The sequence below is a fragment of the Varroa destructor genome, unplaced genomic scaffold (assembly GCF_002443255.2).
Source record: "Varroa destructor unplaced genomic scaffold, Vdes_3.0 BEIS01000004.1, whole genome shotgun sequence".
NCBI classification, from domain to species: Eukaryota; Metazoa; Arthropoda; class Arachnida; order Mesostigmata; family Varroidae; genus Varroa; species Varroa destructor.
This window is the reverse complement of record NW_019211457.1, coordinates 8,269,519-8,341,607: the sequence shown is the minus strand read 5'-3', so window position 1 is coordinate 8,341,607 and position 72,089 is coordinate 8,269,519. Positions and strand designations below refer to the sequence as shown.

At 39.6% G+C, this 72,089-nt stretch overlaps 2 protein-coding genes across 18 annotated transcripts; both read left to right on the top strand.

The window, feature by feature from the left end:
* The first annotated feature begins 7,572 nt into the window (after positions 1-7,572).
* Positions 7,573-34,561, top strand: LOC111249776 (sodium-dependent proline transporter-like). Of its 14 annotated transcripts, none has more exons than XM_086988377.1 (14): positions 15,189-15,304; positions 17,078-17,137; positions 25,147-25,311; positions 25,996-26,127; positions 28,554-28,724; positions 30,090-30,246; positions 30,491-30,665; positions 31,011-31,067; positions 31,368-31,549; positions 32,305-32,416; positions 32,661-32,786; positions 33,221-33,449; positions 33,694-33,950; positions 34,250-34,561. In XM_086988377.1, exons 2-14 carry the CDS (start codon positions 17,101-17,103, stop codon positions 34,388-34,390), a joined length of 1,941 nt encoding a protein of 646 aa, XP_086844503.1. In that variant the 5' UTR covers positions 15,189-15,304; positions 17,078-17,100; the 3' UTR covers positions 34,391-34,561. The 14 variants fall into 14 exon arrangements, with proteins under 14 accessions (XP_086844505.1, XP_022659813.1, XP_086844508.1 ...); XM_086988373.1 differs by having other exon boundaries at positions 15,213-15,304; positions 17,078-18,158; XM_086988375.1 differs by having other exon boundaries at positions 15,282-15,300.
* A 6,296-nt stretch (positions 34,562-40,857) lies between these two features.
* Ndg (Nidogen) lies at positions 40,858-59,927 on the top strand. Of its 4 annotated transcripts, none has more exons than XM_022804055.2 (28): positions 40,858-40,994; positions 44,050-44,300; positions 45,395-45,478; positions 46,775-46,950; positions 47,095-47,254; positions 47,539-47,680; positions 47,847-47,901; positions 48,268-48,421; positions 49,064-49,226; positions 49,856-49,974; positions 50,406-50,460; positions 50,748-50,852; positions 51,256-51,338; positions 51,458-51,615; positions 51,908-51,955; positions 52,249-52,337; positions 52,958-53,083; positions 53,948-54,130; positions 54,914-55,045; positions 55,302-55,499; positions 55,705-55,790; positions 55,917-56,031; positions 56,307-56,481; positions 56,726-56,855; positions 57,234-57,384; positions 58,249-58,410; positions 58,574-58,674; positions 59,064-59,927. In XM_022804055.2, exons 2-28 carry the CDS (start codon positions 44,121-44,123, stop codon positions 59,148-59,150), a joined length of 3,417 nt encoding a protein of 1,138 aa, XP_022659790.1. In that variant the 5' UTR covers positions 40,858-40,994; positions 44,050-44,120; the 3' UTR covers positions 59,151-59,927. The 4 variants fall into 4 exon arrangements, with proteins under 4 accessions (XP_022659790.1, XP_086843135.1, XP_086843134.1 ...); XM_086987008.1 differs by lacking the exon at positions 40,858-40,994 and adding an exon at positions 42,610-43,727; XM_022804054.2 differs by lacking the exon at positions 40,858-40,994 and having other exon boundaries at positions 42,610-44,300.
* The last annotated feature ends 12,162 nt before the right edge of the window (positions 59,928-72,089 follow it).

The following is a 72,089-nucleotide window of genomic DNA, read 5'->3' as shown; positions in this document are numbered from 1 at the left end:
TTCTAACGCCTACATCCTCCGATTTTTGTGCCAGATAAGGCTGATCATATTCAACACTACCTGAATGCTTGTTAGGCTTTTCGAAAGTGAAACAATTATCTATTTTGCAACGTATCCCTCAGATATATCCAGCACTCACGTTCCCAAAACAAAACGAGACAACGAGGTGGTCTTCATTAGGTACGATATCCATTTATTCTTAAGATTTCCTATTGTTCTCTATGATACATTCGAAAAACAAACGGCATATCTGGTAAAACAGAACGTACGAGTTTTCTATTTCGCTCCTCTCTTCTATTTACGATTACTTGTGTCCTTTCTACACTCTTTTTTACACTTTTAACAAAAATGTATTTGTCTATGGGAGTTTGTACACGTGGCATGGCGTGGCAGTTTGCATTTGTTACTGTCGTGAACAAACTGGATGACCTAGAAGCGTGTTCCGAAAACATAAAATGAAACAAACGAATAAAGAAAAGGACAAAGTAATAAAGAGTAAAAAAATAAGCAGATGAATAAAAAATATAACCATTTTTTACCATCCGCCGCCCCCGCCTCCACCAGACCAACTTCCGCCGCCCCCGCCTCCACCAGACCAACTTCCGCCTCCACCGTGACCTCCGCCGCCGCTGATCTTCGTAACAATAAATTTTTTTGTTGTGCCGCCTCCACCACCTTTCCAACTACCACCGCCTGCAGGTTGCCATCCACCGCCTTTATGGCCTCCACCTCCTTTAAGTTTTTCTACGATCCAGACTTTTCCACCACCTCCGTGGCCTCCTCCTCCTCCGTCCTGCCATCCGCCTCCTCCTCCTCCGTCCTGCCATCCGCCTCCTCCGCCTCCACCCTGCCATCCGCCTCCTCCACCCTGCCATCCGCCTCCTCCACCTCCACCCTGCCATCCGCCTCCTCCACCTCCATGACCACCTCCACCAGCTTTTTGGACCTTCACAATAAACGTTTTGCTTGGGCCGCCTCCATGGCCTCCGCCCCCTCCACCGCCGGCCCAACCTCCTCCGCCGCCGCAAAGGGCCGTTCCGAGAAACGCGCTTACCAACAGCTACAGCAGACAACAACAGATTAACGTAAATGAAAGCAAAAAAGCTGGACATCGCAAATTAAGTGTGTTTAATAAACGAGAGTTATCGGCGGTCTTTTTAACGTATTAGAAAACTGCTCCTTTTTTTAAAATATTTTTCGTAATTCTGAAAAAGGGAGACGAGACAGCGACCTTTTTTACTTGTTTTCCTTTTTGTTTCGCTCGGTTTTTCTGTAATTTGGCTGCAATTTAAAACTGCTTTTGTCCTTTTTACAGATATCTCAGGTCTTCAAGAGAATCAAACTTGACAATGATCGATGCAACCTGTCCTCTAGAAGTACTTTTTTCCTAAACAAAAAAAAAGGCCTAAAAATTATTGTAACCATAAGGTCAATATTAGCATATATCATTAGCTAGGGTTAAAAACGGCTAAACTGGAGAGCGTTAAGGCGCAATGTCTCCATTCAGCTTCGGTTATCTTCATCATTAGTATCTGTTCAGTCGAGCACATATCGACTAAAAGCAATGAAAGAGCGCTAAAAAGAGGGTTAGAGGCTAGTTGAAACACTTACTAAAATCCTCATATTGATTGCTCTTCTCAGATCATTGGCAGAGACACAATGTGTGGTTAGGCAAATCTTTACGCTTATAAAGCCTCAGCACAGTCACGTACGAAAGATATCCACACGACGTTCTCCCACAGCGATATTGTAATATCGATTGTGAAAGGGCAATACATAGAAGTAAATCATGGATATTATAGGAAAGGTAGAACTGCTGCTGATAGCCTTTCTTTTTCTTTCCTTGGAAAATCTCCTCCTCTCCTATTTCTGTTTTCATTTTGTATTTTGGCAGAACGCAGCAAACGTCAAGCGCCGATGGCGTCAGAGCGTTTTCCTTCGTATAGTGGTAGCTGGCTGAAAAGAAACTCTTTAAGCTTTCTGTTAGGCCAGAAAATAAACATGAGGGCATATGAATTGATATTATCAGTTATATAACACGTTGCTTACCTACGGTCCTTACCTGCGTACCTGGCTATGGCAGCATAGATTTAGTCCCAGCGACTTTGTAGGTTTCCTTAAGTCCAAGTCGTATCATCGACAATCGATTATTTATGCTAATCTATAAGCAGATACAGGATACACGCCCATGGAAGACAACAAGCAAATGAGTCAGAAGCTGCAACTTGACCCACAGACATCGAACAACGGTAATGCCAACGATTTACGACTACCTCGGCCGTTGCAGATGTCAATTTAGCCCGCAGACTCCGCCGATACAAAGGCGTTAGTGGCCCGTAGCGCCAGCACTTTAAATCATTGTTCCTAATAACTGGCTAATAGTAATGATAATACTCTGAATAAAGGAACAAACTAAGGCGTTGAGGTAACTACAGTAATGTCAACCGTTGTTCGAACGTTGACAATAGCATCAAGAAGAAGTCGAAGCTAGATCCTTCTCACTTAAGTGGGTCCAACTTCTGTTTTGCCTTGGTCAGGAGTTATCGGGGTCAGCTGTTTCGTTAGTTCGAAATCACAAGATCGACAGTGGTCCAGAGGCAGATGCAGGGAGCATTGAATGAATCGTTATGGTGCCGCTCGTCACGAAAATCTATGTGCGTATACATTTGTAGCTGGTCAAACGGGCTGAATTGTTAAAAGGGCGCAATAAATAGTGTCAAACCTTCATAGATCCTTGGCGTGCGTAGCTATATATATGTGAGAACGAGTGATATTCTGTTGATAGAAGTATTTACTGCTGGCATAGAGCCAAGTTAGTAATTTTTTGGTCTTCTCTGCTGGCTATAACGGTTCCTTCGTCGGGGTCGTCCATTTGAGCTTTGTTAGAAATGCCACTTGCGACCAACAAGGCCAGTTTTGATCGTTGATCCAATGACGCAAATTTCCTTCTAGCACACGTATTTTACTAGAATATATTGAGTACAAATCTATGCTGTTTACATTGTTGAAGCAAAAGAGAAACCTTTAAAAAGCTTGTAGTGACTTCGATTGGCATTGATGGGGATAGCGTGAAAAGTCAAATAGGAAAGTTTGTCCGATCCATTACTTATTTCAAATTTAACATATTGAGTAATACATATACCTATCTAAGTAAATGTAAATAAGTGAAATCTACGCTTTCAGTTACCTATGTGTAGTTACCGTTATTCGAAATACGCCCTAAATTGTGTGCTTGTATTACTTTTTCTAAAACATTCCGCAAAGATAGATGAACGCTAGTACATCGATTAATAATAAACTGCGTTCAACATTCGTAGGGGTTGAAAAGCTATACTGTTGTAAAATGTTTTACTATAAACTATATAGATACAGAATACCGCTGTTCAGGCAGATATATACAGCAGTGTAAGGTTCCCCTAAGAAAATAAGTAACGTCGGTACTGCAACGGTTATATAACGAGATACAGCATCCGGCCGAATATATACTTACGCCCATCACATACGATCTTCGACAGCTGACGCTGCCCCCCTGGGGCAGTAATAATGATAGCTGACGAACGACGTCAGCTGCGGAGGATATCAGCCCAGGAAAGCGCGTGCCGTCAACGAGTACGGATTTTTCTACTATTCAATTTGTCATTAAACACGAATCTTGTTCCATTACTGCTTGGTGAAATTCGTTCGCTTGAAAAAAATTAGCGTCTCTTTCTGTAAGTATGGCAGCCGATTCCATTAGTCTGGAAGAGAATGGACATACGTCAGCTATTAAAACATGCTTAGCTAAACGAGTCGTCATGACTTTGATGTCCATAAAAGTCCCAACTCGATATTTTCTGTTGGTTTCATTAAGAAGTTTAACAGAAAAAACGTCCACCGTAAGTTTCTGCTGTTAATCCAAAGACCTAGGCCTCAATTAACTTGTATCGCTTTCATTGGTCACTTGCTCACTGAGCCGTACCGAAGAAGAACATAAACTACCGTACCGTCGAACACAGATAGGTCTGGGAAAATAGGGATCTGATAGGGTCTGGGAAACATTTCAAAACATGAAGTAATCTATATGATACACTAAGCTTGACGATCCTCCTGCACAATTATAGTATTACCGTTGAAACAAGTGATCTGATCCTAATAAACACTACATTATGTAAAAGCAGCTTATTTATGTCACGTTTTTTTTTTTGTATATAGTGTAACATCTCCTAAAATGCGTAGCAACCCGGGTAGGACGCTGTGACGACAATGCGACTACAGCACAGGTGACTGTAAAGAACAGTTTGACATTTTTTTTTAACACTACTGATCGTGATAATGCAGTGATAACGTGTCGGCTTACCAAATTTAGGGACACATGGTTATTTACGTTTAAAAGAGGGTACGAATACGCAATGTTTAGCGTTTCAAGTACCGAACGAAAAACTCGAAATATATATTTAGCTAATAATAGACATATTATTCTAGCTTTATATAACATGTAATTATATATAATATAAAGCTATAAACGAATACATAATTAATAAAAAGGACGTTTTAACAACGAATCATTGAATTGTTGTCAAAATAAATAAGCCCAGCGTGCTCATTATCTCCGACCCTATTTTACTACGAATTAAGTTATTAGCGATAATTTATGCGCTCGTACAAAATTCGTCCATATGTTATATATACTCAGTGAAGAAAATCAATTCAGATTCCACAAAGCAGTTTGTTTTAGGCAATCTCATCAATGGTGCCCTTCCTCCTGTAGACAGCACTCTAGCTTGCCAGTCGCTTTTAGTGCTGCATAAATAATTATCTATAGAGATAACATTGATAATAGAACAACAATGTAATTACCTTCCAATCAAATGAGTGTAAACTCGTTAGTAAAAATACTATGGTGTGGACATTTGGAGAGATGCGGTCTTAGACTGGCACACTACTTGTCTGCTAGGCCAGAAGTGCATGTCACGGTAGCGGTGCAGGCCTTTTGCGCTGGCAGGACCCTGCCGTCTGAGGCAATTTTGGCAGTACCAAGCAAATGTTTACATTGGTTAATAGAACAATATTATATCGTTGTTCTCTGTAAGAACATCCTAGTCACTTTCAGCAATAGCGACCATCCTCTGAGTATAGCAGACGCCACCAAAAGCCTCTACTTTTCGAAGTATTTCTTTTTGCAGGGATTATATAATAGATCCGGCAACCATGATTAGAATAATTAAGATGATCATAAGTGTTAGTATGTTGTTTCCATTTCAGCATTGTCATCACGTTTGCCATTACATATGTTGCCAGTTTAGTAAATCGTTTGTCTATGTAGATAAGGTCTTTGCTTGACAAACAGTACGATTCTAAGGAAAAGTGCGGAATATGAAATGTGTTGACTTGTCTAGATGAACTGAAATTGTGGCGAAACAGTATGAAGAGTAGTTACATCAAAATTAAATACTTAGAGAAAGAAAAGCAATTTAAATTTCCCGCCAATTTTACACATTACAGTTTGCATTAGCTTAGAAGGGACACAGTAGAACTTGCAGTAGTACCTTTTCTTTGTCATACCTAAATGTTTCGAGCCTCACGTCCGGGAGCGCCACTGGGCCGTCGTTGATCACATCTGCTATAGGTTAACAGACTTCTGCTGTTTTGCATACGCATCGTAATATATTAATAAAATTACAATACTCGAAAGCGTTTTTAGAGATCGATTTGTCAAAGACCATAGCTGTTCCGATCTGTGAGAGATGTCGAATCGAGGAATAGGCAGCTGAAAGCCGTGCTCAAAATGGAGAAGTTGCCACATAGTCTCTTGTGTAAATCTTCAATTACTTCAGTTGCTGCAAATATTACTAATAATAACTATAGCGGCTATATCAGACAAATCGAATGTGTAGTCTCTTAAGCAGGATTGCCTGAGATCCCGTCATGAGTGTTTCATCTAGACGCCTCCGCACAATTCGTCCCCGTCATGGGGACAAGGAAATAGAAAGGTCGATTAAAGGAACGCAAACCAATTTGGTCACAGCCGTACCTTGCCACGCTTCGTACACAATGAGACAATACATAAACTTTGCCGTTTCCCAGATGAAGGACCTTTTGTACCCAAATCAGCTCCACGATAGTTTGGCAGACAAATGCCGGACGAACAAGCCAGAACTCGCTGGTCACTTTGACCACTAAAATTAAAACAGATTTGACAAAGCGACTGGTGTCGTTAGGAACTCGCTACATCACCCTCTTCAGTGGGACATTTTGTAGAACCAACGTTCTCTACTGGGTAAACCTCGTGCTGTCAGTACCCTACAAGGCTCATAGCGATTAGCTGGATGGTGTTACCCGAGTACAGATGCACGCAATTTCGTCTTTTGACTGACATTAATTTATTGTCATCGGAAAATGCCCCGAACGAGCTTTATTATACACGCATTTTAGCTGTAGTCTTTGCCAGAAAGTGTAAAGTTTTCAAGTTGAACGTTTCAAGTTCTACGCGTTTCTCACAGAAACTTTTTACTGTAACTTCTGAATTAGTCATAGCATCTAAAATTCGACACTTTTTTAATTAATTAAATGCTTACTGATATTTATTGTGCGTTTGGATTACGAAACATCTACTGAGCGCTTATTCTGGAATGATTTTAAGAACAACCAAATTCTAAATAATTTGATTAATTCAATATAACGTAATATTTGTTATATATATAAGTTAATATCACTCAGTATGAGTGATAAACCTTACCATCTCAAATCTACTAGCACAATTTTTTCCAAAACTGTCCACTTATATAGAATTTGCCCGCAGTTATTCTTTCCACACATTATTGCCACCAGAATCCTTTTCTATACCTTTTTTTTTAATGTAAATATATTTATTTATTTATATATATAACGGCTTCTTTAATTTAGACAGTTTATTGAAATTAATATACGTTTCAATGTATATGCGATAATAAAAATAATTGAAAAGCATATTAATTTCAATAAACTATCTAAATTAAAGAAGCCATTTTTTTTGCAACATATATATATATATATACACTATCTCTTCTTGAGATAGCGTACTAGCCAATTTACACCAGATAGAGGGCGCCCGAACCGTTCTTGTCGTATGGTAAAAGCAAACTTTTGCAGACCACAATAAACATTATAACTGATTGAGCCACTTGCAAATACTATATCTAATAGAGGCGTCATTTGAAATGAGCACTACTCTACTTCGTGTGTGTTCTAAACAGGGAGAAGCTATATCCAGGACGGTAGCGACGGCGGTGTCTCCAGGGAGGGCAGATTAACGCATAAATAAACACTGATATACGGCGTGTCTCGCGGCGCATCTATGACTCGCTTGACCATGTCATGTGTTCTCGGACAACATTGCCTTAAGCGTCCATTAATTACGTGGGATACACCAACTAGTTGGCTCCATAGCATGGTATACTACCGCTCTAAAGTAATCCGTCATGCGATCTGGCCACCTTCCCCCTCGAAATGGACGCGGCTAGCGACAAAACGGGGCCAAGCAACGTATGCTTTAGCCCTAAACACACAACGTTCTTTTATAATGAAACCAGTTAGCTATTGTAGCTTACTGATCTGCTCCAACTACTCCAAAACCAGTACATTATGTCTTCGTAAATGTTCGTTTCTTACTGTCGGCTTATGGTACCAATAAGTTGCTAGCCTATCCTGCAATTCATTAGATATATGAATACAGAATATTCAAAGTGCCAGAAAAATTCGTTTGCCACTGTGCAAGAAGCGTGGTAATTCGGCAATAGGAAACAGTGCGGCCCTTGGAGGAAACGGCTTGATTCATTAGAAAAAAAATCCACTCATCGGCCCTGATACTGATGAAAGGGAAGGAGAGTCTAAACGAAATCGAGGCAGCACCCGAACCCGGTTAACCGCCTTCTGCTGCTTAGGCCATCTTAAAGCCAAATCGTTATTCAACCTCTGAAACGTAACTGGCCTAGTCGATGAAACGAACTCAACCCCAAACAGGATATACAGCCCAGTGGCTGATTGCACTACATCTGAGGGCTGACATCGTGTCATAATGCTACGACAACTGAGTAGTGAGAGCCAAGGTGCACTGAGCCAACGTAGTGCGCCCGTACAAAAATATGATTGACTTAAAAGGCTGACTTATTGATGATGACTTACAAGGCCTCCGATGCCACTGTTCGAAGGGGACGCTAATAAGCAGCGTCTGCGTTTTCGGGGAAACATTTCAGCGCGCGAACTTCATTCTATTCAACTATTAAACAGGAAGTGTCAAATGAAATGTTATGTCAGAGTTTTTAGAAATTGAACTCGAATTTCGGTTGTGAATGTCCTGCGGCGGGTTTTTTAAATATAGTGGAAACTGAATTTGTTCAAGGAGTGCAATTCGTTCGCAAGTAACAGGTACTAATCAGAGAACAACATTTCATCATATGGTTGATTTCTCACACAGATTATGGTAACCAACTATGGATATCAAGCAGGCGGTTGATGGATAGCTGGTTGATGACTGATCCTTGCCGTCAATACCCACGACTAGCAACGATTCATTTGGACGAAAGCTAAGCTGGCCAATGTAACAATGGCTACTGCTGGAGAAGGTAATTTGTCAGAAGGAGCCGGATTCGCGAACAATTTCGATAAATATGTCCCTGGAAGAAATCTTACAATGAGGCATAGGTAGGCCGACGACCTGATCTGAGCGTTCGCAAACAAACGAAATCCGAATACGCGTCACACAAGCTAAGCCAAAGGGCTAAAAATTATACAATGTGTTTGGTTTCGTAATTGCAATATAGGCGTGCGACGCATCAATGCTTGTAATAATAGTAACATTCGAGACAGATTTCGTGCTAACATGTACACGTGGGTTACTTAAATTGATACCTATGACCGGTTATTTGGGCGAGAGCTAATGAGCAGCGTTGAAGAAGCTGTACACATTAGTACGGTATTTCAATTATTAGAAAGTAGAAACTACTCTATACCAGTAGTTATCGGCTAAAGTTTATCTATCTTTCGCACATCACTAATATTGTAAAGTTAAATGTACAGTAACTTTAAATTATATCTCATATGGAAAAAGTTAAAGACCTTACAACAACAATATCTATATACTGTAACAATACAATTGTCCGTGTGCTCTACCGAGTCAATTTAACACAATATAATTAGAACGGGATACGATTAAGATATAATAGAATGTTAGACACTATAAGATTCCAACTACAATAAACGATATAAATTGCTCAGTATCGAGCAATGCAGTTGACCTTTAAATACTGCACCATGATACTTTTCATCGCTTCTAGAAATAATTATCTTCAGGACCGTAGTGGTCTGGCACCGGGCAGGATACGCAACAGAATCCGGGAAGCGCATATTGAGTGCGGTATGATGGTCCATGTGCGCTCTGTATTTTTTTCCACGGATGCCTCCGTTTGATAGAATGCTAATGTTCTTGTAGGACTGCTAGACTAACTAGGTATTTTTGAATGAGGCACGATACCGAAAAACTCATCTTAAATATGTAGGTTTTACGTGGTCAGAGTCTCGAAACTGCTTCAACCTTAAGCGCTTCAAGATTTTCGGTCACCTTTACGAATTTACTCTCTTAAATTACTTTATGAAATCATTGCGGATCTTTTTCTCGTCGCTCCCGCCATCGTGCTTTAGAGTTTCAAGCGATCGTGACCGATGAATAATAAGCACCCGCGGCTGCTAATCAGATAGCTTTGACAAGAAGTTTTTTTGTTTCAGCTTCGACTGCACAAACCGCTCTCACTATTATCATTCAATAGAAATGCATAAACGTCGTTGTCCAGTAAGTGACGCGCGCCGTTGACGCTATCGCCTCACTCGAGCATTGATACGCCCCATTTGCTATCTCTCACACAGTGTCGGCATCGCCGCTACCTCCGGTCGTCAGTTCCTCCACCCACATATATCGCATGATACTACAAGAAGATAGATTCGCAATAACGTGCGTCACCAGGAACGATTACATATATCGAAATCTCCTCGTTTCGTGTAATCAATTTGTTCTATAATGTTTTACACTCGACATTTTTTTGATATCTGACAACAAACGATGTGATTTCAGAGAGGTGTGTTTTTCCAGACTAGAGGCACTGATATACACGCAAGACTGACACTTCGGCTCACCAAGTGCCAATACACAAATATGCATATGAACCTTATGTGTATAAGCTTCACTTTAGACCAAACCCTTTTCTCTCATCACAGAATTGTATAGATCCGTGGGCTCTCATCGCCATCGAGACCGTCCCTCTGACGTCCTTTGGTCTCCGAGTTGAGAAGGGTGGTCGGCTAGAAACCAGTGTTCGGTTCAAGTCTTTCGTGATATTTTCGACAGTTGTCAGCAGCAATAGCAGCTGTCAACAGCCGCAAGAGCTCTAATCCACTTACTCCTGGCGGCAATACGGAACATTGGTACTCAGCCAGTTAAAAATGGGTTTTTACCCTTTTCTATGAAAAACTACGAGGGATATAAGAATATGCAAGCCATCGGTCATTAGCCCATCGTTAAATGAAGTCGTAATGGACATTGTCTGTTTATGGAAAGCCTGTAGCAAAATGTTTTAGTCGAAATAGTGTAGGGCAGAACAGGCTGGAAAGGACTTCCACGTCCATGTGTCAGAGGGTCCGTAACCCATTAAGCGAGAACGAGCACTCGAATCGTTGTTATTTGCAGTGTTTCATCCGACGCTGTAGCTGTCGTGGACGTTGTATGATAAATTTCAAAAGAAAGTACGGGCGTTATGGTGACTGCGTCGTGCAAGCGTTAAACAGACGGAGTTGCTCAGTCGTAGGAATAAAGCTGAAGAACAGAAAGAATAAGTAATAGGTTATTTTTTCAGTCAGGATAGAGCACAAATACTCGGTATGTTAACAGGTAGGTAAATTCAAATATGACTAAATATTTTATGTTAGTTTGTATTTTGTAAGATTACGCGAGCCTCTCAATAACAATTGTGTCGCGAAATGTGATAGTGATGTTAAAACTTTGCGTTGATGAATATAAATTTATTATCTCCTAATATGAGTGTTCTATCTTTCGTTTTTGCCCTAACAGTAAAAATGATTTAACTGACTCGGTTTTGACGTTTCTAGACGACGCCGTATTTCCATTTAGGGACCTCGTAGCAGTATCGCACACGCTGATCTATTATCAAATGTGTAAATGCATATTTCTATAAAAGTTGTGTTCCATAAATAAGTGTGGCCAACGTAAATTAAATCGTACTGCAAAGTAAGTTATTAGGTAATAACTTAAATATAATTAGTTCATTACCTCCACACAAGGTAGCAAAACAGGCTCGACACGAAACTCTCAGGTAGCGTCTGATTCACGTCCTATGTACTGATTATTGATCAATTCAGTAATCTTTTACACAAACACTTTCATTGAAATAAGTCATCTATCTGCCATTAAACGTTGCTGTCGGGAAAGCAGCACTCAATTTTAATTTATTGCTTAGGACACACAGCTGTCCCTGTCAGAATGGGCCTCTTCATCCGGACTGCATGTGCTGTAGGACACAATAAACATGTTAAGATCTTAAGTATCTCGTGTCCGCGATCTCTCCGATAGTCCCAAAACTGACCTGACCTGACCTGACACAAAAAAAAAGTAAAAAAACGAAAAATCTGTCCTACGGATAAGAGTAAATAAACACTTGATAGACTTCCTATAGACGCAACATATGTAGAAGTACTGCGCTACTCGCTGCGAAGGCTGTAGTATCCGGAGTTCGGCGTGTCTGATAGGTAGCCCTACAAGAAGCTAATTGAAAAAAAAAAACTTAATCAAGCTTTATTAAAAAGAAACCTTTTCTAAAAATGAATTTATATTGGTAATATCTTACCATGGCCATTAAATACGTCTGACGTGTTTTTCTGCCTTATGTCTTTAACACAGAATATTTAATTTCTAATTACAAATCAATATCTTACTATACAAACATAAAAAGGAAGTAAATGTTTTCTTTTTAATTAGAAAAGTTGTCTTTGAAACGTATAACATACTATTGCGAAAGTCCTAGCAAAAAAAACACTCATGTTTCGGGAAACTAACACTTCACAGAAAATAAAGAAAAGGCTTAACATCGTTTCAAATACTTTTTAGATTTTTTAACTTATTTGTTATTCTATCGCCTTCGATCTATGGGTTTGCCTACATACAAAATAGAAAAAAAAAAGGCTCACTTAACATATATGTGTATACATATACATGTATATTTTACGTGACTGGTGCTTTCAGCATTTACAGAAAATTTCAGCTATACCCGCGCGGTCGCTTTGATATCATTTCACGGCAGGCAAGAGCGAAACCTGGTTTAATGTATGAGATTATTTTTAGGTTGTTTTCGTCCGCAGGTCGCTGGACGCTTAGAACGACCTGATAATCTATAAAGCGAACTTCTGATTCAGGTAGCTTGCAGAAACTGATATGAGAAAACGTCTTTTGTTAACCGTAGTCAGGATCTTTGTGATTTGTCCATATGGTAACTTGTTCAAGTTAACAAAAATCCAAATAACAAAAATTACTGCAAGCGTTTATTGTGACCTTACCTTTTGGCTGGCCGCTGTAAAGCTTCATCGCGGTAAAATTAGCGTGGTGAAGGTCTGCTTTGGTGTTATTATTAATTTCTGATAAAATTGAAAAGCTATTAGGTTATTTCGGAAGTAATGATGGTATCTGTTATCGCGTCCTTTTCGACTCTTTTTTCGTCTAATAATAGCTAAGTATTACACACACTTGGAAAGCTTTTCGTTGCCTTAGAAGGGGCTTGTGGATGGAAAAATTTGTCCTTTGCTTAAAGCTCTCAAGATGGGTGTTTCGGATTGAGAGAGGCACTGTTTTTCATGCTTACTATTTATCTTTGACTAAGAACGAAAAAAAAGCTGACGCAGCAGGCTGGACTAAGTTTGCTATGTATGACCAAGGCCCTACAGACCCTGAACATGCCACTTAATAAAAGCGGCTCAACCATATTTAAAAATGATACCTTAGCTCTAAAGGATACACTGCATTGAAACTTTCAAATTTATCGAGAACCATGTTGAGCACCTTTTGGAAGTTGGTCATTTATAAATAAGCCCAAATCTCTTAGATATGAAGTTAGCTATACAGGGTCCGCTATATATAGAACAAATATCATGAGTTACGTCGTTAGTTTTTGAAGCTGGGGAGAATGTGAATAAGACCGGAGTCGGAAACGCTGTTTATGACTAGGCAACTTGAATAAGTTGCCTAGCAACTCTTCGGAGCAAAGACCAGGTTTTGTCATCTGGACAAAACGACGAGAGCAAAAATAGGCCTCTATAACAGTATTGCTACACTGGGAGATTAGCGAACAAAATACAAATGGGCCTGTAATAAACAAGGCCCGCCGATGCTTTTCAACCTATCTGAAACGCAATACTGCATTTGCGAACTATCGTAAAAAGAAGAAATGAGCTTTCCGTTCAAAAACAATCGCTTCGAAACCCACAAACGGGACAAATCTGTAATCTGAAGAAGAATGACCATGTCTAACGAGCAGTCCGAAAACAGGTTGAAGTCGCCAGATCTGGCATTGATTCAGTTAGAGAAACTTTAAGTTTCCTCTTACCCAAATCATTTTGAATAGCTATAATTAGCTCATAGTCGAGATATAAACATGGCTAATTAACCGAACAAATGTATTGAATGTTCTAGAAAAAGATATTTTTCTTATTTATCACTTCGCCCAAGTATACATTTCCCTATTCATAATCTACCGTTTATTAAAATGTAGAAATTAGGTACTTTTGTGTTTTTAAACAGCCGCACCTGGGTCTTTATTATATTCTGCTTAAAGAAAATTTATCCTATTATGTGGAAAGTACAAGTTCTGTATTTCACGCATCGATAATCTAACTCACAAGTAACTCCTTCTCCGATCGTTGCTGAACTACATTGATCTGATACCAGCTAACCTCAAAAAATCCCTTTGAGTACCTCTATAAGGAGCAACATAAGAGCGTAGTAAAGCCAGAAATATTACTTTATTTACATAATTTTGTGAATAGTTTTTCTAGTTGCATTTCTGTAGGTAACGAGTAATATATAGATATTCTACTAGAATTCATTATACTTCTCAAGCTGTTTTAGCTATTAGCCTGCCTTTTTTTCACAACCGCAATATTAACATTTACTTAATTCGTCTAATACTGGACGTCAGCCTTCTACCACTAAAAGCCCCCCTGTATCTGTAAAACGCCATATGCTAAGGACAAACAGTGGATGCTTCACTATTTACCTTCTATAACAAGTACAAAAAGAAGAAAAAAAAACTAATTTATTGAAGCTATAGAGTTTTGTCTCAGGCCAATTTTGCCGTTGTGTCCGCTATTATTGTTCCAGCTTTTCACTGTTGTTATTGCCCGCTTGGCATCGTTGCTCCGGCTGCCAGTTTCTGTGTTGCGTAAATACATGACACACGTTAATTTCTGCTAGCGAACCAGCAGCTTCCGATGTTCCCTCACAGCCGTCACCCCGAAGAGACTCATAGGGCGTGACCGTTACGTGTCGTTTCTACTCGAGATCTTCAGACCTGCATAGTCTTAGACCTGATACAATGCTCGGATCGTAGTAACTATCGGTGATCGTTGATTTATACCACTTTAGTTTCTCTACAGTTACACTGTGGATCCATGCATCGAACAAGCATAAACACGAAAGAAGAACGAACGACGAAAATAAGTTAAGGTTAGATATATTACATTACTGCTTTCGAGTTGACTGTGGCTTAAACCTGTGCTGTAGTGCTTCGTAGTACAGAAAGAAGAGTCGTAGAGCGTTGTGCGATATCGCCTGGGGTAGTCACTTTTTTTGCACCCGTTTGACGGTCGGTTTGCGTTGTTACTGCCCCCAATAACTGCTGTTGCATCCACGTTACTTGCTCGGCGCTTGATGGTGTTACCCGTCATCGTCGTGCACTGCCATTGGCTTGTACTATACTCGGGTATTCAGTCACCGGAGCGCTGACAACTGGTGTTCCTTCTGCCTATTGCTGCCCATTGCGTCATGACGCCTCACGTCGCCAGCAATGATGAACTGACTGAAGTGGAAAGACGATGAATGAAGTACAAGGTCGAGTCTATTACGGTGGGTACCGCCTGCTAGTCGAATCAGCTAGCAACAGAAGAATAAGTGAGACTTCTTTTTGTCTTGCATAAACTTATATAGAACAGACGTATTTAGCCAATAGAACATCATACGTGGCGCTGTTTATACAATCTAACGTGCTTCGTCGTTGGCGTGTGTGTATATGTGTAGGTGCGGGTTCGAATCTTTTCTGTGAAGTTGCCCTTTCCTTTCTTTTTACATAGTGAGAAGGACGTGATGGATGATGCGTAGTTTCATCAGAAACAGTATTTGTCTGGCGTTAGACTCCGAACGAAAAGCGGGTATCTATTTGCGTATCGCAATACTCGTGGATTGTGTTCGATATCGAAGAGACATTGAGGAAAATGCTTGCTGAAGCGGCGCGCCACAAATATAGAATGATGAATTATTACTTATCGCCGAGTTGCTTGCGTTCGGTAGGAACCTGTTTTTTGAGGTGCAACCCAAGGAAAAGGATGAGCTCATGCCAATACTCCATATCGACTACAAACGTTAAATGCCTCGGGTTTTACGTCCGATACTTAAGCCGTTAAACACTGCTTCGGACGTCTGGTCCTTCCAGTACAAAATGAAGTGTTTTTGCACACAGATTCGAAACTAGCCTACCACGTATACATAAATCTAGCAGGCAAATACGGCACTTAAACACAGAAAAACAAGACCACAAAAGTCAAGTTCTTAGCATTGCTTAGTGGCCAACAAGAATAGCTAGACCGATCTCTCTGTTTAAACAACGGATTTAACACACCATCTGCCATATCACATTGAGTGAATGAAATAGTCTGCTGCCATCATATCGTGCCATTTATATTAATCTAATTTAATTATAATAGATACAATCAATATATACTACATGCCCTATATTTAATCACTAATCTAGAAAATACAGTGATAGGAGAAAGAAACAGTTCATTTAGATTATACCGTGTCTATTATCTGTTGCGCACTAATTATAATAAAATTTTAACATCAATTGTTATAAGAATTTACACATAGTATATTATATTGCTCGCTTCGGATCAGCTAACTGTAACAGTTATCTGAAGTCATCTGATTATGCAACACTGTAATAGGCTTAGGAGGAGTAGTACGAGGTACGAAACATTAAATTCGGGTCCATGACATTACACGGTGGCATCGATAAACAGCAACAGTAGCAGCAACAACAGCCAAATCGATCTAGTCTGTTCATTGCTAGGGTGCTCTTTGATTAGACCCAATGTTTATGTCTGATCCGAGTGAGTTACTCTCTAATCAGTAGTAGCCCCTCCCTGAATCCTCAGACTCAATCATCGATCACGTGTCCATGTGTATCTAAACCTCGTGACGAGGTCGAAGACAGTCAACAAATCGCTCATGCCGATGCTGTCGACTGCGTTGCTACCTTTCCATTAGAAGCCAATAGTAACACAGCTCTGTGTGTATTCAGTAAACTAGACGCCCCTCCGCGGCGACTTCGAAGCTCGCAGTGGCAGCTGGAACAGAAGAAACAGCGACAGTCGCTCGGCGCTGGATAACAATTCACCTCGGGACACCGCCCATTTGAACTTGCCAGCGCTGTTGGCAATACAACCACGATAAAGCCTGGGCAGGCCAGTGTATCGCCGAAGGCGGCCGGCACTTTCTGACCAACAGAAATTCACAGATTTCTGTTTAGATGCTTTTCTGTTTCTATCATCTCCGGCGTGTGTAATTTACCATTGCAGAAGCTCTTTTGATCCGCTGCCCATTGACTCGGTCGCTGACTTAGTCACTCGCTAAACTGTGCCTATGGAACGATCACATGTTAGCTGCTCCTACCTAGATCCTGAATCAGCAAGGTAGATGGCCCCATATCTAACTTCCTAAGGGTGGGCACCACATCCTTTCATGGTACTCACTGAAGCTGATGTTGGTTTCGTTTGTTTTGATCATTTTCTGCAGGCAGAGGCGGCAGCCCGCGTTGCATGAGGAGGAACTTGGCGCGACTGTTTGTGAGTCGTTGTAAGTACTCGGATAATGACGATGTACTGATCCGTTGGATGATCATTGATTATACGCGTCAGTGCATGATCTTCAGTGGAGCGTTTGATTGATGGATACTGTGTTGTGGAGAGCTTACGTTTTTGTTACAACATACACCAATAATGAAACTAGTGCGCGCTCGACGCCATAAAACGGCTAGATAAGAAGTAAAATCTATTTTAGTACCACTTGCATTAGCTAGCATCGTTAAGTTGATACACTTGGGTGGTTAGGTGACGGTGGCGGCTTACGGCTCTCAACAGTCGGGTGACCTTTGCCTGATACCTGATTGACTCCTGTTGATGACGAACTCTCAAACGATCAACAGTGAAACTTCTGCCTAATTCAAATAGCACGAATACACAGGAAGTGTCGTGCATTTAAACAACGTCAACGACACTGACGGAAACGCAAATGCATATCGTATCTCATCATGTTGGCAGGCCACCTGCGATTGACACCTCTTCAATAGTACATGCAGCCAAATCGGTCATAGGGACAAACAGGGTTTGTAGCTAGTTGACGTCAGCGCCCGTTAATATCCCGAACGATTATAGTACTGACTGATTTGGAACAGCGTATGACAAACAAACAAACAACTAAATGGTACTACCTTTCAAGAGTAGACTGTCTGGGACGAATTAGTCTGAGCATCAACATCAAACGACTATCAAGGTGGAAAGTAGTAACAAAAGGAAAAGTACGGCAACGCGTTAAAAGTGCTTACAGTGGATAAGACAATTTGGGGTGTACAATCTGGTGTGCGGTCGTGTACGTGTGGATACAAGCTCCCGTTAGCTCCAGGATAACAGTGATTTCATCCACTATTAGTACTTGGGTAATTGCCAATAGCAACCCGGGAAGAATTGGCAGGAGAACACCACCGTTATAATGAATGGTAGTGATGTAATGGACTACGGTGAATTACCACAACTCGAGGTAGATGACAATGATGACGAGGAGTACGACTCGAACGCATGGGGTAGGATATACCTAAGGGGTGGGTGTCTTCAATAGAACGGAGAGCTGATATTTGCAAAATGAATTTTATATGATAGGTGCAGAGCAGTTGAGGTTCGAGAGAACTGAACCGCGACACCTGAACGTTATACCTATAAATGAATGATAGGCTTGTGTTATTGACGTGCTTGTTAGGTAGTAATGCTTCGGCAGGAACTAGGATTGCTATCTAATGATGCTGTAAGGGAATTTTTCTATATCCGACGCATTATTGAACGCTATATTCTACTATAAACTGTTGCTTGTGTAAGAATCGTTTAAGCTTATGTGGTTTTTAATAGGCATAATTCATCTCATATTTTTCTTATGTACTATATTGGTTAAAAAGTTTCCGGCGTCTTTTAGCTACTTGTAGTTTATTGCAATTTGCGAACAATAAACACATTTAGTCGAAGTAGTGTCTTACGGGTTCTGCCCGTCTTTCTAGCAGCTGATACATCCCACAAAGTAAAAAGGCTTCGTCCTTGAAAGCGATCCACTCATCGACCTGTTTGCCCTTCTGACTACGGTGCTTTCACCAAAACAAGTGATATTCACATGGAGCGATGTCGGAGCTGTACGCTAGGCGGGGCAGAGTTTTCCATCGAAGGTCCTTTAATTGTCATTGGGTCACCGCTATAGCGTCGTTATGCGGCAGTATAATTTTTTCGTTGCCCTTCGCCAGTTCAAGCCTTTTTTTCTGATAATTCCGTAACTCAAATATATAACTTGATTTGCGCAACGGTCTCCTGTAGTACGTTCCGGGAATCCGAGTAGCCTTTAGTATAACACCCTTTTCTCATCCCAGCATATACATAAGTGCAGCTATTAGCCATAAATGCTTCTTTGTGGCACCGAACTGAAGGAGTCTAAACGCCACGATTTGCCATTGGGGATGTCGCAAACGATAAATCTCTCATCGCCGATAACGATTTTGTACAAAAAAAAAAAAACCTTTTTCCTTTTTTCTGTCCTGCAAGCAACAAAAGGCGTATTGTAAACCACTTTGTTGAGTCTACGAGAATCCACTTTTCTTTCCTCGAAACATTCTCTGGGTGTGCAGAAGGCTCTCAGATGCTGCCTTTCACTCCTGTAGCCATCCAAAGTGTGATAGAAGTTAAAATTTTTGGTTCTCTCTAATAAAAATTACCGCACATTCGTAAGCAGTTTGCTCACTTTTCCCCAGCATGCGTCCAATGCGTCAGGTGTGCATGTTTTTAAGTTCTACGACTGAACCAAATAAGCGCTTCTAACATCTGCATAAAAACAGGCCACAGTCCGACAATGAGAACTTATTATCCTGGCATACGGTTAGGTGCTCCGATGCGAGCGCCATTTGCTAGCTCTTTTTACTTAAGAGGTACAGCATGATGAGGTCAAACTGACTACTTGAGAATAATTATAATTCTCTAGTAATGAACTCGATTCTCCCAAAAATTGATTTGCGCTACTTCGAGCATTGTTTGTACAGACCATTGTATATGTGAGGCATTACTATCACGAAAAGTTGGATTTAGTTTTTTTTTTTTGCTAAACGAGAAAAACAGGAATAGAGTGGGGTCAGCACAAAATAGCCAAATCTTCTTACACAGCTCCACTTTCATCGAACTTGATTTAGATAGGACCTATATGTTACATAATACCAAAGTCGACGTTATGTGGCGTGGAATAACGATTTTTCTAGCATCCTTTGCATTAGAACTCGATTTACTACTACCTTAACATCTAATCCACAATATGGAATATACAATGACAAAATACTGTTAAAACGTTAACGATTGATAGTAATACAGTGGTAAAAGAAAAATTAAAAACGTAGTAAAAAATTGTTAGTGCTGAATACTAGAGCTAGAAAAACTAACAGTATAGCTAAAGAATAAATAACCACTAGAGCAAGCTATTAGCTTTCATTGCCATATCATGTTATTTTTTGAAACAAGCTTGTTGGGTTCGTAGAGAAAGGGTTCCCATGTCCCTTTACTTCCTATAAACTATCAGCGTAGAGTGCAGATAGGTTAACGGTTGCTACCTTGTGAAGTGTAGCAGCTTCAACGTTTTCAAATGTTTTATTCTAGACTAAATAAGCAATATATCGATTCGCAATCGTCGAGAACGTTTACCAACTAACTTTTCAGAAAATTGATGTACGTATAATTGGAATTAAATCAGCCTGAATCAGCTGAAGGCTACCGTCTATATAGGTTAATGGAATTGAATTTGGATTGTTCAAGATTGCACCTTCGGTGATAACGCTAAGGCACCGTGAGGCTTTATGAGACGCAATAGGGATTTGAATTTAGCCAAAAACCTAGCCATTTCCGCCATGGTTTGCGTACTAAACTCAAGGAGATGGTCTGGATTCGAATTTCGGTGTGGACACATTTCGACTTGTACCTAGAGAAGCTAGCCGCTTGAAGCAGTACTTAGCAGCGGCAGTACTGAACGTTACACTAAAAACGTTAACTTATTAAGCTGAAAAAAAACTGTGGCCGCTCCACCAACGATTTGTAATATACAAAAAAATTGATTGGATAAAGAAACGCGGAGAGTAAAATTACAACTTGTCATAGCGCTAATATTTTTTATACCATTCTGCTACAATAAACCCAACGCCTGTTTACATCTGACTGCTAGAGATTGTCGCCATGATTCGAGTTTCGACGATATAAAGTCGGCAACCTGGTTATATGATAGAGATAGTGATTGGGCTTTGTGAGGAATCGACCTTAATACCTGAAAACATTTGGAAGGTAGCCTCAAAGCGAAACAACCTTGGAGAATCTTCCTTGCTGCTTGTGGGCAGAACCTAGCCGCTGTGGTAAAAATTAATAATTTATGATGTATTGAGCATATGGAATTGGAAAATCCATAATTTAAGTTACGATATACTGCTCGTACAAAATAACTTATTGAAGTTGGTTTACCACAAAACTACTGTTTTGTAAACTATACAACGTGAGTCACGTAGGATTAGGTAAACCTAGTTCCATTATTTGTGAGAATAATGTCAAAACGCGTGTGTTAGGCTAACAGCCTACTTTTGTAGTATCTTAAGAGGAAATGACTGTGCACTTTAGGATAAAGAATGACATTTATATTAATGTAAAATAAATTTCATAATCATTTTCACTGGGACGGTTAAACATAACTTTATTGAAAAAATTTTAGAAAAATTGTAAAAAAAAAGATGCTCTAAGCATAACAGCGTCAATATTTTGGACAGTTCGTATTGATAAGGGCTCGATGTTTAAGTAGTGTAATAAGGAAATTTATTTAAGATAAACCAGTCAGTTCACTTTATCGCTAATCATTATTCGTTTCCTTAGCTAACCTACACGAACGTCCAACCATACAGATAGCAGACGACATCTTTTTAGAAATATTACATTATACCGAGTCAGGTTTTCTTTCTCCAAGGGCTCTGGCATTGCGGCGCCCTAACTCGAAGTACTTATGGTGCAGTACAAATGCTATTATCTTAACATACGTTTGTGTTTTACATCCGAATCTGTGTTAGTAGTGCATTAGACATATTCGAAAAATTCGAAGTAATTCATTATATTTTTAAAGCTTCAAATTCACCCTATCCGATTTTAACGGTCACCAAATGGGATTCGATATTTCAACCTATACATATTAGAGTATTTAATGGCCGCGTGATTTTCCGCAGTAAGACAACTGTGGAATGCGACAAGCGATCAATGCAGAAATCGCGCCTAAATTGGAGAATCATCTCCTCTGATTTCTTTATAGTTTGGATCTAGCTTCCCTTTACGGCGAAGCAGATTTTGAGAGAACGAAACTGATTATGTTCTCGTATAGCATATGCTTCATTCTCTTCCCATTCGTCCAGTGAAAAGAATCGGGCAGCGAAAAATACCCAATAGAAATACTTATTAGTGCTGGTTTATGGCGACTGGTTAAGAGTCTTTCGCGCGAGATGCGTTTAGTGTCGATAACGGATAGCTATTGGACCTCGGCTGACCCGCGTCCTGGTATAGCTCAGACTGTCCGATTCTGAAGTCTTTTGGACGTTACTATGATAACCGTATGATGTGCGCGCTTGGCCTTATAGTCACACAAACCTCATTTCTTTACATGTGCGTTAAAATCACAATCCACAAAGTCATCGCTCGTTGAAGGATGTTGATTACTGCAGTCTTTGTCAACTTTTTGTGTGCATATGTGTAGGTAGATTTCACAGCCCGATTCGAGCTTCACAGCCCAAGCCGCAAGTGGAAATACAAACATGGAGGCCTATTTAGAAAAACTTGATCATGCGTATCAGGGAGCCGAGTTCTAGAAATTTTCAAACAGAAAATTTGCTACCTCTTCCTCGCGACAAAATCATTCAAGCAGCGCTGGACTGGTGTCACAACTACTACAAGCGTTTGAGGTTTTTCCCATAAAATTTGCCCAAAATTGTATAACGACAGTGTCGATGTCCAGTACGTATATCTATCTGAATCAGATATTGTAATAAGTAAAGAATAAGTTGTCTGATTAGGCACAGAAATATCGGCTAGTGAAATTGGGCGTAGGCGATAGCCAATCGCGACGCTCGAAAGGTTGATCGAAGGTAGCTGTTCAATGGAACGATATCTAGCACGACGACGCTTTCGTCTTATGCATACAGAGCACGCCGCCAGCGTAGGTCGTTTGTCTGCTATGCTTAGCTAAGCCAATGCCGAACATGCGACGCGGAACATTTTATATACAGGAATTTCTGTTTCTCTTGTGACATCAAATTCTTTTTTGAAAAATAACAAGAATTCTACGAGCAGTCGATTCTGAGACAGGTACGCTCGTTTAATTATTCATGGGTCAATATGAACCACGTGCCTCGTTATGCAATTAAGACCCGCCGTTGGGTTCGTTGAACCTTGTGAGAGAAAGGCCTAACGTCCGAGGTAATCAAGGACAGATCAGATCTCAAATAATGCAAACGCTTCTGAACACTTTCAACATTTTATTGATTATTAAAGAATATAAATAGCATGCTGTCTATAGAGCTCGATTACAACGTTGCTTTCCTAGTAAAACAACCTGGGCTTTCTAGCAGCTACTAGGTTTGTCTTGGCCCTAAACGTATGGCATTCTCGTCTGGTCAGCAGTTTAAGATTAGAGCTCGAACGGAAATTTCTGACGTTTGTCATAAATAAATACCCTAAATACTTGCATGCGCATCCAAGAGTGGACGTAACGTGGTTGAAAAGTGTTAGGGTGATTTCCTTCACGAAACTTCAGTAGAATGGTTGGCTTACGTGCCTTTAGACAAGCGTGTAAAATGCGCCCCTCATAATGAAGACCCAACGGATATCACCCTGATGTGAAGTACTGTCACTAACTAAGAATTACACACTCTACTTATATGTAATCCTCTGATCTGTTGTAACAGAATGACACAATTTAAATGACGGGTGCTTCCTATTAAAAAAACGATTACGTAGCATGCGGAGATCAGGTCGTTACATCGTAACTGCGGCTTTATGAGTTTTTTAGAGCATTAATTATACAATAGAATGATGAATAGGCTAGCCAGAGCTTAGTAAATGACGACGCTTAAAATACTTGATTTTATATTTCGCTTCAGTTAATTTACATTAATTCCCCTTAGAGCCTAAGTAGTAAAAAATGGCATTTGTTACATGTAGGATTAATTGCAGAATTGTCAATAGATTATTTTTTAACAAAGTATTGGAAGCACATAATTATGAAATTATTTCCTTTGTCGTGTGAAATCACGCCGGATTTCAATGATAATTATTGTCCTTTACAAGCAGAAGTTACACATTGATTTTGATTGCATGTTCTTGAGCACCGTAATATTTCCTTGAGTACCATTTCCATAAAAAATGAGTGAAATTTTCACGAAAAAGCATAGAATACAACATTTCAGATCCATGCCTCAGTTTATTCTTTAGTAATCTTTCGGCTAAGATCAAAACCTAGCATCTGTTAAAAATTGGTAAAAATAATCAATTATTATATTAGACCAGATTTAAAGGGTTACTTCTTTTCGAAGTACCGTTTCGAAGTAAACCATGAGTCAATGCCAGGTTACGACTCCGAATCACGAATTTAGTAGACAAACACAGGATCGCGTGGCAAGTGTGGGGAAACGCGTCCAGAAACGCGTCTAACCATTTCTTTATGAATCCAAACCCATACTTATATAATGGTCAGATTGTTTCCAAATGTATCTCAGGTGTATAACGTTACATTCACTTAGGAATATTTACTATTTAAATAGCTACTACAATCGCACCGTTTAGCTTCTTTTCGGGTTACCAAGTTAGCCAAGCAACTTTGCATAAACCTACCCAAAAAGGCCCCTATATAACATGATATTAACCAACTGCAGAATGAGAGAGTTTCATGAACGATTCTCTCTATGTTACTATGTTAGGGATGGACTTGTTTGTATTTGTTGCTAGACATCTACGTTACTAGCCTCGGCCAATGGCTATAAGTGAGAAAAAAATCAAGACCTATTTACAATATACACGCTCATGTAACGCTTCGCAATGGTAGTCGTTTATACGACTACCATTGCGAACGAAAATGTTTTAAAAAAATATATATAAAACATGTCAGCACTTGTCTTTGAAAGATGAATCGCTCGCAAAAAACGCTGCCCTCTATTTGCTTATAGTACTCAAACGTTGGCAGCTACGTAGTCTTCTCAGGTAAATACTACGTTTGATTTCTATCATGTAGAATTCCAAATATACAGGCTTTAGTGACCTCGTATTCAAAGAAAATTTACCAGATAATTAATTCCGAAACAGCATCTCCTACCAAAAATATGACCTATGTCATCAAGCTAGTAACGTAATACTATTTTTACTGTTCTAAACGACATGTATAAGACAAGCGAACTGCTCACGGCAATCAACAATCCAGCCTGTCCGCTTAAATGCTATGTGAGTTCACATTAATAGGAAGCACACTTTTCTTTTGTGATCCGTGTTCTTGCGGGTACGCAGGTGTTGACGACGGGGCGGACAGCGACCGACGCTCGAGCGCCGGTAACGAAAGAAAGCGTCAAAGATTTGGGAGCAAATTAGAAGGAATCTTATATTGCATCGGATCCGCAGTTGGACTTGGCGACGTCTGGAGATTTCCGTTTCTAGCCTATCAGAATGGAGGAGGTGAGTTAATAGTTCAGAAAAAGTGTTCGTGAGAAAGGTTTTGTTCCGCTAACGCGAACATGATCACCGTAATATATTCAAATTTGGCGCCAATTCGCCATCATACTAAAGTATGCCGTAGAACGATGCTGGATGTATTGGCTTTGAGCGGTTGCAACTCTTGAAGAATCATAAAAAATAAGTATTATAATGTGGCGAAATGAGTTAATTTCATGAAATACGAACTGCTTCGCAAGTTATCATAACACTTTGGCAAAAACATGCCGCAGGGAACAACAATTCTATGCCGAGCTCCCTGCAATCAACGACTTAACAAATCCTTATGAACTCTTGGCGAAAGAGAGCCTCTAGAAAGCATCTACAATTGCTGATGTAATCAAGGATGCGCATAAAGGTTTACGCGAATAATGGCTTGTATAGGGCTTGAGAGAAATATATTTCAATCTAGAAAAGATTTTCAGTATCATACGGAGAATGCTATCTACAGTCTAAAGCTTATCTAATCTTTGGTAGTTTTGGTAGATTTTGATCGCGTTGATTTCATTTGATCACTGTCGCTGGATTCATTCCTATTTACGCCCATATGGTCTTCAGTCGTCACAAGTCCCGTTAGCGAATTCTTTCATAAACAGACCCTATCGAAATAAGACGTTATTGTTAAGATCTGTATCTGTTGCCTTTCAGGAGCTTTTTTCTTCGCATACCTTGTGCTTATGTTTATCATTGCCATACCTCTGTACTCAATGGAGCTGGCCATCGGTCAGTTCTCAAGCCTCGGACCCATCGAAGTTTGGCGGTGTCTGCCGATAGCAAAAGGTTAGAAAATACGTTTAATTGTAGTCCTTCGCTAGTGTTGAATAATGACTCGTTTATGCACCCATGAATACTGAACAACTATACGATGACACATGTTCCCACCTGTTTGCTATTTATGACATATTTTAAGGAGATTTCCGTATAGGAATGGATTGGGAACTCAGATGCTTTTCGAGTTATTTTTTTTAGCTTAGAGATTTTTTCCTGTAAAATTAAGTTCAATAATAACTTTCGATGGAATTACTTATGTTTGACTTTGTCCTTCCATCCGTCTGCGACCTCATACATAAGTCATTGACGAACTTGAGCGACATTCGTTTCACAGCGTCAAAGCCCGGCCTTACGGAAAACGTCAGCCTTGATAGATTGTGGAAGATAAATAGTCTAGTTTTTATTGGAAATTTTTGAACTAAGGTCAATTTTACTTTCTCCCTTAGTGAGACCAGCTAGTTTTATGCACCCATCTCAGATGTAGAATATTCTCTACACCTAATTTATTTGCAAAGGTTAAAACCTTCTGGCATCGATTCTATCGCCAATGGCTTTTACCCATTGCATAGCTTTATCTCTGATGCCCCGACATCTTTCCAGTCGTCTTCTATTGCAGTTGGTATGTAATATATCCCGATGCAGACTGGTCATGAAAAGACGTACCGTAATCTTTGACTACACTTTAACAAGAGGAACGCGTAGTTGCGAAAACCATGTTAAAATAATGATAATACGACCGACTATCGCCTCCAATTTTATTAAGAGAGTAAACGATACTTCGTAGCATTCGGGTGTATCGGTACAATCGTGAAATGGCCAGTTCCATTGACAGAAAGAGCATATCATTCATTTAGGAATTGGAGTCGCTAAATACTGGGTAGGGCGCTTGGTAAAAAGTGCTGCTATTGTAGAATTTTTTTTATTAGGACAAAACAGATATCTTTGTGGATACGGCCAAGGAAGAAGATAAAGACCATGAATGTTGCCGTGTATCGCCTTCTAAGGTGTTTAATCCACCGCTTCTTGCATCTACGCTTATCTAATATATACATATATGCAGAAGGTAAATTGATATCAAATGGCTGCATAGTGTCTAGCCCACTTTGTCTGGGGAATTTCTCAGATAATCTAATTACACAAATATTCGTCATTATAAACTTTAGTTAGACATTTGCAGGATGTTGAGAAAGTGAGACAACATAATCAGTATATTTTCAAGTGGTAACGGGGCTCTGGGTTCAATTGCCAATCGTAACTGTACGATTGAATTTACCGTGTACGTACTTGAACCATATAAAATTTTAGAAAGAAAAAGGAACATTTATACTGTAATAAGAAAATGAATTTTGTTTTTTTTTTTCAATTTTAAGGAGCTCTTGCTTTGTCAAGGACCAGTCGGCACAGGATTGTGATGTCTATCCTGGTCCCTTATTCCTAGGATTTAACTCTGCGTCAGTAAAGGCGTGTATACTGACTAAGTTTTGCTATAATTATTCATATATCATTTAAGTAGCTCAAAAACTAATAGAAAAGTAGGCGCGAAGAGTACCTTTCAAGCATTGCTGGTCTTTTGTATGCTTCAAAAATAGAGATTCTCAGGTAAATGTATTGTGTATTGTAGTTTAATGTTGTAGATACATGGGCGTTAGTTAAATACAAAGAAAAACACTATCAAAAAGCTGATAGAAAGTGGGTGTGCATTGTGGTTAAACAGCAGACAATTATTTTGGGAACGTTTCAAACGGACTTTATCTAGGTCGTTGCTCAATCTGCGTTTAAGTGCAACTTATCTTCGATATTTTGCCGGAATCATCTTGCCAGCGTTAAAGTTATAGGCTCAGTTATCTATAAAAGGCCAAGATACGTTTTGGTAATCAGCTTTGAAAATGCGCTCTCTGAAAAAAGCTTCAGATGATACAGTAGAAAACCGTATTCTCACAGGTTTGTCTTTTAGTGAAGATTAGATTGAAACAACTGAAGGTTGATATGCTTAATTAACTGTCCTATTTGTAGAAGCTGACTGTCAGTGATCCATTTGATTCTCAAACAGAACGAACGTTTTGCACAGATCAGTCGATGTCGATAATGAAAAGATGTCAGCCCTAAAAACATAATTTAGGTCTCAAAGTCTGGCTTGTCATTCTTTAAACATGTTATATATATATATATATATATATTTACAAGCTGGGGACTATCGAGCTTTCGTAGAAGACGTCAGCTATATCTGCTAATAGCAGAAAGTAAAAACGACTGCTTAAAGAAATCCTGCTTTTCATAGATTCACTTAGGTAATTTCTCAACTGTTACACGATGCGCAGAAGAGCTGAAGTGGAACCGGTTTCGAATTTAATCAAGGTCTCTTAAATATTTCTAAGGAGCTCTCGAGCTCGTGCTGACTTATTCCCCTAGTTTTAAATCCTCTTTCTGCATTTCAGGCATCGGTTACGCCATGGTAACTATTTCCACTTTGGTGGCCATATATTATAACGTCATCTTGGCCTATACGCTGTACTACTTAGCACAGTCCTTCAGGTCAGTGCTACCGTGGGCCAATTGCGATGAGTGGTGGGGTGCTGATAAAGAAACGTGCTTCGTTCGTAAGAAAAGTAAGTTCATTGATAATACACTGCGCGTATGAGGAAGTTACACCTAACAGTTGAATGCGTTCACACAGCTATAGATGTCTTAAGCAAAGGGAACGACAGTTTATTTTCACACGATAGGTCTACGTACGGAAAATAATCTCCCGTCTACATATCCATGAAATTACTTTTATTTACAATATATTGCGTGGATTGCATTGCTTCCATAAGTGGGTTACTGCGCGGAGGAGTAGCTAAACAAATTATCACTTTTATTTCTTTTATATAGTTTTTTTTTATTATGGCTAAGTTAGAACATAACATTACTATATAAATAGTCGATGTTCAAACTCTGAAGATACAATTGAGATTGAAGATACCTTTGAGACTATATATACATATATAATTTTTTCCTCTTTGGAGTGGTGTGACATAGTTTATTTGTTTTTAAACGAAGTACTGTAACGGCGTAGGTATATAATTGGATATGTCATCAGCAAATAAGAAATGAACCGATACACGCCACTGATTATGCATTTAAATTGCTTATTTTGCCGATATGTGCCTTACTAGATAACGGTCAGTAGCACTTGAAATAGTGCAGCATGTTGGCTTTCCCATCGTAAGACATTATTTATAAATCTATAAATTAACAGGGTCGCACATGTAAAAATTGCTTTAGTTATATGACCTTCTTACGGGATTTATGGCTAGAATAATTATATTTTTTGTTGTAACGCATCATTTGCGTCTCATTCAAGATAGGTGCCCCAACCCTCAGGCTACATTGGAGCCAACTTTGAAGAAACCATGCAATAGAAGATATAAAAAACTGTTTACCTTATGAATAAAGGGAAATATCTGTATGATCTATATTACCAGTATGGAAACTTATTGCCCCCGTTTCGAGCATATCCTTCTTCGAATAAATGTTTTCTGGTTTTCATATAGTTTTCGACAAATATATGAATCTGAGACAATTAAGGGATTATTTGTTTGGCAACGGTACTGATATCTTCGGGAAGCAGATCCATTATATTCATCTATCATACACAGCTTAAATTTGATATTAATACAACTTGAACGAGTTCGCGCATAAGAACTTAGAAAATGAACTTCTTGAATTTAGTAACAATGACATCGTAGCATTGAAAATGCTACGATTCATAGAAGCCTGTCCATCCATCCGAGAAAACGATTAATGAAACGAGGCACTTTTTGGAGGTTTTTACCTATAACGGATAAACGTCATGAAAAGATATATATAGGTATATGTAGAGGTATAATGACTTTCATTTTTGACGGCAATTCTGTCCTTTCTCAAAAGTCGTTCTTACTTTAACAATATTTACCGATTGTTTCGTTCCCTTCAATTCTTCACGATTTCAGATATAACACTATGTCGCAGCGTCCCGTATATTCTACACCTAAAATATGGATCGACTTCACACTCGAACGACACTAGCGGCTGGACACTAATTACGTACCGAGGTGTTTCATTTCTCACGCCGCTGGCGGAATACATCCAACTCAACAACACCTGCAGGTACGAAAGAGCCCTAAAACAATTGCGGAAGGCGTTTAAGCGACAGATTCTCTTTCACAGTGTAGACCATATTTGTTGGCTAACTTTTTTCCATTTCAACTAAGTATACATATTTTCCTGTACAATAAGCAACATTATAAGAAATGGCGGTTCAATCCTAATTTACAAATGAAAAGGAAGGATCACGTTAGGACGATTACAGTGGGCGCTACTCTTTGTGTAAATTTTTTTCTTGACTCCACAGTGACGTGACCGGTACAACTTCGGCGGCCGAGCAATTTTGGGAACGGCATGTTTTAGATCTATCTCCAGGTATCGAACATGTCGGTGGACTTAAGTGGGACCTTGCTGTCTGCCTGTTTATTTCGTGGGCGATTGTGTTTTTCTGCCTCATGCAGGGAGTGACGTCTTCAGGAAAGGTAGATCACGATCGAACACTGGTAACTGCGGCTGTTGCTAACCGCAAGCCTAACAAGATCTAGATACAGATCTGGTTAAATGTTAAATATGTTTTTGTCTTCTACTTAAAGCTACAATATTCATCTTCTGTTTCTTGAAGTATATTTAAACACGACTAGTTGTTGTGTCTATCAGAAAATCATCAGATGTTAATCCACCTAGAATTAGATTTCGCTTAAACGACATAGACAATATAGTGGAACATTTTAAATGATACGCAACGATCACAACTGGCGTTGAATCGAAGAAAATGAATGCGTTCCCTAAAGATCCAATATATGTTTCTCCCGCACGATTGTATCTAGGTCATGTACTTCACCGCTACCTTCCCGTATGTTATGCTGACAGTTTTGCTAATCAAGGTAAGCACAATGAAGCCTTGCACGCTCCCTGACCCTTATGACGATTATACAAATAAAATGAAGGCACGAATTCGGTTTGGGTTTTGCCCCAATTTTGCCATGAGGTGATTAGGGTACTGTTGCGCCCTGATAGAGAAAAGCGATGAATTGATCTACGTTAGCATATCTTGCTGTATTCTGTGTACTACAGATAATAAAAGTGTTTTCATATATAGCCTGAATCAAGCTTCTAATATACATCTCATGCGTGTGGTATGATACAATGATGATGACGACGATGGGAATGATAACTTGGAATAGGGCGTCACTCTTGATGGTGCGATGCTGGGAATCAAGTATTTTCTCGTGCCCGACTTTTCCAAGTTGACGTCGTTAACGATTTGGCAGAGAGCGGCTGAACAGCTTTTCTATTCACTCGGCATTGGTTGGGGCGGACTTATCGTGAGCGGGAGCTACAATCATTTCCGTACAAGTATCGTCATGTAAGTTCCTCATAATATATTAACACAAGTAGCGCAATCGTTAATGACGCTAATGTGGCTGTACAGATCGCGGAAATATTCCCGTCCACAGATCAACAAAATGACTGTCTATGTAAGAGCTATATCGTGCAGAAAATGCACAAGCGAATATAAATCAACCACTAGACTTATTCTTACTCTAACTGGAGTAGATGCATCAGTATATGCATATATATAATCAGTAATCATATATTATACAATAGCTATCTTCAATGCTATCACCCAATACTAAAACGAAGCTATTTCGAACACGGCGAAGCAATGCTTCCGTTTCTTTATGAGTTCTCATGAGCAGACAACATTCTCTAGAGGTATCCCGTGCAGGGAATGGTGTAACAAGTATTACGCTTTTCGGTGTCTCTATGTGATCCTATTAGAAAACCGAGCATCGTAGCAGCTCCAAAGAGTAAATTTTATGCGCACCCTGTGAAGGTAACTCTTTTTTATTCTTTGAGACTCTTTTACAAGAATATATCTAGACAATATGTGGTTGTAATAGCTTTTGTGACCTACCTGAGAAAGTGAACAAATCTTACTGAGCTGAACTTCATCACGGTAGGTCTATATTTACCCAAATATACATTTACGATATTACTCGAACGCCTGAACGCAAGCCTAGAATGTTTTGTCAAAACTTTGTCTGACTAATCCGGTTAGAAGGGACGACTAACAAGTGCCGTTTGTCACTTCTGCCGCTGTGGCTATTTTCTTTGTAGCCAGTCGACAATTGTAAATGTTGCTGATCTACTGACCTCATTCCTTGGAGGTATCGCCATCTTTTCGGTTCTTGGCTATATGTCCGTTACGTATGGTGTTCCGGTTGAAGAGGTGCGTACTTTTTAATAACTCCGATCAAGCCAACTTAATTTAGTAGTCTAATTACAGTAGATGCGATCAATCTACGAGATAGAGCCTTGTCTCGAAAGATCCCCTGAGTTGAATTCTACTTTTTCTACGAAGTTCTATCTGATAAAACTTTATATATATATATATATAATTCGACTCCTACTTTGGAAGTAGTTATTACTCAATAGTTAAGTGGAGATTTATTTCTGGATATTTCCGGCCTCAGGTCGCTAAAGCCGGTCAAGGTTTAGTGTTCGTTGTCTTTCCGGAGGCGTTAACAACGTTTTGGTGCCCCCAACTATGGTCCGTTGTCTTCTTCGTAATGCTGTACCTGCTCGGCATCGATTCGGAGGTAAAATTCACTTGTATTACAAAAAAAACGATGCCTGCAATCTGTGCACAGTGCAATGGCTGTTAGAATTCAGAGGAATTGTGTAATTTTGTTTCCACTCCACAAAGGCCACTCGAATGATGGCGTGTCGGGGCCGTATTACATCTTGGAGGGCAGGGGCTAAAATGAATGCGTTGTTGTCATAAATAAGATTAGATTTTCATTTAGCACATTACTGAGACTCGACACTCTATAACTTAATAATAATGTGACCCGCTCTTACGACATCTCAATGAAAAAATTCATAGTTGTGGCAGATAATTGAATAACAAGATGTACAGAGAGGAAAAACAAATCTCTTGAATTTTATGTCCAGTGATGCCTTAGCTAAGCATTGCTGAATAAGAAAAACAATAACTGACGCCTGCTATGATAATTTAAAATGTCCTTTTCAGTTTCCATTGGTACAAACCGGTCTCACAGTGCTTTCGGATGCCTTTCCAGTCCTTCGAAAGTACAAAGGTATCACGGCATTTGTTGCGTGCACTTTGTACTTTCTTGTCGGGCTGACCTGCGTGACCCGCGGCGGCCAGTATGTTCTGAATCTATTGGACACGTACTGCGCCGGCGTATCGCTATTAATCGTGATTGCTACAGAAGTGATTTCTCTTATGTGGATATATGGTTAGTTTAGAGGTGCATTAATTTCTTGTTTTTCTTACTGTTTATTTTAATACATTAGGCAGTGACTTCCACATTTATCAATTTACAGTACACGATGCCTACCATAATTATTACTCTGCACAATTATATAATCCCCGCTAATAACAAGTATATAACATCTATACTGCAAAGTTTTTGGTCATAGTTTGGTCCGCTATATATATATATATATATATATATATATTGTCTATGCTGTAATTCACAGGCGTATCAAATCTTTCATTCGATGGTAGTTTTATGCTGGGTTCCCCACCAAATATTTTCTTCTGTTTGTCGTGGACGGTTATTTCCCCTATTCTTCTGCTGCTCATCATTACATTTTACTTCTATCAATGGACGCCAATAACCTACAACAACGTCGAACCCTATCCACACTGGGCTGATGCGGTCGGGATGGCATTTGCAGCGTTTTCGGTGCTTCAGATACCTGTTGTAGCGATATGTGTTCTTCTCCGCAAAAAGGTAAATGTCGCAAAACACAGGAAAAGAATAAAGTAACATTAAGCAGGTCTCTATCTCATCCTTTTGTTGACACAATCTTTCTTTTAAACCAACAGACGGACAAGCCATATAACGATTAGATACTTGAATTAGGTACAAACATCATGCATAGACATAGACTAATATCAATAATTTTTTTTGCAATTTTGCACGGTGCTGCCTATAAATCGGTATATGGAACGCCGATCAACTATGTTACTGCTAGCGATAGTGTTTACTGAAGTAACCCGCCTTAATCTTTCTCCCGAATCAATCTACAGAGTCTGCAAGCGGTCTTCCGTCCCGAATCAAACTGGGGCCCTGCAGACAAACATCTGTTTGAAGACTACCGAAAATTCAAGGCCCAAAAGAGGAGCCTTCCGCTGAATCATCGATCATCGATTATTAATGGACACACGTAAATACGTCTTGTGCGCCGTACTGTGTCAGCATTGGTTCTCCAGTGTGGTCAATTTGGACGTTTATGGGTTACGGCTTGAAGCACCAGCTCAGCTCTAGGTCTGAACGGTCATAAGGCGATGTTTTATTCTGTCCATCGTATACAAAATAAACCTAGCATAAAATTTACAAAACCTTTAGTAATCTTTTTATATCTAACCAGTGTTATGCATTATGTGAGTCTATGTGGACACAGTTACTAACCCCATTCTGAGTAGGAACCACGTTATGCAATCGAGGAATAACAACGTCCAATATAATTAGTCTTGTTAATCCATTGAGCTCTTGGTTCTTCTTGAACTTGAACTATATGTCCATCTAAATATTTAGTTTATAAGCTACAGCGTACAAGACATTTCATTTTATGACATTTGAATGTTACGCTCCTTTAAAATATTTGTCGTGCAATAAACGTGCCCAATGGTTTGACAAAAAGTTTTTTCTTCTTTTAAACCTAACTTTTAAAAACTTCCAATGCTTGTCCCCATAGAGTAAAACAATAATATAGAAATTTAAATATCAAAAAACATCTGACTCTTTATGCGCTATTCATTATACGTACGGTATTCCTGGTTTCTGTATAATTACTGTCATACGAAGGTGTTATATTGGCTGTTTTCTACGCACTGACAATGCTTCTGCCCGTTTCAAAGTCTACACAACATCCTATACTTATCGAGTCCGAAGGCATATTAAGGTGTAAAACCCGCACGTGATGTTTAATAGGAGAAAAATACAATGAAAATAAAGATTGAACGGTAATGATGTCGATGCTAGTGATGGGCAAAGCAACTTGGGGTCGTATACTTAGTATTAACATCTGCCAATCATTTGTACGTTTCGATATTCATAGTTCTTCTGATTTGCAAGTAAGACCGAGGAAAAATTAAGCTTAAGCTAAACTTAATATCTACTTCACAGCTTCGGTATATATATATATATATATATATAGCAGGTATGAATGGACAATAAGATTACCATAAGACAGTGATGCAAAGTAATTCAGTTCACTGAAATGTCATATGGAGTATACGGGAATTGCAAATAATTTTCCAAGTCACCTGAAAGCTGCCGGTCTTCAAATTTTAAACTTATGTTGTTAGGTTACTTCAGCTGGAGTAATGCTATCGGGACGACAGTACAGTTCATTATGAAGCGGTTTTTCTAAATGACCAAGCTTTTTAAGGATACTTTGACATATTCGGTTTTTCTAGAATACCGTTTGGAAACTAATTATTCCTGACAAATATAAAGCAGCGACGAGTTCTGTGAGTAAACGAGACAGTCCTGCGACAATCATTTTTCTTGAACTACCATGTAATGGAGAGATTTGGCACGAGGGAGAACAATCATCTTGAAGTCAAATTGTGGAAACCAGCCAAATGTTTCAGTGGCAAGCCAATAATTCCATAGGTTTATGTAGCCTTCGTAGACAACTGTATTTTTCCCAAGAGAAGTAACAGCCGCATTTATTGTTGGTGACCTTCTACTGCAGTAATCAGAAAGGAATAATCAGTGAGAAAGCAGAGGGACTCCATCTTGGGAATCTCTGCTTGACAAAAGTTACGCTTCTCGATAACGAAGTGCTAGATGAAAGTGATTATATACTCCGCGTGAGTCTTCGGAATGACGGTGTTGCGAGGGCCGTTCATAGGCCTGTATTTAGACTCGCTCCAAACTGTTCTAGTTAGTAAATGGACGAACGACGAAATTGAGTGAACATACCATTTCAGCCGATACGAAGAGACTTGCAACTATTTAGCGTAATAGAGGCAAATACTAACTGTATTTACAGAAAGGGACGTAAACCACGCCTAAACTGCTTTATTTACTAAACATTTAGTCTACATGTTAGTAAATACTAATAATGAGCTACAGTGGAATTTTTATTTTGTTTTAGTTTGTTGTGACCTATTCTGAATCACGCGCTTATGCGTGAATTTATCCTAACACAAACTTGAAAAAGTTTAGTACAAGCAGTTGACGGACTTACAAGAAAGACCAAATCAGCCAAAAGCAGTAACTGGAAGTAAGTAATTTCATCGAAATATCTTGATGATCTAACATTACAAAATGGCACGAAGAGGCATTTGTAGTATTCATAAAGATATGAAAGATAACAAAACAAAAAATGTATTTGTATGCGCAGACACTTTAATGCTGTATGGTGAAAATACACCGTCCGATCCTCTAAATAAGAACCTCCTCACAAATTTTGTTTAGTTGTATTATTCAATTATCAAACTACCTTCGGAACTTCGGGCGAACGCATTTTGTAGTAATCAACTTATATATATATATATATATGAGAGAAAAAAGAGGGATAATCTATTTTATAGTGATGTGTGAGCTACCTCCACGCGCTACATAGGTAGAGTCGTTGGACTGATCGAATTTGTAGTGGAATGGTCCTTTTTCTGTGTTATTTAAAAACTGCTAACCGGTTATTATACTACTTCGAATACACATTGAGTCATACAACAGGTTTTATTTATGATAACAATTTAGATTAATAATATGAAAAAGTACAGCCATCAGAAAAACCCTGTTCAGTAATTTCTCATTTGTACGGTTGGGGCAACTTTATTATCTTGAACGTCTTCCGTCGACGAGCTCTCTAACCGATTTTACTCTGTTCTAAGACAATACCATTATCGTTATTTAGAATACATAAAAGCCTAATTAGTTATAAGCCAAGTCTGCCGAAAAAAACTAATGTTTATTTAGGTGCTTAGAAATGACAAGATAAGCGAACGTACATCTACTTCGTGGTGATTAATTAACAGGCAAGCATGTCAAAATGCTATCGGTCCGCATTAATTAAAAGAACAACTTCTACATTTGTTAGCCTTTATGCGCTGTTCCACACTAATACTTACTATATATATATATATATATATACCTGACAGATTCTTAAAGAGAACTAAAACGTTGTTTTAACATTAGTTCCACGGAGAGCTTATACTGACTAGCCTAGAAAGGACCAGTTGTGCTGGTCCAGCACGTAATACTGCTCATGTAACACCAATCATCCAAGTAATTCCGGCTCTACCCATTGAAACCAAGTGGATAAATTAGTTCTTCGCTTATTCGAGCAGAATAACCGGACAGCTTCAGCCTATTTCCGAAAATGGGCAACGAAGTTGATTAAAATAACTCGACCAAGTGGAGCTTGCTGTGCTGGAATTTCTGAGCACTCAATTGTAAAAAATTCTCGTAAATACGTATTATATATTTATGTATGCGTAGAACGCAAGGTCGAGCGCAGACACTGGGTCTGTTTTTTCATTTGGGCATTGCACGTAGCGCCAAGTACGGCATAAACAGCGGTCTCGCAGGAGGAACCGAGAAGAAGCTGGCTAGAAATCGTATGAACTAACCTTTCTTTTGTGTGTAGTCTAGGGTCCGCCCGTATGCAGAAATGTCTTGGGAAACAGGGTGCCGGGTGTCCAAAGTATGCTGCATAACAAATGCTTCCATTCTCATGATGGTATTTCAAGTAGGATTCGTGAGCCAATGGCCGTGACAGAGTCTACAAATTATTACAATGAAATGTACCAAATCGTGGATATTGTTCCGCATATCGCATGAAATGGTTAGGGTAGCGCTACGGAAGACTTCATAGCGTTTAGAAGACAAAAGGCGACCAAGAAATTATTCATCGTTTGATGAAGGCGGTCACGTTAATAACAAGGTTGCCGTAGTTTATGTTAAACAAATGAAGGAAGTACAACATAACGCACAAAGAAATAGCTCTAGCTTAAAATCACTCTGCTAAAAGAGGGCGCCACGAATTGTGTGGGCCACTGGGCGCGAAAAATAGCCTCATTGAATTAAGAAACGAAAAATGCGAATTTCCTAAATCCAGTGTTTCATAAAATATTGCCTGACTCCATATTCATGGTAATATCATGTTTTGAAGTAATCATAAAGCATGTTAACGTGGAGTGAGCGTACTTTGCGCATATATATGCATCATATGAGCATAATTGATTCGGGAAGTCAGAAGTTAGAGAAGATCGTATTTCAGAAGTAAATAAATACACAAGCGACCGTATCCAAATATTATACTTGTAAAGCTTTTGAAAGTTACATATTTTATCTCTAAATACGTAAGTTTATGTTGTTTGATCAAGTCAAAAAGAAAACCTGAGAATGTTCAATGTAAAAATGGCCGCGCTGAGTCTATTGGGAAAGTCAAACTTATAACTTCGAGAAATTTCTGATTACTTAATTAATGCGCCACCTAGCGGAAATTAGCGGAAACCGATTAGTTCGTTGTTTGAAATACCTCAAAGCATTATTTCGTTACATGCGTAACGATAGACCTAGCTGTTATACTACCATAACTATAAAACGTTATAGTTATAATTGATAACTATAATTAAATAACTGAAAAAGGTGTATTGTCAATAAAAGTAAAAAGTAGATAAATGTTATTCCTGTGCAAATTTAAGAGTATTTGTCTATTAGTTTTTTCGTCTTAAAACTCCGGTAGTAGATACGTCAGGGAATGGCCCTATATCTTGTGTTTCAGCTTCCTGTTCTGCCCTTGATTGGAGTACTTCATGCGAAGACGTTGATTGTATGGGTGAAGAATTTAGACGCGGTTATACGATGGCAATACAATCGATAGCTATCGTGCATAGCTATACTAATTATAAGCAGTAAGATTTTCTACGACAACTAATCAAGATGGAATCGGAACATCATGCAGTTTTTGTGCTAATCTGTCCCAATCTAAGTAAAGTGCACGCTTGATTGGAATGTTTATTCCATGTATGTACATGCTGCATGACGCTTTCAGTTTATAGTGTTCAACTAGCCGACTCAGGAACAGTGTCTGGAAACTACTCTATCCTAGAGGAGGGACTTTCCTAAGCTTTGCATATACTAGTGAAGAATATAGCCGTAATAGCTGTAATAATCTTCACTACATTAGGTAGGCCGGTCTATTTTTGACGGAAAGAAAGCCTATTTCCCGCTGTAGCAGAACACTTAAAGCGGGAATAGATGCATTTCTCAGTTGTTCTCGGGTGTGTTATCTTCAAATCATTTATTAGCTATTTAAATTTAGTTATTATTTTAAGTCATTTATTATCCAAATAAATTCTCTACATCATTGATTAACAAAATAGTACCTCTGTCATTAAGCCGGTCCTTCCGTGATATTTAATTGGTTCATTCTCGTGTCTTTATTTCCATGAGTGCTATGTATACGATCAAACTGCCGCCGCAAAAACTTAGCCTTGTCCTAGGCCAATGGTCAAGTTTGCACTCGAGTTTAGCTTGTGTCTGAGTGATAACAAGTCAACAACCAGCTCCTGTATTTCAGTAGTCCGACAATTGCCAATATATCGTTTTCGAATGAGGCTAAGCATAGAGATATCATTGATTGCTTTAGATTGAACCGATTTATGCAAACGATGATTATTTCCAACCGGTGTGCTGCTATCGGGCATTGCATGACAAGAGTCTTCGTCTGTGGTGCGACTGGTACATCCCGATAGAAAACCTAGCATAGTGTACATCGCAAATTGGACATTGACCAGCCGACTATCGATTAGCTGCGCAATTCCTTTAGTTTCTAAGAGCGCTCTTCATTTTCTAATGATCTAATAGATGCCTATCGCTGTGCTGAACATGTCCCTTCGAGTGGGTGGCACTAGCTAAGGAAAAGCATTACTTTCCCAAAAAAATTACAATGGAGATTTTTGATGAGTTTTTTTCCTGCGATTCACTTCGCTCTCTGTGTTTTTTCTATAGTCATAGTGCTGCATAATCGGAGTCTAACGACAAAGAGCTGGTAAGTACTCCTTTAGAAGCTATGGCTTAATTTAGACAATGTATATACGAGACTACACTAACTGCAAGTCAGCAAAATAGTAAGAGAATTATTGTAAACTGCTGTGAGCCAGTACCGTTCCCAGGTCGGTATCTTCCCATAGGACTTATTTTTTTGGTACTTATTTATATAATAATATGTATTTGAAAAGAAAACATCTACAGTTACTATATTGTCGTCGTATACCGATGGTTTGCTAAATTCGAAAGCTGTCCTGATTCATTTTTTCATTTGTATATGTATATTTGATAGAAAAATCGGTACGTGATTTTAGAAAATCTCTATTTTGATCGATCACTTTGGATTGTAGTAGACTGAGTAATCGGAAATCGTCTCTGTGATATAGTGGAGTGGTGACGTGTTTGCCCATTGAACTTGGAGACAAATGAGGCAGTGTAGATACGCTATCGGACGTAAAGCTCGAAAAATGAATTAGGTATTCGAACCGAAATCACCAACCAATGAACAAGACTATGACAGTGTTCTATACTTTCAATAATATATCGTGGAAGCAGTGTGCCGTTCTTTAAACCAGGTTACAAGCTCAGCTTCGAATAAGTTATCTTTACGTCAATATTAATGTAGAAATTTGTTACAGCACTGGCCTACGGCTATCGTTGTACAACGTCGTATCATGTTTTCATGCTCCTGCAGTGTCCTGCTTCTTCTACGTCTCCTAATTTACTTGCAATACAACATGGTAGGCCGACAACTATTCAACTGTGAGTATGTGTGTGATTTTTTTTGCTATTTTTCCTTAATTTTATAGCGTTGCTTCGTGTTTACCTGCACTTATCGTTAAGCTTATATTTTCTAGCATCTATGCCTTTACATCTTTTGTGACTTCTATTTCATTGTACGAGTTTCTATTGCGCTACATATATACACGTTTGTATGCATTTATGCATATGTGTGTACATGTTCATTCGAGAGCAACAACTGCGCTTTTGCACAATTGTCGCTGACCCGTTACGCCGACCCACAATTCAGAAGCCATTTTTTTTAATCTAGTTCTAATACCATATGCTTCCCCTAATTGCCAGGCAATAAGGCGAAGCTCGCGTGTTCGATGGAACTGTTGTAACTGGGGCCAGATCATGTTCGGGCCGATTAAATTGAACCGGGACAATATAGCCATCTGAGTTTTACCCTAATAGCCGATATACCTATGCGGGCAAATGTTCATGAAGATGATACTGACCTACAACGCTCATCTAAGGATTGGAAAAAAGAGGTTATTAGTCATGCACCTCTTGTAGTCAATAGTTGCTGTTCCTATTGGGCATAGTTCGAGCAGTGACTCTTACGAATCGCTCTGTCTGCTTCTTTCTAGCTTTCAATAGCAACGCTGGTGAAACACTCCCAATGATTCCCTCACGCGAAGATCGGCAGGTCGATTTATAGGACAAACGATGATGAAATGTCGGACATGCTTAGGCGCAGCTGTGTGCGTTTATTCGAAACAGGCAACCTTTAACGAAGCGGTTTGGATCTAACAGGCATAAAAAAAAAAAACAGGCTCAAATAATCATTGTTCTTGCTATCATCGGAACAGCGTATGAATATGTATACACACGCGAACAGAGTATCGTGTTCACTACATGTGACGGTTCTAAGGCTCGTTGTTTGTAAGGTCGACGCCTATTTGAGATCGCCTTTTTCTACTATTCTTTTGAGGATCAATTGTAAATAACGCCGCATAAGACCCAGCTCACTCATGCGTCACGGAAAGAATCAGTCGCTTTTTCTGCAACATATTTTGGTCACGCTCTCGTGACAACTGCATTCGTCACTGTAATTTATGTGTAACCACTGATAATTAACTATATACGGATTCAACATTGGCAATGTTTCTACAGACGATGAATAGGGCCGTGGCGCACCAGCCTGGTCGTCATTAATCTTGCTATTATTTTTAGGGTCATTCGACTCAATTACGGTTCGGTCCTGCTACGTTTACCATGAATACGAGTAGCAATAGTTATTGCTAACATATTGATTAATATTATTATTATTATGACGGTGTCGATGTGGAGACAGGCGCTTCGTCATAGCTAGCTCTGTATCGTGTGTGTAATTTTCAGTACCTCTATTGAGAAAATAATCGAAAAGCCTATCAGGGAGACTCTCCGTGAGTGATTGTTTTTGTATAGTACTTCCAGTGCCACTTACTTTGTATGTGAGTTCATGAAACGTATAGCACATGCCGGCCGTTTCCTTCTCTCCGACCATGATCGGAGCGCCCTCTCTATTCGTAGCGGCAGTGGCTCGCGAACGGACGCCGCCGCATCAAAACTCACGAAATTCTTCTCCTGAGCTTTTGAGAAGTGGGCGAAGCAGCGTACGACCTCAGTGATAGTTCTCGAGAGAAAATGGAACGGTCAAGATCGAAAAAAATTGACCCGATTTGTGCTAGCTGATTGCCTGTGGGTCTTGCCTTAACATCCAAAAGCGCTGCGAGGACAGGACCCTTTGGCTGGTTGTCCCGATACAGTTGGAAAAAAGCTACTGCATATAAAGCAGGAAAACTAGACCTGACGGAAAATTCGAGGAGACAAAGTCGCTGACCATTAGTTAACAAAAATGAGTAGCTAGCTCATAGCAGTAGTGATCACAATGCTAAATTAGTTTTAGGAACTCGATGGCTGGCTCAAGTAGCCATTCAAGTTAAGATCGCGTTAGAACCAGGCGCCGCTCACGATCCACCCAGTGTTCTGGGTCACTCAATCTTGTCGCGCGCGAAGCTTCTAACGTATGTTAGTCACCTTGTTTCTCCAACTAGATTGTCCGACGACTACCGTATGTAAACGACTTGAAGCGTAGCATAGTTTTTGGTTCAAGATTGTCTCACCCATGAAAGGCGTCGACAGCGAGCTGTCCTGCAAGTAACTGTTGTGACTCTGCTATTTGCCATTGCCTCCCGACCAACTCCGCGTACCAATACTCGTGGTTGACCGGTAGATGGTAAAGGTGGTTGGCTGTGTAACGCTCAGGTACGCGCTGTTCCTACGAGACGATTCTGGCCTGCGCGCGGTCGATCGATCGATTGTAGCCGCGTATCTTGTGTCCTTCTTAACGAGCACACCTCGAAGAAAAGAAAAATTGGCAGCCAGCAGCTGAGAAGAAGGGCCAACATATCTCCCCCGCATCTTGGATAGTTTTGAGTGGCCGTTGCTCGTCCATACGTTGACACCGTCATTCCGCCACTGGTCTGTGCTATTGATCGAGCCAGCCTTTGAAAGTGGTACCTACGTATGGCGATTAGTTTCGTTACCATTCCGTACCACTGAGGGTAGTAATTTGTGCAGAAAGAGCGTTCAGTACGAAATCAAAGACGACCAATTAGTAGTCGAAGCATTTGTGTTTGTCGCCCATACCGAATAGCCGACTACAAGTTAACGGAAGGTATTCCAATCATACTCCGAATAGAAGCCGAACTGCTGAACAGCTAACTTGTAAGGCTCATAACATTAAAGCGTCTGTGGACGCGTTGTAGGAGATCTTTGCACACGTGGGAAACTGTTGTCAGCAAAAACAAGAAAAAAAACGGCCATTCGTTATAGAAACATGTGCCCCTATTTAGGACGCACATAAAATCGCTTTGATTTTATGCGATGGATACATCACCTCTTGGATAACTCCGTGTGATCCTGTGTTTTGAGTGTCTTAGTGCAAGGGCCAGAGGTCTTAGCAGACGCTAGCATCCTTAAGAGTTTTTGTAATGTTGAAGCTCACTAAACTGACGACGCTTTGTGCCTGTGTTCTGATGTGTTAAAGTTCAACTCTAAAGTGGAATTGCCCGAGGCGTAAGCTGTTGGCTTTCGGTTGAAAAGCGGATAGTGCGGGCGATGGGGTTCGAGTTGACAAGTTGCAGAAAACGGATTGGCTTTAGGCAATCTGATGGCCTCTGGCCTCCGACGATGCCGTCCTCGATAATTCTAGCTATTATTGGGTTAACTTCGTGCCTTACTGAAGTGCTCGGCTCCGATCAACCATTGCCACTTTTCCCATTCGGCCAGGATGACGAGGTATGACGACAACAGTAAAGTCTTACTAAGAATATAATGATACGTTTTTCAAAAGCGTGATTACCCTCTCATTTTTAACTATAATTAATAAATGGAAAATGAACTTGAAAAATAAGAAACAATTAAGCAAAAACATTAGATTTTAGAAAGCAGCAAAATTTCGGTTTCATTGTTTGAATGGCTGCTTGGTTAGCTCCCTAATAACTTTATATATCATTCAGCCTTTACTATAAAGTTTTCCTTAATTTAATTAAATCATTGCGTTTATTTCTCGATTTTATGTCGTCGGTCAAGGACGGGTACGTTCCAAATTGCCTATAAAACTTAATCCAAATGAGTTCGATTTAAGAGAAAATTACATGATGTTTCGACCCTTATTATAAAGTGTGAATATTGATTTAACCCTGAAAAATGACCGTTCGTTTAATGGTTTCACATGCAACATCTTATTGCTAGAAAATATAATACTCCACACTACATTCGTAGCCGAAATACTGTACTAAATTGATTATACGAACCGTTTACCACACGGCCATATTTAAAGTTACCGGAACGGACAGATGGTGGCAAAAAATAATTTCATATGTCAAATTTATACTAAAGATGACCTAAGAATATATGTCTATTTTGTTAAAATTTTAAGTAAAGTAGCCCGATTTTGAGTCTTGAGACCTGTAAAAGCTGGGTCAGTGAGTCAGTCGGTTCAAGTCGGGCCAGTTAGCTTAATTCATAATAAAATGTGCGTTATTCCCTGACCCGTAAATACAAGAATGGCTTTGGTTTACTTGTGTGTGTATATGTACCACGTTTTTTACTGGAGTCCACTTGAGACCAGTTTGAGCTTACCAGATGAATTCGCACATTATCAAAACGGGAAGTCTCATTGCTAACGGAACCTTTGCCGAATGTGGAAGGTTCATAGGCTGTATTAAACGTATCTCCTCCTGTGGCACACGCATACACACACACACACACACACACACATACTCACACACATACACACAGACACACCCCTAAGCCTAAGCAATCGATAGGCACCAGTTTGGGAATAACGTGTTTGTCGTACTGCAAATGTTCCTTTAAAAATCTCATAGGCGCTAGAGTCAGGTGTGGCCGGGCGAGAACTGCGTCTCGCCTTTCCAATTACGGTGGAATCTCGATTTTACAGCAACGTTCACGTGAGTATCATGCATAAACGTTTCGGAAACTTTCGTTTCATTGCAAATTGCATAATAGTGAACTATAGACTCACCGTACGCAGGTTTAGGTAGAAACCTAAGGCATCTGTGACAAATAGGCTAGACACATCTGTAACCGTTTCCAACTGCAAAAAAAGTAAGATTTTTCACACTTAACTCTACCTCAAGTACCTTATAGCAGAAGTTCGGTTCACCTACACACATAACAACCACCAGATTGAAAACTTTTACTGATAACCCAACCAGTAACTGCCAGAAAACGCAATTCCTCTGTCATCTGCGCAAATATACATCGCTTATTTCATTATATTATATTATACGATTTGCAATTTTACTCGAATTGTCGGCGAAAATGCGTCCCACGCTATATAAGACGAACAAACCTATGTACAGTCACACGCTCCTATCCAATATGCTCATTAGGTTATCAAATTAAGGGACCAATAAGGTGCGGTTTAGGCTCGAGCCCGGGTGTAGATACGTGGTTCGTTTCGTGCTGGAAGGAGCTGATTGAAGCAGTGTTTAGCTAAAGCAATAGTCTCTCACGTACAGTTGAAACACTTAGCTTATCAATGACGGTTCTTCAAAACTGTTTTTATCCATAGAATTAAGACTAACAAAATCTCAGAGGGATGTTGTTGTGCCAATAGACTTCGGTTATTAAACGTTTCTCGAATGTATTGACCCTTTACTTGAAGTCCCTTCCTCGACTTTGCTGACGCTCTAACTTGTGACATTTAGGGTTACATGAGATGAGAAAATAAATTTTATGGCAGTTGCACAAGTCCGCAATGTTGCGTAATAAAGTATATGATATAGATATGTATCTGTATATATATATGTATAGGTATATGATGTAGAAATTCATTCAGAAATAAAGTTATCTACAAGAAAAGCAAGTAACTTTCAACCAACTTCGCTAGGATGAATTCAGTGCTTTCTTAAAATATTATAAAAAATAATGGTAGAAAAATTATTTTTCTAATAATATGTTTATATGTGTGCGGGAACGTACAGATTGATACAAAATTGACTTGAAAATTAAATGACATTAAATAAAATTTTATTACTACTCATATAGCGACCTTCGATTCACTGAGATCGGCTTTTTTCCTGTCGTGGTAAAATGCGCATTTGACTTTGAAAATAAGAGTATCCGTATTTTGTCAAAGTAATAGCAAAAGAGATATCTGTTCTATTTAAAAAGATCAGACTGATATTAACGGGCACTAAGCTAATACAGACTCACTGATAACATCTTCATTTTCACTTTAGATAAGTGAAGATGGCGTGTTGAGTTTTGGCCATCCATACCCAAATTACATTGTGTCTCTTGACGCCGTTCACGTGCCATCGGTAGCTGCGTTCTTCAGTGACATAAACGCAACCTCGCTTGGCGGAGGGAAAGTGTTCTTTAGAGAAGAAACCCGAAATACAGATGAGCTTATCAGGTAAGTTAAATACGTACTTTTCTTTAGGGAAAAGCCGACACAAATAACATGCATTTACCTAAACAAATACTCACATGTGCACCAAATATATAAAAGCAGTATCAATTCAATACAATCGCTATATACACGCCCTCGATTAAACAGGTTTGATAATTTGATCGCGCAACACTTCGAGAGAGACTTCACAACAAAATCTCTGGTCGTCGTTACCTGGTTCAAGGTGGCACCGAGCTCTGGAGTCGATCGTGACCGTCTTCCATTAGGGCGTCAGCCAAGCCAACCGCAAAGAATCCGTACAGAGAAGGTAAATCAACAGTACGAGTTTTCTGGAAACAATACGAGTTTTGTTAAAAAAAAAAATAGGTTTCAAAGTCATATAGCCTAGATCTCAAAATGCTTGGCAGTTGCCTGCGTCGTTCTGGTGACGAAACCATACCACCAATGGTTGAAGTGTTGGGTCTTTGATCGATGATTACAAAACCCCGATATAAGGTTCATAAGTAAAACGAATACTCATTTTGGCGTGGAATGTGTTGTTTCCTTTAGTACTAACAGCGTCCGTTTCCCATTGTTTCGTTCCCTATGCAGAATACGTTTCAGATAACAATTGGAAGTAGTGAAGGTCGGAGTTACGTGGCACTTTCGTACCCGATAGGATCACTGGAATGGGGCCAGAGTGCATCGCCTTCTGGCGACATTTGGGCTCAAGCCGGCATCTATGATGGACAAGGTTTGTTAATTACAGATGAAATTCTATGATAGTCCAGTGTGTTAGAATTGTTATGGTTGGCAAACTCTTTCTTACAAATATTCCCGTGATCAGTTAAAAGTGTTTAAATAAATCGAACCAGTATTAGGTAGAAGCAAATTTTTACTTTTTTTTTTTTGGGTTACAGGAAAGCGGATCATTTTCAAGGAGTCCGGTGGTCCGCGAATGCTTACGTTGGATAGGTAATACCTACGAAATATTACAGTTCCTTATTTTTCTTTCGTACGATAAAACGTTACGAATATTTCTTACTGTTATTTCAGCAGCATGTACTTATTCCTAGGATAAACATTAAACTCAGGGATATTATATACAATTAACAATGAGTAATATTTTTTTACTTAATCCCATTTCTCGTGTATTTAGTAAATACATCCAACTGCAGGTGGCCTAGCGTCACCGGGGTAGCGAACGCAATGTATCAATCCAGGTGTATCTACCTTGGCTAATAGTTAAGTTTATTACACCTTACAGTGAGTAGATATAACCTGTGTTTGAGATTCACAGAATACGTCTCTTAATACACGCATTTTCATCTACGATTCTAGACGATCGAACATCGGCGAGAGTGGTACGTTCCTCTTCCAGTTGGGTCCGTCGCTCGAATCCCCTTCGTCACCGGCTGAATCTTTGTCTTCACTCGGGACACGGATCACCTGCGATACTAACGACGACCCCTGCCATCCCCAAGCAAAATGCACAGTAAGCCTTATACCTAAAACATATTTAGGGTTATTTAATTTATCTTTGCCTAGAAATAATTTTTTCTGATATCACACATGTAAAATCCCTTGTAATGCAGAGAATTAATGCTGAACAGAATGTTAATAAATGGAATCAAATGGTTTCGTAGGGCAATGAGCGAAACCGACTTTTTTCAAACATCACATAGAATCTGCAGTCGGGTAGTATAGAGATCCGCGGTTGAAAAAATGCCCCACAGGGCTGGAACACATAAGAACACATAGTAACTTATGTACAAGTTATCAGTTAAAATAAACGCTTCCTTTATTAAAAACCTAGTTTTTTGCCAACTGCCAACCAATTTTATTCTTAGGTATAAAACTGTATGTTATATTATAAAACTGTAAGCCCATTTTCTTTTTGCTCCAAAAACTCTGTAGTCTTCTTTAAGCCAGAATGCTTGCCAGCTTCGACAAAGTAAGCTGCAAGTCCGGTACTTGTTAGTGCCATTTGCAGTATTTCCTCAAATCTCATCGTTACATTCCATAGCGTACAATGGTGGTCGTACCCTAGAAAATGGCCTTAACTGGGAGTTGTAGGTGTTTTCATTTGCCAAGTAGAACCATTAACCAGTGAATCTATTTGGGCTTCGTGGTTTAGAACGTGGATGTTGCGGACACCCCGCTGGATCCTGAAGGGAGTTCTTCAAACGTGAAAACTCGCGCCTTTTGCTGCGAATGTGGAAGGGGCCAGGTTGGTGATGGCTACCTATGTCTAGACGAGGAAATACTTCCCGCTTATCGCATCGTGGGGCGCTTTGAAGGTTTGTCAAAGCATTCGTATGTTCATATAGTCTTAACGTCCGTTCGTGAATGCCACCTAAAGAGCACCAACGGCATACTTAAAACAAACGGATTCTACGTAGCGCACTTAATGATAATCTGCAGCATGTTTCTGTAGTACGCAGTTTTGGTAAGGAGCTTCTCAGTGTTTTAGGGGCTTTGAGGCTATCGAACGATTTTCATTAGAAAACTATGCCCCGATAATGGCTGAGACAACACTGAAATGGTACTAAAGGTCAATCGCTCGTGAACTGTTTGTTTGAACATAGACGTTAGCGCAAGATATTTTCACCGAAACATTTCTCATAAAAACAGCATTTTCACAGTAGGGAAAAAATGAGATAAAGCTTGGAGGGAGAGGAGACATGCATACAGAGGCGTATGCGTGCAGCTCATAGCTTTCGTAGGTAGTGTGCATAAAGATTTGAGAGCCCGAACTTGAAAACACTTTTCCGGAACGGAAAATTGAAATAATTAGGTTGCTATAGTATAAGTTGATAGCTTGCCTTACTGACATATATCACAATAAATATTGAGCAATACTACAACTTATACGTATGAAACTGGTATTTGACATCGAAATAAGTTAAATTCTACTCGATTTGAATAGGTGAACTCAACGGTCGCTATTTGGAGCAGTCCGATCTGTATGGGTTTGCTAATGCTTCATCGGGTATCGCCTATCTGTCTCTGTCTGCTCAGCAGCCGGAACTCATTTACGATCTTCAGGTATTAATAAAAATATTTGTACCGGCTTAGATATCTGTGAGTACTACTAACTCAGTTCTCGTTGCGTTAGTAAAATGTCAGCAATCATAATTTAAAATAATCTATTGACATAATAATTATCATAATTTGCTTTTTTTCAAATGTGCTGGTTAATTAAATATTGATCTAATGTTTGTTTCCGGCAAATATTTGGCCTGCGATTTCCTTCACATGAGAGGCCTTTTATTTAGTGCCTAATTCTAGTGGTTGTGCCCACTTTATGAATGAGTTTGTGGTGAACTCGTTGTCTTTTTCCACCATGATATAGGACTATTGTTATGCCTGCGAGTTTCAATCACTCTGAAGCAAGGTCGAACTTAGATAGTCTTATTGCCAAGTAGAAATCTCGTGTCTACTAGCATGTCTGTTTGTTTCTTTTTGTACCTTTGCAGTCGTTGTTTGCCGCCAGTGGTGGACTCCATTGGCTGTTCGGAAAGACCCCTAACGGTAAGGATATTGAAAAGATTATAACGGGGGCCTATGCAAGAGACACCTAAATTTTGCCCTAAAACAAATTTGTATATTCTTGTTTTCCGTACTAACAGACTGTATACAGAAATTATCCAGTTGAAAGATTTAAGCCTGCTCTATTTCTACGATACGACCGATGGGTTCGGAAGGACGGTAGATATTTGAATTACGCACCTTGACAAAAATACAACTTGATATCCTAACCCTATGAATATTCAGATGGAGCCGACAATAATAAAAGAGATCAATAATTGCTATTTTAGGCGGAAAGTCCGGTTTTCTTCTATCAGTTGGCCGACTCAACCGTTCAACGGAGGTGACCTTTGTCAAGGATGGTCACCGGGTAACCATTGAGGAAACCTTCCAAGGTTTGTAGCTTAGCCTTTTCCTTTTACAATTATATAGTCTATTAGTAACTACAATTGACGAACTCTACCGTTTACCGTTAGCTAAGGCTGCGTTGGTCAACTGCATCTAAAAAAAATAGGACGAAGCTAAACACCTGAGCACCAAAATGAAAATCTGTGATGCCCTGAATTCATTCTAGGTTTTATGCGTTATTTTGAATAGTTGCACTGATTCTGAATGCCAGTACGGAGTCTACGAAGAAATAATCTACAGGTCTACCAATACATATCAATCCACTAGTTCCCTGCCTACAAACACGTTTCTATCGTCGATTTTTTAACTAAATATTATAAACGAGCCGTTCTTACGCCTCTTTAGTGTAAACTATAGCGTCAATACTCCGTTTCTATTTATCACTTTCAGGTTTAAGCTTTGATAATATTGTTCGCATGCAGACCATTATAAGGGGTTCGCTACCAACGATTTCGCCTCACTTTAGGCTACAGGTACGCACTCACCGCATTTTAATTACCTAAATAAGGCTCTTGATAATAAACTAGAATATATGGCTATCTGTTAAATAACGTATCAATACAACTAAAAATCTGGTACGAATTATTTTTAGATACCAGAATACGTAAACGTATTTTACCAAATTCGTCCGGGTGAACTTCGATCGAACTCGAGTCAGCAGCTGCAATTTGTTTCTGAGAACGATTCACGCTATAGAAATACTGAATCGCCTTTGGAGCCTCTTACCTACAATGTTCTTCAGTACATCAGGTACAAAACAATACAACGCCATTACTTGTTTTGTTTGGTAGCCGAAATACCTTTGTGTAATATCGTAAATAAAAAAATTCTAAAATATCGGTCCTTAATTGGATTTTTCTTAATTAATATCACTGTACAAATAGAGCTAGAACTTTTCATCATGTATGCGTCGTACTAATTAATTACTCCCATAGTGAACTATCAAATAATATAGTCATATGTACTAAGTTACAAACTAACTTCGTTTCGTGAAGATAAGCCAATTGAAAGTAGATAACTAAACGTTCGAATATGATCGCAGGTTTGAATTAAACCCATGCGACGAAGACCTTCTGGACGATCCTTACAAGTGAGTGCGAACGGAATTAGTCAGAGACTCCTATTCCACGATACATTCGGATACAAAGCTATAGGCATGTGGCTCGGCAGATTCACGTATTACGTGTCCGTACAAAGCCATCGACCTGCGACAATTTACGAATAGAAGGGACGCGTTTCTCAGACATGCGCCATATTTATCTATTTTAGAAGACACGTGTTGGCTTGTCTTATTTTGTTTCCTATTTAGTCACGAGACTATGTAGTTAGAATCTAGAATCGCTGAGACATTAGAGCAAGACCGATTGTGATTCCCACAAACAGGGTTATCGTGAGTCGTGCGAGCGTTCGGGCCGACGAAAGAACTACCCCAGGGCGAGTGCATATGCACGCCGAAGTGGATATTCGAGTTGGTAAGTAAATTTTCGTATGGTACGTAAATTACCTAACCTCCGTCACTGCGTGCGGGACATTTAGTTAATTTCTTCCAGCAGAAGACGTCAGTAAGTAAAAAGACAGAAGCGATCGTATTCGCTACCGATGAATTGTCTGAAGACTAGACCTTTCGCCCAGCTAGCTAATTTATCAGGTGGTTTTCAGAATCTCCACTGTTACCGGTGCCTTTGTAGTAACTAGAAAAGCTCGTTTGAGGAAAGATAGACTCAAAATGTAATCTTGCTTTCGAAAGCTTTATGTTGATTTATTTAATAGTGTTTGTTTCTTCCCTTTGGCAGATTATGTGGCTAAATCTTTATTACATAGATGTTAAAAATGTAACTGCAGTGTTTAATGCAGCTATCCTAAAATAAATACAAATTACAAGTTTTACGTCCAGTGCTCAAGCCGCTATGTATTGCTCCGGACGGTTCTTGTCGAGGACAAAATTAGTTGTGACTCTGCCCGTCGTCGAAGTTGAACTACTTACTTGTTACAAAATTTATTAGTTAAGCACGTCACTTTTACACGATGGTGACGACGTCCTGCTATATCCAATAATACTAAACCAGTCGTTTCGGATCGTTTGTTATTGCAGGAAAACTTGCGGCCGATCCCTGCGACACGGCCGACTGTGGCGACGCCCTCTGCGTCCCAAATGGCGACGCCGATTATCGATGTCTTTGCGATCAAGGAGCCGAATTTCGCAGAGGAAGATGCGTCCGTTAGTAGCATATGGTTCATTATGAACTACGTGGCAAACGAAAGACAAAAAAGAAGTCAACTTTGGCCTTGGTCGAAGACACAATCCGTAGAAGAACATTTAGTAGAACATGAGTAGTATGGGGAACTATTCCGCCAAGTAATTTGAATGATTATTTATTAAATTTTAAGCTGTGTATAAAAAATCAACAGAAATTGCGGATCAAGTTCTCCAATGCGGGGAAATTGTCTTGAAAAAAAAAACGAGAAAAAGGCGTGAGAGTGGTTGAACTCGTTAGCCAAACGCAGCAGGTGGCTGAGAAGGAGAATCAAAGCCTTCATGTGCTGCTACGGCACCTGGGTCAGATTGCGTCAACTGTTTTAGAGAACTGTTAAGGCTTTCATAGAAGTCCTGTAAAGCCTATGCCTTTGTAATGTTAATGAATCTGTGTCGAGTCTATAGAATGAGTAGTGTGTCACTTTTTATCGGTACGTATCATTAGCGAGAAAAAAATGTTTTCTGTAGTTAGACACCTTTCCAAATATAATTACTGCTATATACAGTCGTCATTTTTTTGTTTATTTAACTTGTACAGTAAAAAGAAAACAAGGCTCTGTAAATAAATGAGTCTTAAAGCAGGTTTCAGACGTCTTAGAATGTACATTGTTGCTTTTGTGTCATTCCAACGGGTCTTATAAAACTAATCAAGCATTTTTGTCTTCAAACACACTTCCAAGGCAGTATAGACGTAATTTTTAGGAAATAACCTCTAATCTGTTTACACACATGTACATGTGTAAATTATTGCTAGATAAGTATCTCATTATGAACTATCCAAAGGCCATTGTTAGGTTAATCGTACCCTATGTCACAAAATCATTTCAGATGTTACCCCACGCGTTAGGACCTGCGCAGAAAATCCATCGATGTGTCCTGCAAACGCAATTTGCGTGGACTCGGTCCGAGGTCCCTTCTGCAGGTGCGAAGAGAGATTTCGCGATACCGGAAACCGAATGTGTGAATTAATCCGAATCAGCCCCCGATATGGCAATGGCTCCCATCCAAGTGGCAAGTAAATTTTTTCTGAAAAAACCGCTTACTAAATATGTGTTCGTTTAAGTGCGATGATTTACTTTAATGTGTATTTTGTATCAGCTACGCCTCGCGTACTTTTTCTCTTTTAGGAAACTTAAAATACGCAAGAGTTTATCTGTCTAGTTGTTCGCCTGACAGAAGAAATACAGATTTGTGCAAACGAAATTTGGTTACTTTTTGCTGATGAGCTAGTGGTATTTAGCGAAAGAGTCAACAAAATGTCTAAAACAGCTAACCTAAACTGCGGTATTACCTGTTTGTACCGGCTTGTTGACGTATTCTATATTTTAGTATTAACCTTGCTATTTCAAGAAGTCCAACTCTTGTTATTGGTTCTTCCGTTTCACATACAGACCAGCCACAGCTGACGAAATAGTCGAAAAAAATCCCTAGGAAATAAACCTAAACTAATAAAATATACATAGGGTAGCGCAGAAGTCTTGTGGTAGTTTGAGAGTCTTCGTTTGAGGTCTGTTTAAGCAGCAAGAGATGAAAGTGTATTAAAAGTGAGTGGAAAAAAAAAAGAGAACTGAGATAAACATCCTCAAAATGTAGAAGGACCATTTTTAATTGTTGCAAGGGGTTCGTTTTGCTCTCTGTTAGATAACCTTAGCATTGTCAAAATGAAAATGAATATGAAAATACGCTCTTTATCTTTCAAAACTTCATCGTATATTATTACTGTTTTTATGTCACCAAGGCTATACTTCTAACTCATAAACAAATTGACGTTTTACGCTATTATTTTGTGATAAGGTGATCCGCAAGATCGCGGTATCGCGCTGTCATCTGGGGGCGGTCTGTTACCCGCCCTGTGTTCACAACCCTGTCACCGAATGGCCTATTGCGTGAATCACGGCCAGACATCCATCTGCCGTTGTATGCAAGGTAAAACTTTAATACAATGTACTATTCTAAAGTTCGACTTTCAAAGCGCCTACCAGTAAGTGGTTTTTTTTTCAAATATCCACGTTGAGGTGATTCGTACTAACACGCTTGATGTTTTTTAACCAAAGATGACCTTGCTTGTGGGCAGTAATTCGCTTTAATTCCAACAACATTTAATTTGCAAATAATTTTTTTTTCCTATTCATTACCTAGCTCGTAACTAATTAAACCTATTAACTCTGCTTGACAATAATAGGAACGATCGGCGATGGTGTAAAAGACTGCCGGCCCGTTACATGTGACGACAACCCCAGGTTATGCCCAGTAGGGGCGCATTGTGTCGCGTCCCAATGCCGCTGTAAACCAGGATACGTTGGAGATGGTAGTCATTGCACTAAAGAGGATCGTCTTGACCGATCCCGGCATATGAATGACCGCCTAATATATTCTAGAGGTTGGTTACGAATTTGCTGACTCACTGTTTATTATATTTGGGCTTCCATCAAACAACACTTCAAAGGGTGGTGCCTGAATTGGACTGCCCTGCTTGTTCTTCTATGTTTCAGCATTTTACATTCGGTACCGCCTTATCCAAGCACAAGTCAAATGAGCATAATAACAACAAGCAATACTTTATCTCTTTTTGGGTATGACTTTAGGTATGACCATCCTCGAACTTCCGACCGTTCCGTCTGGGCAGCAGACACCAGCAAGACTTGTTACGCTAGGGGATGACACGTCTGAGGTAAGCAAGCGTGTCCCGCTAAACCCAAACAGGTAGTTTTACCAACGTCAATTCACATTAAATTTTACAATTGGCATTAATTAAATGAAGTAGCAACTTTGCGTATCGACACTTTGAAACTCGCAGATTGTAGGAATAGCAGTAGACTGCGATCACGAATTCATCTACTGGACAGACTCGATTAATGGGAAGATCTTCCGGTCCAGAACCGATGGAAAATATCGTGAAGAAGTCATAACTGGTAAGATTGACCAGCAACAGAAGTATTACTCAATAGTAGCCATTAATTACATGATATATCCGAAAAGTAATTATTCCTTGTCACGGTTCCAGTGTGGCTAACGATCGTTCTAAAAAAAAGCTAAGCAGCTACCCATAGCAAAATAATATGCTTATCTTTGGTTCATTACATATGGGATTCTTGGAAGAACACATTAAATAAGCTACGCTTTAATACGAGACTGCCTTGGCCTTAGAGATGTTTAATACATCTGTCTGTGATTCCTCTATGATTAGGTTTGAAACAGCCCGAAGGTATCGCTGTAGACCCATCGTCGCGGAACCTATTCTGGGTAGATTCTGAGCTGCGGAAAATTCAAGTAGCATCGATTGATAATTTCAGCCACACTTACACCTTGCTTGAAGTCGGGCTCGACAATCCGCGAGGGATAGCCATTCACCCTCAAAGGGGGTATGCTAGCTTTATTTTTATGCAGTAACTTAAATTTAAGAAAGCGAAATTCTCAAGATGCTTAACGATGAACAAATATGGCACATTTTTCTTCATTGCCATCCAACAGATGGTTTCCTTTAACGTAAGCCATTTGGCATCATTGGGAGACCGTTGCCTGTTTCCCTGTACCTTATTGTTTTTTCCTATATTCGAATAAATCGAACATTCGGGTGTATCTGAGTCCGAGTGAATCTTTTTTCAGCAAAGTGTACTTCACCGACCGCAGCTTGATCGCCCCATGTATCGGCTCAATCTCGATGGACGGTACGGAGCGTAGAAATCTTGTCTCCGAAAAACTCGAAGTACCAAACATGCTCGCCGTTGACGCAGAGGTGAGCAGAATAAACAGATATTCATTATCCGTATGTGTCTGTCCAAGTTCATATACCGAATTGTCACGACGATATAAATATACAGGAATAGCTGGTAAAACGTCTCAAATGATAGATCGCACACAGATATACACAGATATGGTAAAAAACACCAATAATTAAATTGCGAAAAAAAATGAGCCTTATAGTTATTCTTTTGTAGAGAGGCACCTACCGGGTACGCCGCAAGATGGACCAGATATCTATTCTATTCGAGCTCTATTTTGAATTTTATATTACGACAATGCGTTTAATGGCTTTGATGTTTGCATTTGAAAAAAAACGTCATTGTCTTTAATCTACTTTTTTCAATTCGACCCGGCAACGACTTTCAATCAGGCCGATGAGCTCTGCTGGACTGACGCTGGCAAAAAGACAATTGAATGCGTTTCACTGGATCCTTCGCTAGCGGGCACTGTCGGAGGGCATAGGAGGATTATCCATACAGGCCAAGCCTTACGTTCAAAAATGTTTGGAATTGCCATGTTCCGTAAGTACTGTAAGCTGTTACCTATTGCTTAGAAAATTGACGACCACAACTTATTGACACCCGTTTAATTAATGCAATCGGTCAGCAAAATGGTCAGCGAGAAAACAGCTTTGTATTAAAAAAAATCGTCGCGTACCTAACCTGCACGGGTCGTACAACCGCTAAAGACATCTATATATATATCCTTTTTTACCCGCTTCTGTGCAAATATTGGCACAGGTTTTAGTAATGTTTTGCAAGTGCCTAGAAGTCTTGGTGTGACCTTTGGGATAAAAATAGCTTTAAGCAACGTGCCATGGCCAAGTAAACAGATTCGAGTTCGAAAAAATAAATTTAGGAAACGGCCAGAGTAAAAAAATTAACGTTTTTTCTTAAAAAATTGCCATACTACACTTGAATGTTTAACACTTAGCCCCAAAGCAGTTCATAATAAAAGAAAGAAGTCATGGAAATAGGGTAACTACCTGTTCATATATGGTATTCCAGAATACAGTTTGAAAAGACTCTGCTCAATGCAGCCTAATATCTTCACCTCAAACGTGTATGATAACTCGAAAAAATTACACCTGTATAAAGCTCTAAAACTGGAATTCTTCTTGAGACTAGGCTGAAACATTACCACAGATTGATAAAGCATTAATACTACCCTATTTTTATATATATATATATCCTCCTATATTATGTATGTAAATCGGCGTTTATGATTGACTGTTAGCTAGAGGACTCGTGTTAGTTAAAGCCTGCATTTTACAATATCTGTTTAATAATCTTGATTACTATATTTTTCATCGAAAAAAAAAGACGTAATTTTGTAAAAGCTAATTTTTAAAAAATATGCCTGTCAATTTGTTTTCCCTATAACAGAGATGCGTATCTACTGGACGGACTGGGAGATTCCAGTGGTTTTTATGATTGATAGGGCGAACAGCACAGGCAATAGTATCCAAGTTACGCGTTTTCTTCCTGTGAGTGGGGGAAGTTCGCGCCTTTATTCCATAGCAATCGCACCTAAACACTGCCCCAAAAGTAAGTATTAGAGTTCCAGTGTTCTGGCTAGCTGTCGCTGTTTTTTGGTGCTGATATCCGACGCTTTCTTGTATTGGCTCCGTAGCTTTCGATATTGAAAAACTACGCTATTCTTTTGAACAATAACTTCAGCATACTAACTTGAGAAACTTTGATTGTATAGTTCGAACACCATGCGAGGTTCGTCGAGGTGGCTGCCCATTTATGTGCCTTCCGACCGACTCCTATGGGCGAAGCTGTGTCTGCCCCGATTCTATACAGAAGGTACCTCTTTAAATATCTCAGATATATATATGCCCACAAAATCTGTTGGAGCTAACCCAGTTCTTTGTTCTGACATGAAAGAAAATCTTCTACAACAAGCGAATACCTGGTTTAAGCTAATTTGAAGCGATCTTTGTTCGGATGCATGATATCAAGCACTTGAGAAAAATGATGTCATGATCGCCCATAGATTTCCAACGAGTTTTTGATTTTATAAATGATTTGACAGTTACGAAAACAAATTTTGACTTCGTACTCTACTTGAGAACTTAATGCTGTTATCAAACAAAATCGCATTATTTTTTTTTGTGGACCTACACTAGCAAGTTGCAATTTGTTGTATCTGCTATATACCTAATAGTGTGTTAATTCGTTGTGACCGTTTCTAGGCGGGGCATTGCCCGCCCCCTCAGCTTCGGGATGCCACCTCAATTCTTTATGACGCCGCTATATCATCAAATGGACCAAATACTTGATTAAGAGTTTCGCACAACTCGGTTAAAAAATCACGTATATTCCAGCTTCTAGTTTATGGCAAGTTATTATTTTGTAAAACATTTCAGTGTCATACTTCGTCATAAGCCTTAGCCACTTCATAATTAGCATTGTGGCTCGAAAACGTTTATCAATGAAATTATAGAAAGAGATCATCGGATGAAACGTGTCGGATCTTGCGGGTGAAGCGAGCAGAGTGTTGAATATTTGGCTCCCTTAAGCCGTATAGCAAGTACTACGCTCAAGCCATCTTATTACTATATAGCTCGTGAATTTCTCTAGAAGCCTGTGTGAAGAGTTTTAGATAAGAAGTCATACAGGAAGATATGCCTCATTATATAGGTCAGCATATTCGTGTATACGCTATTTGTGCTAGCATCCTTCTATCCATGTATACCTACTTAAACTATATGTTTATAGAAACACATGGCCTTAATTTGCATTATACTTGCTTTGTGTGTCGATGCTTCATCGTAGCAGGACTGTTAGGGTAAAATAGCTTGATTTCATTACATTTTACGTAGTAAGGAGCGAAAGACGAGCAGATAAGAACATCTTCTAATTTAGATACCACTTACACAATTTGATACACATACATATAAACATGCATATCAATATTTATCTAACAGACATCTATATGAAGGCAGTTAAACATCGAGTCTGTGACTTTTTCAGTTCACATCATCAGTATTATGATATCACTATTATTTTATAATATTATTGAGTGAATAAATTATACCAATTTTTTGTAAAGCTTAGTAAGTTCAAGTTACTTTTACACGAAGATAAATGCCAATTTAATGCACCAGCTACGTGATACACGAGAGTCGCGAAGGTGTTGCTAATTCATTTGTTCATGTTACACAGTACGTAGCTTGGGGGATATGGGGGATTGGTTAGATATGGGGGAGTAATAAAGTCATTGTTTGTTCTTCGGTTCGGCTCTGTGGCGGGTAGCAAAGGATGGGCTGCGCATAGTGCATGCAGTCGAGTTATTCAAATGCCAAAATAATCCCTTATGCAATCTGAGTAATAGTAGTAGGTGTTGTTAAAAAAGCGGCCATACATAGACTTCAACTGATCTTAATTTGACCTCAGTTCGCCCATCGATAATTCTGTGATTCGTTAACAAGGATGTCGTGGTCATTAGTTGAAGGCGAGTCACTGCCTCGTTTTACTCTGCAAAGCCATGATCTTTCTACCTTTACAACCAATTTCCTAATGACACGTTATGCGACAGCTGACGATCTATTAGATGTGACGAGCTTCTTAGGCTGGCAAAAGAGTATGAACACGAGAAATCAGTTTGGATTGTCCGGTTTGGCCGTTGGTCGTAAGGTCTGTGTGAGGCAAAAATAGGTCTCACCAAGCATATAAAAGGCAAGATTTAAACCACTGTCTGCCTGAAAGTCGTGAGAAAAGACTCTGACAAGCTGTTATTTTATCGAGGCGTATCGACCGGACGTCCTGTCGGCGAAACGGAGTTTGTAGTAGGTAAAAGTGAAAAGTTGTTGAAGAGACCTAATGGTTATCACGCACCCAGATTTTTCAGGTTTCCCTGAAACCACTCAGGTGGAAATATACATTGCTTCTCGTCCATGCACGGCATGCGATCTGTCATCGTGGAGGCAACCTACCGTATTAGACACAGTCGTTAGAAACAAAAAACACAGAATAGGAAGCAGAAAAGCAAACGAGGACGAGGTAGCTATAGGACACAGTACTGCCTGAGAGAAAAGCAGCCCGATAGATTCTTCTTTTTAACTGTCGACTTGGCTAAATTGACGTCGGCCAACCCAGGGCATGTTCATGTACAGTGAGCGCCCGGTGTCCGCACTCCTCGATGGGCTAACACAGTCATTTCTGTGACGCATTCCGACGACGTCATGAGCATCTTTTATTCAGTCTGAAAAAACGGTTGGCCCGAAGGTCAACAAGGTCTGGAGAAATTCCTGAGACAAGAACGTTGTACGGTACTGATGGGCCTGAAGGTTTCTCCTCCTTTCGAAAGACAGCTAACTGGAGTTCGAGGGGACGCCAGATAACCAGAGAGTACTTGCGTGTAGAATAAAGAAAGAAAGAAAAATAAAGGACAGATGGCTGTGCCTGAACAAAGAACGCTAATAGCTTTGCTTCTTGGGTAGTAAAAACTTTAAAGGACGCCAGGTTTTTTTCGTTAAAGCTTCTGGGCCTCCGCTTCGAAAAAATGGAAGGTCAGCTTTACATTTGTGCTCGTCGTTCCAAAAAAAAAAAAGGCAAATCAAGATGACCAGGCTAAATGGATCGAAAAATGGTTAGGAGGGCGATGGCTGAGTGAGAATAATAGTGTACAGCAGCACAGCTTGTCACGGTGTCAGCCACGGGAGCACAAATTTGGCGCAGTCAAACCTCGAAGGGAAAACCGCCTGAGTCGCATCTTAGATGAGCCGGAAACAAAAATCTGGTCTTAGCCTACTTAATCCCTGTTTATTGCTCTGTCCTGTTTTTAGTTTTGTTGAATAAAAATATCTTGTATATTGCGATATGCTCTCGCCACGAATGTCTAAATGCCAGCAATGGACTTCGGCGTGAGAGGGCCCAGAATACGTAGTACAAAACAGGAATGGGCAAGGAGCCTCCCTACTATATTACACCTGAAATAATAATATTATTAAAAATAATTATATTATTATTAAAAAAAATAATAAGCCCAGTTTCGTAACGTCTTTATTCGTCTTTGTTTCGTGATTCTTAAATGTATAAATAAATATCTGCTCAGAGCTGTAATTGGATGTGAACCGCTACGGTGCAGTCGCTTTACACCTATTGTTATGTCGGTATATATTCATGTGTGTAAAATAACTTATTTGAATTCTACTTCGTGTTATACATTCGATCAGGACCGTATGCCCCTAAGAAAGTTTTATTGCGACACTGAATGACCGGCGGCTTCAATTATGCCTTCTTTCTTGCATTTTAATAAACAGTATGATATAAAGAAAGAAGATATTATACACTTTAAAGGCGACTGCTTTTCAAATTTTCGAATGCTGCTTTGCTGATAGCGTATGGTTTTTAGATGAATGATATCGTATAGTGAAATTCTATGCAATTTATAATACGGTCAAAGTATCTGTGGGCCGTTTAGGTTCTCATAAGTAGATGCCTTTGTATATAGGTACGGCCTTAACTTTGTTGCATTAGCGGCATCTCTTAAGTATGAGGTGCTATAAAAATCATAGGTCTGCCGTGCGAGTTTATATGGCACCATGTGTGTTTTTCATCGACTTGGCTTAGGCAATATCGAACATGCATAGAAAGAAAAAGGGAATAAAAATTCAAGCCTCATTCACAAGACAACCGTTCAATAAAAGCTCAGCTATATTCTGTGCTTAGCTATATAGGGTCGCATTGATCGTTTCTATTCAGTTAATACTGTATGGCTGGCATCCGCAAATAGCTTTCCTAGATGTAGTGTTTCGTGTAATGTACAGATACAAAAAAGCAGGTTCTACTCGCTTGTGTCCTTACCCTATAAATGCGTTCCTTACGATCTGAAATCACGTTTTGAATCAGCTCAGATACAAAACTGATCCAATAAGAAGCATTCTAAAAGTCCACACTTTCCCGTACAACCTACCACAGCTATAACAGTATTTCAAAGATACAGCACAATGGTCCGCTTGTCGTCAAACATCTCGAAATGACAATATCAAGGGGCATTTAGGGCTCCGAATACAGGCTTGGGGCTCCACAAATCCTAAGAACAGCTTCTTTTTGTGTACATGCTCCCTAAACTTATGGTCGTCCCGTTTCAAACACTTATACTATTGGATATTAGGTATCTAGGGTAAAGTTACGTACCCACTACGCCAAACGTTGGTTAATAAGGAATATTTATAATTAAATTAAATCAGTAAAATAAAATCTTCGGTTCTGATGCGCAAAAAGCAAAGGACGCCAGAGGCTATAAACTAAAAATACTAAAATAGGCTTTATGTGCGATTGCTGAATAACTTTACTTCCACGGAAAAACTCTATTAAAAACGTACGATTTAATAAGACGGATGAACTACTAGCGAAATGTTGCAAACAGATAAAAACGATCGTTAATCCCTTCGGTCGCTGACCGATGAAACAAATATGCAATGATCCCGTTGTTGTTGGAATATAAATTAGGAGAATTAAGGATAGCTTAAGAGGATTAACGAAAGAACTTTGCGTTAATATAGTATTGGTGACTTCGGACAGTAATCTATCTCTCTATAAGATATACTTCATTTATCGCCTACAAATATACGACTGTCCACATTAAACCGTAGGTGATTTCATTGCTCATGCAGATGACTCACAATTCTTAGCATTTGTTCTTTAATTGCACGCACATGTGCTAAATTATTTGACTTAACAATATTTTCTAATTGCTAAACGATTTACTGGATAGGAGAAGTTCTTCAGTTATACAAAAGAGGCTATTGCTAATTATACGGTAGCGTTTTCTGTGCAAACCCATCCCTCTCAGTCAACTCTTAAAATTGGGATTTTTCTGAGTTTTTTTTTTTCTCAGAAAGATAGATTCGCGTAGATTTGGTAATCGCTTGCGTTTGGTCAAACATCAGGTTTTGTTGAGAAATTTTGTCCGACCCATTGAGCGGAACTTAGAGAAACACGTTTCAGAAACGCAGGACAGCAACCTGTAGTCCTTTATGGAATTAGGGCGGTCCTAAATCTCCTCGGTCCTGGAGTGGAAGAGCTGAAAAGCAACCTTCTTGTCTGCTAAGTGAATCTGGCAACGACGCGTTGCGGTGACGAAATTGCAGGCTAACGAACGAACGCTGGTTAGAATCGATAGGCCCTTTTCTTATGTCTTCATTGCTGTGGTGTTATAAGCTACAGAAAACGCAACGTTGGAAGAAAACTTGCTGTGATGGAGGTGCTAGAAGCCTTGTAGAGGCCGCAATTATGGGATTAGACTGACAATCATTTCTGTGTAGACCTGACCCTTTATAAAGTCTCCTGAAGGTTGGCTAAATCGTTTCGGAAGTTTGAAGGCAACCCGCACATAAGCTAAGCCTGTGTTGGATGTTGGACAGAAGATGCCGATTGTATCATAACCTCAAGTCGACGAAAAGATAAGGTTTGTTGGGAGTCAACACACAAACGCTAAAAGGCTCCTTCTTCGCTTGTTAAAAGCTTTGGCTTGATGACACAGGAGCGATCGACTGAAAAAGGAAGCGAACAATTTCAGCAGGAGTGACGCCGCACTGCAATGTCCGGTCCCTTGGCGACAGAAGACCACACGCAACCAGCGTTGAAGAGTAAGCTTGGCTATCTATCGAAGATTTAACTCTTTTCGTGGTCATGGTTATGTGTGTGTGTGTGTGTGTGTTTGAGTGACAAAAGCCATGTCCTATTGTCATACAGACTACCTTAGCAACGGCATCGCGTCAAGCCGTCCGTACCAACCGCGTTTACTAATGAACGTCGCACCGTAAAGTTGAAGTGCCGAAACCACAAAGAATTTGATTATGATGAATGATTATGTCTGGCGTCAACCTTTACATTTTCAGCACATGTGCATTTAAAACATTTCTAGCTTGGAACCGTTTTAAATGTTAATGTATATACTGTCGTAGCAATTTTCGTATTTCTATTTATTGCGCCCTTTCTAGCGTACAGAACCCATTGCTGGACGAGAGCTTCCGAATGAACAATTGGATTCAGTGTAACGTACCCTATACGCGCCGTGTAACCGTACAACCTCCTCTTCATTGTCTGTTTTATTGTGTATTTTATTGTTTTTTACGTCATAAATAAGCATATATTAGTACATCATAATTCAACGAGATGTCATGGTTAGATGCGTTACGCTATAGCTCACAAAAGGGGTGAAGTCTCGGAACGTAATGCATCTTTACAATAGCAACGAGCCCTATAGAGGAGCGTCAAATCAATTAAATTGATTTTTAGGTAGTCAACATCGTTCTCAGGAGGGAAGCTGATAACTTCAGCGTTATTCCGCTTCGCCGCTCATAGTATCACATCCAATGCATAATTTGACCTGGTAACTCGTTATTCTAAAAACGCAGATCTAAAATTAAACAAGCCATATGCTATCAAGTCTGAACGACAAATGAACACCTGGAGCCGGTGTCGTCTGAAACCGTGTTACTACCATCATGAGTTTATCAGATGTGTTATTAGAGCAGATATAGGTACAGGTTTAGAGAAACCTTCTATTACAGATATCTAGAATGAGCGCTGTAGTGTATATCAAGGGTAACTAGTATAACGGCAGCAACACAATTGACGTAATGGCCCATAGGTTGGCTAACATCGATCACTCGGTCAATCGTAGTTACCGGAAAATATGCTTCGTGACTCTTCCGAGCCTATTGTACATGGACTTAGAACTTAACGTGATAAACAAGAATGGGGCGCAAAAATGGGCATTCGTTATTTACAAGACGACAATTGCAGTTTGTGATTACCATGAATCAAGGCACCCTTCTTGAGAATGACAATGAACAAACAATTAATCAATAGAAGCGTATAACAGATAAGTCTTCGTGAAAGAACTCTATTGCGAAAGGAGATCGTACGATTAGGCCAATTAAATAAGCAGTCGTTTGTTTGGGGTTGATATCTCATTGAAATGAAAGATATACATTTATGTATCATGCCAACGATAACCCCAATAATCCTCTCATAATTATGTGTGGAACCATATCTTGTTGCATTATTTGGTTACAAATACATAATTTTCAGTCAACAAAGGATGAATGATCTTTTGCCAAAAAAAATGGCTTACGTTCAATCGTTATGACTGTGATGTTAGATTACCTGCCAATAGAGAGGTTCGTTGAATTATGTATTCCACCATAATGTCGCAGCTGATGACGCCGTGCTGTACTGTGTATGGAAACGGACTACTCTTGCGTACGGACTATTGCATAGAAGCGCATCTAAATTAAACGTTTTTCTTGTACCCTGTATTTCAGAGAGATACAGATATTTCACCGAAATTTTTTGCATATACTAAAAGTATCTTTTCTGATGATTATATTTATTCAATATAACCGCCGTCTACCGCGATTACAGTTCCAATACAGAATCTAAACCACTAACTAGTCATTTTAAAAATATTCCTTCTATAATTTGCTCCTCGGTATCTCATAGGGTAAAAACCTTTCGCTGGGACCATTGTATTGCTTCGAAACCTTGAGGAAGTTAGGTTAGCAAAGTGCCGTCTATGCCTTATCTGTTATAGGGTGCGCGTGAGGGTCAGTATTAAATCTGAACGATTTCTTGTGTCCTTAAATTTAGTAAGCAAACACACTCACTGAACAAACCCGAAAGGGCGTCATGCCGTCAATGTATGGCTCACCTCGGCGAAACAAAGGTCCTTTTGAAGCAAGTACGAGATTTAACAAAAAATAATTTCGTACACATCGTACGACAATCGTTTTCGATTTATAGGTCAGCCGTAGGCAAACCGTCAACTCCGATTGCATTGCGCTGACTAATCTGTGATAGCTCCAATGTTTCTTAATCAGGTGTTTTTTTCAATAGAAGGGAAAATGCCAAAGCTTCCGTATACATGATGAGAATACATAGTTCATATCTATGAATCCTTTAAAAAAACACATTTATTTCATAAAATAGTGAATGAAAATGATACGGCGAAACACAGCAGTCTGCCCCAGAATCCAGCTTTTAAAAATACTACTTGACTAGGTCCATCTTCTTTTTTTGTTTTGTAACTAGACGCTTTCTAGTTACAAAACGAAAGGAAGACCTGCAAAGAAGCATACATTTACGTGTGTAGATTCGTTCTGTCCCCCCCCCCTCTAAAATTCCGTCTATGTAATAACTAGACGTGAGGATAAAAGTTGTGGTTGAAAAGTTGGTACTGCATATATATGTTGGCTTTATTTAATCCTTGAACTTCAACAGATAAACGTTGATGCCAAACTGTACAAGAATGTAGATTAGACCTTAAATCCCATTCCACCAATAGTTAATGACTCAACAATTCTTTAGTATGCAAATCAGTTTTGCTATTGCCTACCTTATCACAGTGGGAGCTACTTAAACTGATGCAAGTATGGCATACAGATGGATTAAATAGAAAACAAGAGCGTAGAGGAAAGCTCTTCTCTTTTGCTGAAAGAAACCGACGATGGGTTTCCTTTCAATGTACACCCATTTCCACCATTCCATTACACTTTCTACAAAGCGATCCGGAGTTATACCTACATGCGCTGCATAAAAAGCCCGATTAACGAGGCGACAAATGAGCTACTTTGTTCGGTGCTTCCACCCTAATGCCTGATGGCAGGAGTAAAGCTTCCATTGTGCTGAGTGATTGAAGCACTTACGAGTTTACCAGTAAAAGACATTTTTTTTTGTATTTTGCCTTCGTTTGTTTTGCCGTTGTGGTCTTCCCCCCAGATTCTCTTGTAGACCCAGCTGACGTGGCGGCTTTGCTCTAGTAAACGCATTCGTGTCCCACAGGCGTCGCGGCTATTGAAGTAATCAAGAGGCATCTCATTCCATTGATCCATAATTTAGATTGTCATGCACTATTATATGCTAACCTGACTATAACAATGGAAAAAAACTCGTTTGCGATAAAATAGTACATATGAAGTAGTTCATGCTGTACGTGTATTAAGTACGTGGCAGAATCAAATTCGATACGTCAATCTGGATACAAAATACGCACATAAGTTCTCAGAACTACATTTTTCCCCGTGAGGTACATGTTTGGAAGTCGCCTATAGCATGAAAGAAACTGATAAGAAAAATACGTTCCTTAGGTATTATATAATAGAAGCAACACCTTAGGAAACAATCAGAGCTTAGCATGAAATTATGTTATAATATCATTGGTTATTTGGAGCTTGTTCTGCTCGCTGATAGACCTATTCGCAACTTCTGTCGCTTTTTATGTATACCGATTATTTTTACGCATATATTACTTCATGTTTGTTTCTATAATCATCGCATTTTTATGTTTGGGGATCATTTAGCCACACTTATGCGTACTTACGTTCGTTGTATGTCGGCATATGCATTTGTTTCTCTGTTCCTCTGTGAACTGTTTCGTCGTCGACTATGGGCTTGACAACCTTTGTACGGACTTGTCGCGTGCTACATGCATATAGACTACAGGGGCAATATAAGTAAGTTTAGTCGCGATAGCATCACGGTGACGGTCTTATTAGCGCTTAATTCACCGCGAGCTGGTTTACGCCGAGTGAGCACTCATTCAGGTGTCTTCTATTGTTTCCGGCAACCGGCTATCCAGCGGATGTACAGTTCCTGCCGGTTCCCTCCACATTGGCTGGCCAGACTTACCCACGGAAGCTCGGTTGCCTCAAGGGAGTTTTGTCCTTTCTATCGGCCCTCTAACGACCTAACCTTCCAAATCTTTTCTGAATAGCACTCCATTTGCGCATACGTCTACTTAGGAACGTATTGCACACACATACACAGACAGAGAACGAGAAAATGAAATAAACACCGCCAAGGTCAATTTCAGTGGACAAGTAAAAGTCCGGTACACCCTCAGGGGGCATTAACTTTAGGGTTCAAAGAAAAACAAGAGACCTTCAGTGTTAACGCCGCAGATGGTGGCCGTGGTAGTGACGACTGCTGGCATTTTACTTTTTTTGGAGGTTAACTTCGAGACTCAGTTTTCTTCATTTCACCGTTAAGGGCGGACTGAAACGCGAATGTGCGTTAGCCAGCTCATGGCAAAAGAAACCGTGCCGAACGTAAGACCTAAAAACCTCCAAAACCTCAGTACTGTAGCCAAAATCGCAAGAGTTAGTATATGTCCATAACGTGTTCGATTTTTGTAACTCGAGGTATACGATGTTACCCTTAATGGATCGCGGTTAACTATCAAGACGACTGTAAGTTCTCTGAATACTATCAGCGTATCTGCTATTCAACTTCGACGTCAATTTTTTGCATTTGCGAGATGATTCGGGAAGAGGACAGCCATGAGAGAGGGAAATCAAGAGTTGGCCTGAATGACTAAACGAGGTTTACATACACGCGGCAGAACTTCGAAGCGGTGTCGCAATTTTTGCTTTTTCAACGTACTCTTTTGTTCGTAGTTTCGGTTACGCGACTGCGACCCGAAATGTTTTTATCGTAGTTTTCCGCAGCGACCCCGCCTGGACTATATGAGACGTACAGATGTTAACTAGACAAAATAAGTAATTTTGTTTTTAAGGCTTGTTTCACATCGTTATAGTTCGTCAACGAAATATCGCCTTCGATCGTAATGCAAGTAAAATGCGTATTGTATTACTATGCATGTTGCACTACAACGGTCCATAAAAATCTACTCTTGGACTTCATGGCTAAATGGTGATTAGAACCGGCTAATTTTTTCCATATACTGCGTGCAATTTTCATTCGATGGTATAACTACATAGAATAGTTGTATCTAATTAATTACAAGCAGAAATGTATACTACGATTCCTAAGGCTATAAATGAGAGAATAGAAGTTTGTCTTTGTAGAATAAAGATGTTTTAACATTTTTTTACTGAAGAAAATCATATACATTATTTCCAGCAACGTCGGCTGAAGGATACTAGATTTTCAGTATGTGCAGACACACTCAAATGTAAAATCCAAGCATGACAAATAAAAGTAAAAGGTAATGAAGTTAGAGAGCAAAGCTTTTCATGTATATATATGTGCTTGCACATTTAAGTTTAAGTAAATGTTTCAAATTTTACAACAGGTGTCGCTGGTATGCGTTACTTTACGTGGTCCGTTACATGATACAAAGTGTATTTTCGGCCAGCTTCGGTTTCTAACTTCGACCATGTTACATGTTTAATAGATAATGCATAGTGGTACATACGCCTACATCTACTGATAGAAAGTATATATTTGCTAAATAGTATTTTTGTTCATCATAGCACTTTTTCTAAGCCACAAGCAAGTCAATTCGAGTTAGATTTGCAAGGAAGAACGCAAGGTTAGCACAGTATATTGATATGCTTATATCGATGAAATTGCTTTAGAAAGCATAAAAATCACCAGTTTTTATAATATATCGCCAGTAGTCTACTTTTCAGCATACAATAGACAATATTTTCATATGAATTCGTTCTCTTTTGACCTTTCGACAAAAAACAGTGAATAAAAAATACACATTTCCTTTATCTATCCAGAATAGACGAAAGCGTACCCTGCAAGGCCTATGCTTTCAAGAGTTTCCTCAGCCAGTCTGAATTCTCAATTCATTTTTCATCGGCTACGCTATACACGTTTTATCTAGGTTTTTCTCCGAATACGGGACAAGAAAGATGGATATTTTTGACCTGTGCTTTTAGTTGATCAAATTTGTTTTGGGCAAAGTTTGCTACACTTTTCCACTTAACGGTCTGAGCGAAACATTTAACAATCTCCGTTATTGTACAGTCCAACGAGTTTTACGTTGTATTCGAGCCCATCCATAACGGTATTTTTTTTTGCATCCGTGTTGTTAAAATTAAAAAAGTTTATAAATACAGTTATATTACTAACTATAATTTACGTATCCTTTGATTAGCTGTTGTACGAATGTATTAATGAAATTCGGCTTCAAAGTGCGCGGAAAGGCTACCTACGGGGATAATCTCCTATACTGTCTGCTATAGGCCTGCCCGGATGGTTGGCCCAGTGGCCCTTAGCAACAAGCATAATTGTAGCTGCAGCGGGTCATTCTAGGTCAGTGCCCATGACGCACGATTTTCTTATGAGCCGTAGGCACCTCTTAGGTGGACCCCCTTTCATGAGCTTGAAGTTTATCGGCTTGATTTTAACAACTAAAGTACTCATAGATACAATGAAAGAGTCAATCAAATTTATTTTACTTTGCCAACAGCAAATATGCGCCTTATAGCCGCTTTAATTTTCAAATTTTCCCTACGTTTCCTGACTGCTTTTGGACTTGAGCTCTCCGAATCGCAACACTGCGGTGATCAGCTTTTATTATAACTAGTAGAATTTTACCTTAGCATATATGAGGGCAACGACAATCACTTTATATGACTAGAACTCTGCCAAAGCGTGGGTGTGCGAATAAACGACTCGTTCAAAAATTTTAATTATCCCAATCTTTATTTAACTAGTTTTCTTAAAAAAATATCTTTAAGCTAAGTAAGGAGTTGTTATAAATGCACTTTATAGCAAAACGTTGCTGCTTGAGGACAGGCACGCGGCTTGATTGAGTCTCATTGCCGGCGAAATAGCCGCTTCGTCGTTCGACCCTTCGACGACCTTGACGTTCTTTTCCTGAAAGCCTACAATCTTTGCCTTTCGTGGTGGTAGTGCTAAAAGGATGTTTTTTTTTTAAAGGAGTAATGGCTACCGCGGGGTTATGCAAATCGAATTTAGAGCCACACAGCAAGCGAGGCTTTTGTAGGAAAGCTGTAGCATGTGTGGAACTTTCTCCCTTGGTGGATTCATGGGTACTCCTTCGTAACCACACGTATTCATGCAACATCAGCTCCATCTGCTTCGACAAGTCGCGTCGTACACTCACTTTGACAGGACAGAGGCCGTCCGCACACGCAAGGTAACGATCTGCGAACTTGACGAGTACCGACACGTGGCTCTCAGAGGGTGCTAGTAGGTGCTTACGGGTTTGCGGAAAAGCGGTGGCGGTTACATCCGTTCGCACTTTCTTCAAGCTTAGTATTTGGTTTTGCTTCTTCATAAGGCGTTGCCAGTTTGGGCATCACCCGATGCGACTCGACGCGTCAGCTAAACGTTGCAGCGCAAACACCCTGATACCCACCAAGTAGACGCACCTCTGCCAAGAAACTCGGGCACTCCTCTCCAACACGATCATTCCCCCTCTCTCTCTCTTTCTTTCTGTATCACAGTAGTAGGATTTGACTACAACCAGCGACAAATATCCCCGC

Excerpts from the sequence above, each read along its gene's own strand:
- Ndg (XM_022804055.2), top strand. The coding sequence starts at position 44,121 with ATGGGGTTCGAGTTGACAAGTTGCAGAAAACGGATTGGCTTTAGGCAA. Across the intron at positions 50,461-50,747 it reads GTTCGGAAAGACCCCTAACG|GCGGAAAGTCCGGTTTTCTT; the intron begins GTAAGGATATTG and ends TTGCTATTTTAG. Across the intron at positions 51,339-51,457 it reads CGCCTCACTTTAGGCTACAG|ATACCAGAATACGTAAACGT; the intron begins GTACGCACTCAC and ends AATTATTTTTAG.
- LOC111249776 (XM_086988373.1), top strand. The coding sequence starts at position 18,050 with ATGAATGGTAGTGATGTAATGGACTACGGTGAATTACCACAACTCGAG. Across the intron at positions 32,417-32,660 it reads ATGGTGTTCCGGTTGAAGAG|GTCGCTAAAGCCGGTCAAGG; the intron begins GTGCGTACTTTT and ends TTCCGGCCTCAG. Across the intron at positions 33,951-34,249 it reads GTGTTCTTCTCCGCAAAAAG|AGTCTGCAAGCGGTCTTCCG; the intron begins GTAAATGTCGCA and ends ATCAATCTACAG.